General features: G+C 41.0%; 1 protein-coding gene and 1 long non-coding RNA gene across 12 annotated transcripts; one reads left to right on the top strand and one right to left on the bottom strand.

Moving 5' to 3' along the window:
* The first annotated feature begins 22,084 nt into the window (after positions 1-22,084).
* On the top strand, positions 22,085-44,476 carry SLAMF6 (SLAM family member 6). Of its 11 annotated transcripts, none has more exons than XM_055402407.2 (9): positions 22,085-22,222; positions 33,664-33,987; positions 36,348-36,611; positions 37,079-37,144; positions 37,888-37,926; positions 39,133-39,170; positions 41,104-41,178; positions 41,630-41,673; positions 41,881-42,319. In XM_055402407.2, the coding sequence occupies exons 1-9, from the start codon at positions 22,117-22,119 to the stop codon at positions 41,939-41,941; spliced, it is 1,017 nt and encodes a 338-aa protein (XP_055258382.2). In that variant the 5' UTR covers positions 22,085-22,116; the 3' UTR covers positions 41,942-42,319. The 11 variants fall into 11 exon arrangements, 9 of the variants coding, with proteins under 9 accessions (XP_055258382.2, XP_088692069.1, XP_088692067.1 ...); XM_088835943.1 differs by having other exon boundaries at positions 39,094-39,170; XM_088835941.1 differs by having other exon boundaries at positions 39,091-39,170.
* On the bottom strand, positions 25,697-32,127 carry LOC148778232 (uncharacterized). Its single transcript, XR_016037335.1, has 3 exons — positions 29,057-32,127; positions 26,829-27,014; positions 25,697-26,289 (listed from the first exon to the last, which is right to left on the bottom strand). It is a non-coding gene; the product is annotated as an uncharacterized LOC148778232 (long non-coding RNA).
* Positions 44,477-72,089: the final 27,613 nt, after the last annotated feature.

The following is a 72,089-nucleotide window of genomic DNA, read 5'->3' as shown; positions in this document are numbered from 1 at the left end:
GGACCGCGCAGAATCAGCGTAGAAACGTGCGGAGAGGAGCACCCCCGAGGTCAGGAGTGGTGGCCGAGCGCGCCAGGCTGCGATGGCGCCGGAGCGGCCAAGAGGACCTACCCCACACCCGAGGCCAGAGGTGGCGGCTGAGAAGAGCTACCCCACCCATGGAGATCAGGGGCGGCAGCCGAGAGGAGCTACCACTCGCCCGAGGTCAAGGTCGGCGGCCGAGAGGAGCAACCCCACATCCAAGTAGTGGCGGCTGCACGGGCACAGGAGGGCCGAGAGGAACTATTCCACGTTCAAGGTCAGGAGAGGCGGCTGTGAGGAGATATCCCTCCTCCAAGGTAAAGAGCAGCGGCTGCGCTTTGCTGGAGCATCAGTGAAGAGATACCCCATGACCAAGGTAAGAGAAACCCAAGGAAGATGGTAGGTGTTGCGAGAGGGCATCAGCGGGCAGACACACTGAAATCATAATCACAGAAAACTAGTCGATCTAATCACATGAAACACAGCCTTGTCTAATTCAATGAAACTAAGTCATGCCGTGTGGGTCCACCCAAGGCAGGCGGGTCATGGTGGACAGGTCTGAAAGAATGTGGTCCACTGGAGAATGGAATGGCAAACCACTTCAGTATACTTGCCGTGGGAACCCCATGAACAGTATGAAAAGGCAAAATGATAGGATACTGAATGAGGAAATCCCCAGGTTCGTAGGTGCCCAGTATGCTGCTGGAGATCACTGGAGAAATAACTCCAAAAAGAATGAAGAGATGGAACCAAAGCAAAAACAATACCCAGTTGTGGATGTGACTGGTGATAGAAGCAAGGTCCAATGCTGTAAACAGCAATATTGCATGGGAACCTGGAATGTCAGGTCCATGAATCAAGGCAAATTGGAAGTGGTCAAACAGGAGATGGCAAGAGTGAACGTAGAGATTCTAGGAATCAGTGAACTAAAATGGACTGGAATGGGTGAATTTAACTCAGATGACCATTATATCTACTACTGTGGGCAGGAATCCCTTAGAAGAAATGGAGTAGCCATCATGGTCAACAAAAGAGTCCGAAATGCAGTACTTGGATGCAGTCTCAAAAACGACAGATGATCTCTGTTCGTTTCCAAGGCAAACCATTCAATATTACAGTAATCCAGGCCTATGTCCCAACCAGTAACGCTGAAGAAGCCGAAGTTGAACGGTTTTATGAAGACCTACAAGCCTGGTGGGCTGCCGTCTATGGGGTCACATAGAGTCGGACACGACTGAAATGACTCAGCAGCAGCAACAAGACCTTTTAGAACTAACACCCAAAAAAGATGTCCTTTTCATTATAGGGGACTGGAATGCAAAAGTAGGAAGTCAAGAAACACCTGGAGTAACAGGCAAATTTGGCCTTGGAGCACGGAATGAAGCAGGGCAAAGGCTAATAGAGTTTGCCAGGAGAACGCACTGGTCATAGCAAACACCCTCTTCCAACAACACAAGAGAAGACTCTACACATGGACATTGGTCAACACCAAAATCAGATTGATTATATTATTTGCAGCCAAAGATGGAGAAGCTCTATACAGTTAGCATTTAACAAGACCAGGAGCTGACTGTGACTCAGATCATGAACTCCTTATTGCCAAATTCAGATTTAATTGAAGAAAGTAGGGAAAACCACTAGACCATTCAGATATGACCTAAATCAAATCCCTTATGATTACTCAGTGGAAGTGAAAAATAGATTTAAGGGACGAGATCTGATAGATAGAGTGCCTGATAAACTATGGACGAGGTTCATGACACTGTACAGGAGACAGGGATCAAGACCACCCCCATGGAAAAGAAATGCAAAAAAGCAAAATGGCTGCCTGGGGAGGCCCTACAAACAGCTGTGAAAAGAAGAGAAGCAAAAAGCAAAGGAGAAAAGGAAAGATACAAGCATCTGAATGCAGAGTTCCAAAGAATAGCAAGGAGAGATAAGAAAGCCTTCCTCAGTGATGAATGCAAATAAATAGAGGAAAACAACAGAATAGGAAAGACTAGAGATCTCTTCAAGAAAATTAGAGATACCAAGGGAACTTTTGATGCAAAGATGGGCTCGATAAAGGACAGAAATGGTATGGACCTAACAGAAGCAGAAGATATTAAGAAGAAGTGGCAAGAATACACAGAAGAACTGTACAAAAAAGATCTTCACAACCAAGATAGTCACGATGGTGCGATCACTCACCTGGAGCCAGACATCTTGAAATGTGAAGTCAAGTGGGCCTTAGACAGCATCATGACGAACAAAGCTAGTGGAGGTGATGGAATTCCAGTGGAGCTATTTCAAATCCTGAACGATGATGCTGTGAAAGTGATGCACTCAATATGCCAGCAAATTTGGAAAACTCAGCAGTGGACACAGGACTGGAAAAGGTCAGTCTTCATTCCAATCCCAAAGAAAGGCAGTGCCAAAGAATGCTCAAACTACCGCACAATTGCACTCATCTCACACGCTAGTAAAGTCATGCTCAAAATTCTCCAAGCCAGGCTTCAGCAATACGTGAACCATGAACTTCCAGATGTTCAAGCTGGTTTTAGAAAAGGCAGAGGAACCAGAGATCAAATTGCCAACATCTGCTGGATCATGGAAAAAGCACAAGAATTCCAGAAAAATATCTACTTCTGCTTTATTGACTATGCCAATGCTTTTGACTGTGTGGATCACAATAAACTGTGGAAAATTCTGAAAGAGATGGGAATACCAGACCACTTGAGAAATCTGTAGGCAGGTCAGGAAGCAACAATTAGAACTGGACATGGAACAACAGACTGGTTCCAACTTGGGAAATAAGTAGGTCCAGGCTGTATATTGTCACCCTGCTTAATTAACTTATATGCAGAATATATTATGTGAAATACCAGGCTGGACAAAGCACAAACTAGAATCAAGATTGCCAGGAGAAATATCAGTAACCTCAGATATGCAGATGACACCACCCTTATGGCAGAAAGTGAAGAAGAACTAAAGAGCCCCTTGAAAGTGAAAGAGAAGAGTGAAAAAGCTGACTTAAAAGTCAACATTCAAAGAACTAAGAACATGGCATCCGGTCCCATCAATTCACAGCAAATAGATGGGGAAACAATGGAAACAGTGACAGACTATGTTTTCTTGGGCTCCGAAAGCACTGCAGATGGTGACTGCAGTCATGAAATTAAAACACGCTTGCTCCTTGGAAGAAAAGCTATGACCAACCTAAACAGCATATTAAAAAGTAGAGACAGCATATTAAAAAGTAGAGACATTACTTTGCCAACAAATTTCTGTCTAGTCAAGGCTATGGTTTTTCCAGTAGTCATGTATGTATGTGAGAGTTGGACCGTAAAGAAAGCTGAGCACTGAAGAATTGATGCTTTTGAACTGTGGTGTTGAAGACTCTTGAGAGTCCCTTGGACAGCTAGGAGATCCAACTAGTCCTTCCTAAAGCAAATCAGTCCTGAATATTCATTGGAAGGACTGATGCTGAAGCTGAAGCGCCAATACTTTGGCCACCTGATGCGAAGAGCTGACTCACTGGAAAAGGCCTTGATGCTGGGAAAGATTGAAGGCAGGAGGAGAAGGGGACGACAGAGGATGAGATGGTTGGATGGCATTACCAACTCAGTGGAGATGAGTTTGAGTAAATCCTGGAGTTGGTGATGGACAGTGAGGCCTGGCATGCTGCAGTCCATGGGGTCGCAAAGAGTGGGACATGACTGAGTGACTCTACTGAGCTGATGTTTCTAGAAAGTTGTCCATCTCTTCTAGGTTGTCAAATATTTTTGTGTATAATTGTTTATAGCACTCGCTTATTTCTATGGTTATTAGTCAGATTCGGGTTCTTTCTCTTTTCTTCATGGTGAATCTGGCCTGGGGGTTGTCAGTTTTGTTTACCCTTTTTACCCTTTCAAAACCAGTTCTTGGTTTTGTTGATTTTTTTCTCTCATTTTTAATCTCTATTGTATTTATTTCCCCCCTGATATTTATTATTTCCTTCCTTCTGCTAAGTTTAAGTTATGCTTGTTCTTCTTTTCCAATTCTTTTTGGTAGTAGATTAGGTTTTTTACTTGATATTTTTCTTGTTTTTTGTTTGTTTTTGTTTTATGAAGACCTATATCCCTATGAACTTCCCTCTAAGAATTGCTTTTGCTGCATCTCATAGAATTTTGTAGGTTGTGTTTTCATTGTCATTTGTCTCAAAGTATTTTTAATTACCTTTTTGGTTTCCTGATTAACCCATTAGTTTTTTTAGTAAATGTTATTCAGTCTTCATACATTCATTTTTTCTCTTTTCCTGTGATTGATTTCCAGTTTCATGCCCTTGTGGTCAGAGATGCTTGAAATAATTTCTCTACTCTTAGTTTGACTGAGGTTAGTTTTGTGCTCTAAGATGAGGTCAGTCCTGGAGAATATTTCATGTAAACTTGGGGAAAAAATGTATATTCTGGCTTTTTTTGGATGTAGTGTCCTGAAAATATCAATTAAGTCTAAATGTTCTATTTATGATTTCGAACCTCTGTTGCCTTATTGATTCTTGTCTGAAAGATCTATCTTTTGATGTGAGTGGGGTGTTAAAGTCTCCTACTATTATTTTATTCCATCAGTTTCTCCCTTATGTCTGTTAGTATTTGTATTTGCTTAGTTGCTAAGTCACAGCCAACTCTTTGTGACCCTATGGACTGTAGCTTGCCAGGCTCCTCTGTCCATGGGATTCTGTGGGCAAGAATATTGGAGTGGGTAGCCATTCCCTTTTTCAGCGTATCTTCCTGACCCAGGGATCGAACTTACATCTCCTGCATTGCTGGCAGATTCTTTACCAGTTGAGCCACTAGGGAAGCCAGCTTCTATATTAGATGCATATATATTGATGAATGTAAAATCTTCTTTTTGTATAGATCATTTTATAATTATGTCGTATCCTTCTGTATTTTTTTTCCATAGCCTTTTCTTTAACATCTGTTTTGTCTAATATTAGTATTGAAATTCCTCCTTTCTTTCCATTTCTGTTCTCATGAAATATCTTTTTCCAGCTCCTCACTTGAAATCCATATGTGTCCTTTGCCCTAAAGTGAGTCTCTTGCAGGCAGGACTTTATAGGCTCTTATTTTTTACCCAATCTTTCACTCTATGTCTTTTGATTGGAGCATTTAGTCCGTTGACACTTAAGGTAGCAACCCAATCCAGTATTCTTGCCTGGGGAATTCCATGGACAGAGGAACCTGGTGGACTATATAGTCCATGGTGTCACAAGAGTTGGACACAACTAAGTGACTAACACTTTCCCTTTCATTGATACATATATATTTATTGTCATTTCAAACCTTGTTTCTAAGTTGATCTTTGTTTCATCTTTGTTCCTTTCTCTTTTTTTCTGCTTTTCTTTTTGTGGCTTGAAAAATTTCCTTTCATTTTATGCTTTCACTCTCTTGATTTAGGTTTTTTGTGAATTTATTGTATATTTTGTATTTGTGGTTGCCCTGTTTCTCAAATTTGTTAACCCCTTCCTATATCTGCTTGCTTTAGACTAATAGTCATATAGGCTCAAGCATAATCTAAAAAAAAGTAAAAGAATCTGCATTTTGTTACTCTTCTCCACGTTTTATAATTTTGATGTTCCCTTTTACATCTTCATGTTTATTCTTTTGTCATTCCTTGTGTTTATCATTACTTTCACAAATAGTTTTTCCTCTTTTTGATCTGTAAGTATTGTTTTAGTTTTTGTTTGTCTTAGAAATTCTTTATTTCTTCTCCTATTCTAAATGATAATCTTATTAAGAAGAGTATTCTAGGTTGAAGATTTCTCTCTTTCAAGACTTTGAATATATTTTGTTAAAGAAATATTTTATTGCAGTGTTTTGTTAATACATATTAAAGGGGAGAAAAGAAATAATCATCTTGATAGATTTTAAAAAATGTATTTGAGTAAATTTAATCCTGAATGACCAAACAATCTTGAAAAAGAACAAAACTGAAGGACTCACACTTTCTGATTTCAAAACTTACTACAAAGCTACAATAATCAAAATAGTGTGGCAGGGGCATAAGATAGACATAGAGACCTGTGGAATAAAACAGAGAGACCAGATATAAACCCTCAAATATATGGACAAATGAATTTTAACAAGGATACCAAGAACATGCAATAGGGGAAGAACAGTCTTTTCAACAAATGGTGCTGGGAAAACTAGATATCCATATGCAAAAGAATGAAGTTGAATCTTGCCTTAAACAATATACAATAGTCAACTCAAATATATCAAAGAGATAAGTATCAAAGCTAAGAATATAAAACACTTAGAAGAAAACAGAGGGGAAAGCCTTCATAATGTTGAATTTGGCAATTATTTCTTGAATACAACACCAAAAGCATAGGCAACAAAAGAATAAATAAAACAGGTAAATCAATTTTCACTTGAACTAAAACCTTTCGTACATCAAATGATACTACAGCACAGAAGCATATACACCATTTGTAAAATATATAACTAATGAGAATTTGCTATATGACTCAAGGAACTAAAACTGGGACTCTGTAACAACCTAGAGGGGTGGGAATGGGTGGGAGGTGGGAGGGAATTTAAAGAGAGAGGGGACATATGTATACCTATGACTGACTCATGTTGATGTGTGGCCAAGGCCAACACAATATTGTGAAGCAATTTTCCTTCAATTAAAAATAAATAAGTAAAAAAAAAAAATACTATTAAGTAACACAACTCCAAAATGGAAGAAAATATTTACATATCTGGTAAGTGATTAAGATCTAAAATAGGAGAAGGAACAAGATGGCTGAGGAATAGGATGGCGAGACCACTCTCTCCCCCACAAATTCATCAAAAGAACATTTGAACACAGAATAAAGTCCACAAAACAACTTCTGAATGCTGGCAGAGGACATCAGGCACCCAGAAAAGCAGCCCATTGTCTTCGAAAGGAGGTAGGAAAAAACATAAAAGATAAAGAGAGACAAAAGAAGTAAGGACAGAGCTCCGTCCCGGGAAGGGAGACTTTAAAAAGAGAGAAGTTTCCAAACACCAGGAAACACTCTCACTGGTGAATCTGTGGCGAGCCTTGGAAGCTCAGAGGGCCATATAACCCTCTTTTTTTTTTAAGATTTTTTTAAAACCCACAGATTACCTGCCAAACGGTAACTCCCAGCAGAGAAGCAGCGCAGACGCCTGCATACGCCATTAGCAAGAGAGGGCTGGGCAGGGAGGAGCCGGCTGAACTGCTTAGAGAGAGGACTGGGCTTGAATGCCGCGAGAACAATTTGAGAGAACTGGGGAGAGCAAAGCAGACTGTGGGATAGCTTCCCCACGAAAAGGCGGAAAGCTCTAACCTAAGACTCGGCCAGCCCCGCTCACAGAATAAAGGACTGAGCAGAGCGAGCCGGCTGTGGTCGGCCCATCCCCCATCCCCCGCCGAGACAGGCAGGGAGGGCAGCCAGAGCCGGAGCGGGCAACCGCGGCCCCAGAAAGGCATCTGATACAAACTGCAGGCAGGCTTGTTGCTAATCAGGACTTCTTGGGCTCGGGAAGGTCCATATCCCCCTGAGAAGGTGTGCCGGTTGTATACCCAGAAAACTGAGTGGCGGGGACTAGGGAGGCGATAAGTTGCAGAGACCGCGCTCACCAAACACCTGGTCCCCTGAGCTGCTCGGGCCGGGGAAGTGCATACAACCCGGCGCCGGCCTTGGACGGTTTCTGGCAGAGCAACCTAGAGCCTGTGCAGTGTAGACTGGGACAGCATATGTGCTGTGAGCGGGGGCAAACCCAGTGTGGCCCAGACACTGCAAGCACTCCCCACAGACGCCAGAGATATTCGTCTGCAGCGTTCTTCCCTTCCCAGAACAGGACTGAACAACTGAGCCTTAAAAAGTGTCCACCCACCCCCTAGTATCAGGGCGGAAATTAGACACTGAAGAGACCAGCAAACAGAAGCTAAAACAGAGGGAACCACCTTGGAAACGACAGATAGAGACGTCTAGAGAGTACTCCAAGAATAAGACCAAAAACCAGAGGCAAGAGGCTTAAGCCCAAATCCTGACTCCAGGGAACATTAATCGATAGGAGCTCATCAAACGTCTCCATACCTACACTAAAACCAAGCACCACCCAAGGGTCAACAAGTTCCAGAGCAAGACATACCATGCAAATTCTCCAGTAACACAGGAAACTAGCCCTGAGCTTCAATATACAGGCTGCCCAAAGTCACTCCAAACCCACTGACATCTCATAACTCATTACTGGACACTTCATTGCACTCCAGAGAGAAGAAATCCAGCTCCACCCACCAGAACACCGACACAAGCTTCCGTAACCAGGGAACCTTGACAAGTCACCTGTCCAACCCCACACACAACGAGGAAACTACATAATAAAGAGAACTCCACAAACGGCCAGAAGAGGGAAAGGCCACCCCAAGCAAAGCAATATAAGCAAGATGAAGAGGCAGAGAAATACCCAGCAAGTAAAGGAACAAGATAAATGCCCACCAACACAAACAAAAGAGGAAGATATAGGGAATCTACCTGATAAAGAATTTCGACTTTCGGTGGTGAAAATGATTCAAAATCTTGAAAGCAAAATGGAGTTACAGATAAATAACCTGGAGAAAAGGATTGAGAAGATGGAAGAAAGGTTTAATAAGGATTTAGAGGAAATAAAAAAGAGTCAATATACAATGAATAATGCAATAGATGAGATCAGAAACACTCTCGAGGGCACAAACAGTAGAATAACGGAGGCAGAAGACAGGATAAGCGAGCTAGAAGATAGAATTGTAGAAATAAATGAAACAGAGAGAAAAAAAACAAATTAAAAGAAATGAGAACAATATTAGAGACCTCTGGGACAATGTTAAATGCTCCAACATTTGAATCATAAGAATCCCAGAAGAAGAAGACAAGAAGAAAGACCATGAAAGAATACTTGAGGAGATAACAGTTGTAAACTTCCTTAAAATGGGGAAAGAAATAATCACCCAAGTCCAAGAAACCCAGAGAGTCCCCAACAGGATAAACCCAAGGCGAAATACTCCAAGACACATATTAATCAAATTAACAAAGATCAAACACAAAGAAAAAATATTAAAAGCAGCAAGGGAAAAACAGCAAATAACACACAAGGGGATTCCCATAAGGATAACAGCCGATCTTTCAACAGAAACTCTTCAGGCCAGGAGGGAATGGCAAGACATACTTAAAGTGATGAAAGAAAATAACCTACAGCCCAGATTACTGTACCCAGCAAGGATCTCATTCAAATATGAAGGAGAAATCAAAAGCTTTACAGACAAGCAAAAGCTGAGAGAATTCAGCATTACCAAACCAACTCTCCAACGAATGCTAAAGGATCTTTTCTAGACAGGAAACACAGAAAGGGTGTATAAACTCGAACCCAAAGCAATAAAGAAAATGGCTACGGGATCTAACTTATCAATAATTACCTTAAACGTAAATGGGTTGAATGCCCCAACAAAAAGACAAAGGCTGGCTGAATGGATACAAAAACAAGACCCCCATATATGTTGTCTGCAAGAGACCCACCTCAAAACGAGGGACACATACAGACTGAAAGTGAAGGGCTGGAAAAAGATATTCCATGCAAATAGAGACCAAAAGAAAGCAGGAGTAGCAATACTCATATCAGATAAAATAGACTTTAAAACAAAGGCTGTGAAAAGAGACAAAGAAGGAAACTACATAATGATCAAAGGATCAATCCAAGATGAAGATATAACAATTATAAATATTTATGCACCCAACATAGGAGCACTGCAATATGTAAGACAATTACTAACAAGTATGAAAGGGGAAATTAACAACAATGCAATAATAGTGGGAGATTTTTAATACCCCACTTACATATATGGACAGATCAACTAAACAGAAAATTAACAAGGAAACACAAACTTTAAATGATACAATAGACCAGTTAGACCTAATAGATATCTATAGGACATTTCACCCCAAAACAATGAATTTCACCTTTTTCTCAAGTGCACACGGAACCTTTTCCAGGATAGATCACATCCTGGGCCATAAATCTAGCCTTGGTAAATTCAATAAAGTTGAAATCATTCCATGCATCTTTTCTGACCACAATGCAGTAAGATTAGCTCTCAATTACGGGAGAAAAACTATTAAAAACGCCAACATATGGAAGCTGAACAACACGCTGCTGAATAATGAACAAATCATAGAAGAAATCAAAAGAGAAATCAAAATATGCATAGAAATGAATGAAAATGAAAACACAACAACCCAAAACCTCTGGGATACTGTAAAAGCAGTGCTAAGGGGGAAGTTCATAGCAATACAGGCACATATCAAGAAACAAGAAAAAAGTCAACTAAATAACCTTACTCTACATCTAAAGCAACTAGAAAAAGAAGAAATGAAGAACCCCAGGGTCAGTAAAAGGAAAGAAATTGTAAAAATTAGGGCAGAGATAAATGCAAAAGAAACAAAAGAGACCATAGCAAAAATCAACAAAGCCAAAAGCTGGTTCTTTGAGAAGGTAAATAAAATTGACAAACCACTAGCCAAACTTATCAAGAAACAAAGGGAGAAGAACCAAATCAATAAAATTAGAAATGAAAATGGAGAGATCACAACTGACAACACAGAAATACAAAGGATTATTAGAGAATACTATCAGCAATTATATGGCAATAAAATGAATAACTTGGAAGAAGTGGACAAATTCCTAGAAAAGTACAACTTTCCAAAACTGAACCAGGAAGAAATAGAAAATCTGAACAGACCCATCACAAGCACGGAACTAGAGGCTGTAATTAGGAATCTTCCAGCAAACAAAAGCCCAGGTCCAGATGGCTTCACAGCCGAATTCTACCAAAAATTTAGAGAAGAGCTAACACCTATTCTACTCAAACTCTTCCAGAAAATTGCTGAGGAAGGGAAACTTCCAAACTCATTCTATGAGGCCACCATCACCCTAATCCCAAAACCTGGTAAAGACCCCACAAAAAAAGAAAACTACAGGCCAATATCACTGATGAACATAGATGCAAAAATCCTTAACAAAATTCTAGCAATCAGAATCCAACAACACATTAAGAAGATCATACATCATGACCAAGTGGGCTTTATCCCAGGGATGCAAGGATTCTTCAATATCCGCAAATCAATCAACGTAATACACCACATTAACAAACTGAAAAATAAAAATCATATGATTATCTCAATAGATGCAGAGAAAGTCTTTGACAAAATTCAACATCCATTTATGATAAAAACCCTCCAGAAAGTGGGAATAGAAGGGACATACCTCAACATAATAAAAGCTATATACGACAAACCCACAACAAACATTATCCTCAATGGTGAAAAACTGAAAGCATTTCCCCTAAAGTCAGGAACAAGACAAGGGTGCCCACTCTCACCACTACTATTCAACATAGTTCTGGAAGTTTTGGCCACAGCAATCAGAACAGAAAAAGACATAAAAGGAATACAAATTGGAAAAGAAGAAGTAAAACTTTCACTGTTCGCTGATGACATGATCCTCTACACAGAAAACCCTAGAGACTCTACCAGAAAACTACTAGAGCTAATCAATGATTACAGTAACGTTGCAGGATATAAAATCAACACACAGAAATCCCTTGCATTCCTATACACTAACAATGAGAAATAGAGAAATTAAGGAAACTATTCCATTCACTGTTGCAACGAAAAGAATTAAATACTTAGGAATATATCTACCTAAGGAAACAAAAGACTTGTACTTAGAAAACTATAAAACACTACTGAAAGTAATCAAAGAGGACACTAATAGATGGAGAAATATACCATGTTCATGGATTGGAAGAATAAATATTGTAAAAATGAGTATACTTCCCAAAGTAATTTATACATTCAATGCAATCCCTATCAAGCTACCAAAGATATTTTCCACAGAACTAGAACAAATAATCTCACAATTTGTATGGAAATACAAAAAACCTCAAATAGCCAAAGCAATCTTGAGGAAGAAAAATGGAACTGGAGGAATTAACCTGCCAGACTTCAGGCTCTACTACAAAGCCACAGTCATCAAGACAGTATGGTACTGGCATAAAGACAGAAATATAGATCAATGGAACAAAATAGAAAGCCCAGAGATAAATCCACACACCTATGGACACCTTATCTTTGACAAAGGAGGCAAGAATATAAAATGGAGAAAAGACAGTCTCTTTAACAAGTGGTGCTGGGAAAACTGGTCAGCCACTTGTAAAAGAATGAAACTAGAACACTTCCTAACACCATACACAAAAATAAACTCAAAATGGATTACAGAGCTAAATGTAAGACCAGAAACTATAAAACTCCTAGAGGAGAACGTAGGCAAAACACTCTCCAACATTAATCACAGCAGGATCCTCCATGACCCACCTCCCAGAATATTGGAAATAAAAGCAAAAATAAACAAATGGGACCTAATTAAAATCAAAAGCTTCTGCACAGCAAAGGAAACTATAAGTAAGGTGAAAAGACAGCCTTCAGAATGGGAGAAAATAATAGCAAATGAAGCAACGGATAAAGGATTAATCTCCAAAATATACAAGCAGCTCCTGCAGCTCAATTCCAGAAAAATAAATGACCCAATCAAAAAATGGGCCAAAGAACTAAACAGACATTTCTCCAAAGAACACATAAAGATGGCTAACAAACACATGAAAAAATGCTCAACATCCCTCATAATCATAGAGATGCAAATCAAAATCACAATGAGATACCATTTCACACCAGTCAGAATGGTGCTATCCAAAAGTCTACATGCAATAAATGCTGTAGAGGATGTGGAGAGAAAGGAACCCTCTTACACTGTTGGTGGGAATGCAAACTAGTACAGCCACTATGGAGAACAGTGTGGAGATTCCTCAAAAAACTGGAAATAGAACTGCCATATGATCCAGCGATCGCACTCCTGTGCATACACACCGAGGAAACCAGAATTGAAAGAGACACATGTACTCCAATGTTCATTGCAGCACTGTTTATAATAGCCAGGACATGGAAGCAACCTAGATGTCCATCTGCAGACGAATGGATAAGAAAGCTTTGGTACATATACACAATGGAGTATTTCTCAGCCATCAAAAAGAATGCATTTGAATCAGTTTTAATGAGGTGGATGAAATTGGAGCCAATTATACAGAGTGAAGTAAGCCAGAAAGAAGAACATCAATACCGTATATTAACGCATATATATGGAATTTAGAAAAATGGTAACCTGAACCCTGTATAAGAGACTTCAAAAGAGACATAGGCATTTAGAACAGTCTTTGGGACTCTGTGGGAGAGGGTGAAGGTGGAATGATTGGAGAGAATGGAATTGTAGCATGTATATTATCATAAGTGACCAGTCCAGGTTCGACGCATAAATTTTCCTCTGTTCATTTCTTTGCATTTGTGCTTTTTTAATAAAATTCTTTTTTAGATATAAAAATAATTTAAAAAAAAAGAAAGCTTTGGTATACATACACAATGGAGTATTATTCAGCCATTAAAAAGAATACATTTGAACCAGTTCTAAAGAGGTGGATGAAACTGGAGCCTATTATACAGAGTGAAGTAAGCCAGAAAGAAAAACACCAATACAGTATACTAACGCATATATATGGAATTTAGAAAGATGCAAATGATAACCCCGAGACAGCAAAAGAGACACAGATGTATAGAACAGTCTTTGGGACTCTGTGGGAGAGGGTGAGGGTGGGATGATTTGGGAGAATGGCATTGAAACACGTATGTTGTCATATGTGAAACGAATCACTAGTTCAGGGTCGATGCATGTTATAGGATGCTCGGGGCTGGCATGGGGGGATGACCCAGAGGGAGGATAAAGGGAGGAGGGAGGTGGGAGGGGGGTTCAGGGGGGGGAACTTATGTAAACCCGGGGCAAATTCATGTCAATGTATGGCAAAACCAACCAATATAATATTGTAAAATAATTTGCCTCCAAAAAAAAAAAAAGATCTAAAATAAAGAACTCTTATAACTCAATAACAACAAAAAATTTAAGGCTTGAATAGACATTTCTCCAAAGAAAAATTACTAATGGCTAATAAGCACATGGAAAGATGTTCAACATCACTGATCATTAAAGAAATGCAAGTCAAAACCACAATGAGATATTACCTAATATCCATTAGGATGCTTATTATAAAAAAAAGAAAGAAAGAAAGAACAAACTTTGGCAAGGATGTGGAGTAACTGAAACTCTTGCATATTGCTTTTGTGAATGTAGAATGGTGTAGAAAACACCATGGGAAACAGTTTAGGAAAAAAGCTAAACATAGAATTATTTTAAAAAAGGAAACACTCAAATAGATACATATGCTCCAATGTTCACTATGGCATTATTCACAATACAGATTTTGCCCTGCTACCCAAAACTAGAGTGTCCTATGAAACCTTTTGTAAGCAGAGAGAGCATAAAGCAAGGAAGCAATTGCTTTAGGAAACATCTTAATAACAGATGCACAAAATAAATCAAGATAAATCACAGAAGCTCACAGACACAGTTCAAAGTTACAGTAGCTTCATGCTGATATGCCAAATAGTTCCAGGGGAAGAAGCTTGGTGATGTCACTCTCAATGCTCAGGGCATATATGGCCTATGTAAAAAGTTCTTGCAAAACAAATGTTCAATGCTATTTTTGCTTTTTGCCTTTATTCACAAATGCAAAACTCAGCTTTGAATTTCTTTCAGTTAGCAAAAACAAGTACTAATGTAGGTCTTTCGTAGAACCAAAGTGGATCTTTCAAAATCAGGGGATATGAAAAATGTTCATAAGCAGATGAATAAATGAAGAAAATGAGGCATGTATATAACAGGGAAGAATGGACTCCATGTTGGATCTGTTTGTTTTTTTCTTTGCTTTGCTTTGTTTCCCATTGCTTTTGTTCACTAAAAGGATACTGTACATTCAGAATGACCTGTCTCAGAGAACCCTACCCCTCTGCCTGAATGTTAAACCAAAATGTTTGTTCAGGACATTAACACACATCTTCCCCAAGACTATCCATTCCAGGAAATATCTGTAAGATTAATGGCCTTTTTAACTTTACCTCCTCACCTCTTCCACTCTCTGATCTATAAATAAACCTGGCATCCAGACCCCGATAAAATGGCTATTTTGAGACTTTAGTCTGCCCCTCTCTCAGTCAGCTGGCTTTCCAAATAAAATTGTATTCCTTGTTTCAACATCCTGTCTCTTGATTAATTGACCTGTTGTTTGACAAGTAGAGTGAGCTTGGACTCAGTCATATATACAAGTGATGGAATATTATTCAGCCTTAAAAATATAGAAGAAAATTCTGACATGCTCCAACATGGGTGAATCTTAAAGACATGCTCTGTAAAATTAGCCAGGCACAAAAGGGTGAGCATTGCATGATTCCTCTTATATGAGGTATCTAGAGAAAAAAATTCATAGAAATGGAATAGTAGTTTAGAGGTTGGTAGAGGTTGAAGGACAAGGTAAGCAGGGAGTCATTGTTTAATGGTTCCAGAGATTCAGTTTGGAGTAACGAAATGTTCTGTACCCAGTTCCAATGCTGATGGGGCAGGGGTTGGGGGGAGGATTCACACCAATAAGGAATTCTCCCATACTAATGGTGAGTGGCGAGCGGCTGAGAGGAGATACCCACATCCAAGGTCAGGAGCAGCAGCCATGAGGAGATACCCCACATCCAAGGTCAGGAGCAGCAGCCATGAGGAGATACCCCACATCCAAGGTCAGAGAAACCCCAGTAAGACGGTAGGCTGTGGGAGAGGGCAGCAGAGGGCAGACAGACTGAAATTGCAGTCACAGAAAAGTAACAAATCTATTCACATGGACAAGAGCCTTGTCTAACTCAATGAAACTGTAAGCCATGACATGTAGGGTACTCAAGATGGACAGGTCTTGGTGGAGAGTTCTGACAAAATGAGTTCCACTGGAGAAAAGAATGGGAAACCACTTCAGTATTCTTGCCTTGAAAACCCCATGAACAGTATGAAAAGGCAAAATGATAGGATACTGAAAGATAAACTCCCCAGGTAGGTAGTGCCCAATATGTTACTGGAGAAGAGTGGAGAAATAACTCCAGAAAGCGTAAAGAGACAGAGCCAAAGCAAAAACAATACCCAGTTGTGGATGTGACTAATTATGGAAGCAAAGTCCGATGCTGTAAAAAGCAATATTGCATAGGAACGTGGAAGGTTAGCTCCATGAATCAAGGCAAACTGGAAGTGGTCAAACAGGAGATGGCAAGAAATTGACATTTTAGGAATCAGTGAACTAAAATGGACTGGAATGGGTGAATTTAACTCAGATGACCATTATATCTACTACTGTGGGCAAGAATCCCTTAGACGAAATGGAGTAGCCATCATGGTCAACAAAAGGGTCTGAAATACAGTACTTGGTTTCAATCTCAAAAACAACAGAATGATCTCTGTTAATTTCCAAGGCAAACCATTCAATATCACAGTAATACAAGTCTATGCCCCGAACAGTAATGCTGAAGAAGCTGAAGTCGAACGGTTCTATGAAGACCTACAAGACTTTTTAGAACACACAAAAAAGATGTCCTTTTCATTATAAGGGACTGGGATGCAAAAGTAGGAAGTCAAGAAACACCTGGAGTAACAGGCAAATTTGGCCTTGGAGCACGGAATGAAGCAGGGCAAAGGCTAATAGAGTTTTGCCAAGAGAACGCACTAGTCATAGCAAACACCCTCTTCCAACAACACAAGAGAAGACTCTACACATGGACATCACCAGATGGTCAACACCGAAATCAGATTGATTATATTCTTTGCAGTCAAAAATGCAGAAGCTCTATACAATCATCAAAAACAAGACCAGGAGCTGACTGTGGCTCAGATCATGAACTCCTTATTGCCAAATTCAGACTTAAATTGAAGAAAGTAGGGAAAACCACTAGACCATTCAGGTATGACCTAAATCAAATCCCTTATGATTATACAGTGGAAGTGAAAAATAGATTTAAGGGACGAGATCTGATAGAGTGCTTGATGAACTATGGACGGAGGTTCGTGACATTGTACAGGAGACAGGGATCAAGACCATCCCCAAGAAAAAGTAAAGCAAAAAGCAAAATGGCTGTCTGAGGAGGCCTTACAAATAGCTGTGAAAACAAGAGAAGCAAAAAGCAAAGGAGAACAGGAAAGATATACCCATTTGAATGCAGAGTTCCAAAGAATAGCAAGGAGAGACAAGAAAGACTTCTTCAGTGATCCATGTAAAGAAATAGAGGAAAACAATAGAATGGGAAAGACTAGAGATCTCTTCAAGAAAATTAGAGATACCAAGGGAACTTTTCATGCAAAGATGGGCACAGAAATGGTATGGACCTAACAGAAGCAGAAGATATTAAGAAGAGGTGGCAGGAATATACAGAAGAACTGTACAAAAAAGATCTTCACGACCCAGATAATCACAATGGTGTGATCACTCACACTCACCTAGAGCCAGACATCCTGGAATGTGAAGTCAAGTGGGCCTTAGGAAGCATCACTACGAACAAAATTAGTGGAGGTGATGTAATCCCAGTTGAGCTATTTCAAATCCTAAACAATGATGCTGTGATAGTGCTGCACTCAATATGCCAGCAAATTTGGAAAACTCAGCAGTGGCCACAGGGCTCGAAAAAGTCACTAACCCCAAAGAAAGGCAATGCCAAAGAATGCTCAAACTACCGCACAATCACACTCATCTCACACACTGGTAAAGTAATGCTCAAAATTCTCCAAGCCAAGCTTCAGCAACACATGAACCATGAACTTCCATAACTTCAAGCTGGTTTTAGAAAAGGCAGAGGAACCAGAGATCAAATTGCCAACATGTGCTGGATCATCGAAAAAACAAGAGTTCAAAAAAAACATCTATTTCTGCTTTATTGACTATGCCAAAGCCTTTGACTGTGTGGACCACAACAAATTGTGGAAAATTCTGAAAGAGATCGGAATACCAGACCACTTGACCTGCCTCTTGAGAAACCTGTATGCAGGTCAGGAAGCAACAGTTAGAACTGGACATGGAACAACAGACTGGTTCCAAATAGGAAAAGGAGTACGTCAAGGCTGTATATTGTTACCATGCTTATTTAATTTATATGCAGAGTACATCATGAGAAATGCTGAGCTGGATGAAGAACAAGCTGGAATCAAGATTGCTGGGAGAAATATCAATAACCTCAGAAATGCAGATGACACCACCCTTATGGCAGAAAGTGAAGAAGAACTAATAGCCTCTTGATGAAAGTGAAAGAGGAGAGTGAAAAAGTTGGCTTAAAGCTCAACATTCAGAAAACTAAGATCATGGCATCTGGTCCCATCACTTCATGGGAAATAGATGGGGAAACAGTGCAGACTTTATTTTGGGGGGTCTCCAAAATCACTGCAGATGGTGATCGCAGCCATGAAATTAAAAGACACTCCTTGGAAGAAAAGTTATGACCAATCTAGACAGCATATTAAAAAACAGAGACATTACTTTGCCAACAAAGGTCCATCTAGTCAAGGCTATGGTTTTTCCAGTAGTCATGTATGGATGTGAGAGTTGGACTATAAAGAAAGCTGAGCGCAGAAGAATTGATGCTTTTGAACTGTGGTGTTGGAGAAGACTCCTGTGAGTCCCCCAGACTGCAAGGAGATCCAACTAGTCCATCCTAAAGGAAGTCAGTCCTGAGTGTTCATTGGAAGGACTGATGTTGAAGCTAAAACTCCAAAACTTTGGCCACCTGATGCAAAGGTCTGACTTACTGGAAAAGGCGCTGATGCTGGGAAAGATTGAAGGCAGGAGGAGAAGGGGACGACAGAGGATGAGATAGTTGGATGGCATCACCAACTCAGTGGAGATGAGTTTGAGTAAACTCCAGGAGTTGGTGATGGACAGTGAGGCCTGGCGTGCTGCAGTCCATGGAGTCTCAAAGAGTCAGACATGACTGAGCGACTGAACTGAACTGAATGGAAAACTCCATTAGTGGTAGCCTACAATACAGCCCAATTTGGACACTCTCTGCCTGGAAATTACATCAGGCTCCATAAGTTAAGGGTTTGTTACTGAACCAAACTTCAGTCCACTCACCTGTGCAAAGTAAACCAGTCTACTGATACTGGGCTATGCTGAAAGAAAGTACAGTGTGTTTTGTAGATGCCAAAACAAGGAGTGCAGGCATCTGATGCTCAGAAAATCTGATGTCCTTCATGGCTCTCAGGAATCCTTTTTAAAGGGCAGAGTGATGGAAGGGAGTCACAGGTTGTATGATCATCTCATGCACAATTCTGACTGGTTAATGGTGAATAATAGGGTGGTGTCACAGGTGTTAACATCATAAGTCCTCAGACTCCAGCCAGTCTGGGGGCTCATCGTCATTATCTAGTTAGCTTCTTCAGTTTGGTGAGGGTTTTAGCATCTGTCAGACAACTCGGGAATGTGCATCAGACACTGTATCTACGTCCTTCAGGGAAGAGCTCAACATTCTGTGACTGCTTTGTGGCTGACTGACAGTTTGATTCATTACCAGTTTTCCTGGCCCAAATTTTTGTTGTTGTTGTTACTTCAAGTTCACATCAATTCAATCAATTCTTGAGCTCATATTTTATGACTCAGGGGAGGCCTTGGAGAATAAAACTTTTCTACAAAAAATGAGGCAGACAGAAGACATGGGATGGGAGGTTGAGTCTGGGGAAGGCACCATAGGGTCCTGCTTGGTTACAGGTTCAGCCCCACAAGACTGCCCCTACCCCACACCACCACCTCAGATGCCAGTCACAAGTGCAGGCTGCCTCTTGGGCTTTTGACCTACCAGCTACATATCAGAGGTTCCAATGAACACTTTGGCCACCTGATGCGAAGAGTCAGTTCATCGGAAAAGACCTTGATGCTGGAAAAACTTGAGGGCAGGAGGAGAAGGGGTTGAATATCATCACTGACTCAGTGGACATGAGTTTGGGCAAACTCCAGAAAACACTGAAAGACAGGGAAGCCTGGCGTGCTCTAGTCCACGGGGTCATGACTTAGCGACTGAACAACAAAAGTGATTTCAGAAATTGAAGTCGAGGGACCAAATAGTATAACAAAAGATGTTTGCATTAGTCTAATAGCTCAGGAAATTCTGAAGATTTTGAGAGCTGTGAGCCAGGAACTGTGGACAAAGACCGAATATATGCGAGATAGATATATCTCACATATGTTTGGTCATCTGAATGATACAGTTGAATCACAAAATTGAAGGTAATTAAACATTTTGGAAATGTATAATGTTGGTAGTTGCAAAACACGGTTTTCATTTAATGTTACTAAACTGACAGTTAAAACAGTAAGTTTTGGACTACATAATCACAATATACAATTTAGGTTGTATCAACTTAAAAAAATCCACAACATGAGAGTTGCAAGTTTTATTTAGTGCAAAAATGAGGACTGCAGCCCAGGAGACAGCACCTCAGATAGCTCTGAGAAACTTCCAAAGAGGCAGTGGGAGAAGGTATGCATGGGATTTTGGTGTAGGAGAAATACATGCAATCAAGCACATATTTTCCCAGAAGGTTTCTGCTAGTCTGGTGAAACTTTCTGCTCATTGGATTTGTCAATCCAATGAGTCAGTCCAAAATCCTGGATTAACATCAAGGAAGTTGTCACCAGGAAGGATTTTAGTGTTTTTCTAGCTATAAGGAGATACAAGAACTGGGCTCATAAAGTTGACTCCTGAAAATATCTGTTAGAGCAAATACACTGACTGAAACTACCCACCCTGGCCAGGCACCATAGTAACCATTTGCGTGAGTTATTTTACAACAGAAGGTCTTGGTAAGGAATACAGAACTAGTAAGCCACCACCAAACAGAAGAGTTTGGCAAAGGTCAAAAGGAGATGTCATGTGTCCTACCACCTCCCAGAATCCTTCTCACTGACCTCCTTCTTGGCTGAGTAATGTGTGTGCCACCAGGATGGACCCTGAATCAGAGTGATTGGCTAGAAAAAACCCAGAAACTCACCCCATCAGCATAAAACCCAAGACTGCAAGCCACATGGCAGAGCAGTCCTCTCAGGTTCCCTTACCCTGCTGCTCTCTGCCTGGGGGCCCCTTCCCAATAAAGACCCCTTCTTTGTCAGCACATGTGTCTCCTCAGACAATTCATTTCTGAGTGTTAGACAAGAGCCCACTTTCAAGCCCTGGAAGGGGTCCCCCTTCTTGCAACCTAACTATCTGAAGACCTGTCCTACCAGTTTTACCCAGAGCACAGAGTGCTTCATTTTTGCTCTCTCCCCTGAACTCTTTTCAGGAGCTGTTGAAGATCAGTGACTGCAGCAACACATGATTTAACCATTGTAGAGGAAGACAGTAAGTGCCCATGGCAGGTGCCACTTTGTAGTTGACAGCTGTTTTACCACGATAAAAAAAGAATCAAAATAAAAGGAAAAAGGATATATACAGTAAGAAACGGAGTATTTCCTGCATATCAGTAAACAAGAATGTCACAGTCATCAGCGATTCCAGTCCTCCAGGGCAACCATGAAAGAGAAGAATACCTGCGATCCAACAGCTGTCACACTGCCGCCACTCACTTCAAGGAACCAAGGATGTAAAAAAAGGCAGGATGCTGGCCCTAAGTAGCTGAGATGCATATGAACAGAATGATTTCAGTAAGCCCAGACTCTTGCATCTTCCATACATAGAAAAGCACTGAATCCCTTAACTTGAGATATTTCTTTAATTAACAATTATCTTTTGATGTTCAGACTACCTGCCCCTTGTTGCAAACTTCTGTATAGCCTAACTCCTCCCCACCACCTCCTCGGAACAGTTCTCTCAGGGTTACTTGAGATGCTGTCTCCCAGGTCTGAAGTCCTAAAAATTTCTGCCAAATAAAGCATAACTCTCAACTTTTAGGTTGTAACTATTTTTTAAGTTGACAGTAGTGAAGATTTCAATTCACATCACATGATTTTTGCACTTAGCTCAGAAAAAAGTAAACAAATTTACATTATAAAATTGGGACTTTTAGTGTGGGGGAAGAAGGTCTTGCCACGCCTCTGAGAGGAAACAGACAGTGTCAATAAGAAGCACTTTCAGTTTATGAGAGAATGGCAAGAACGCTGCCTGTCTTGAAGCCTCCAACACCATTTTCCACTGCTAAGAGCATGACCTGGCTGTTCCTGTCTCTCACGCTTGTCTTCTACGTTGGCCTAGGTAAATGCTGAAGTATACCCATATAGTCATGTTTGATTCCTGTTTTTGTGCGGTTTGCTCGATCTAAATCACCTACATTTAGGTGTCTGTCTGTATCTCTACTAAGGGATCTGGTGAGGCTCACAGAGATGCCTGATAAACTGTCATTGCCTCTCAAAAGCTTACAGCCTGAGATCATTTAGAGTTAACAGCTTCAACTATGTCTGTATTTAAATGAATTATATGCTGGGGCATGGGAAATGAGCTTGTCTAAGACATTATAACCAGCATGTTGTGGTATAAAGAGAGCTGATGTTAAGAACAAGTTGACTCACTGGAAAAGACTCTGATGATGGGAGGGATTGGGGGCGGGAGGAAAAGGGGACGACAGAGAATGAGGTGGCTGGATGGCATCACCAACTTGATGGACATGAGTTTGAGTGAACTCCGGGAGTTGGTGATGGACAGGGAGGCCTGGCGTGCTGTGATTCATGGGGTCGCAAAAAGTCAGACACGACTGAGTGACTGAACTGAACTGAAGGTTAAGAAAAGAAGCCTTCTCACCAGAGTAGCTACTATGTTACTGTGTGATCACAAGTAGGCTACATGTTCTTTCTTAGCCTCATCAAAAATATTTAAAATCTATGGTTCTGCTTAGCTGAAATTTCTGAATCCAACTAAAACACTCGAAATAGTGTTCTCGGTTTTTGTGTACTATGAAAAAACTACTCTCCAGCTTTGCTTTCCTTTGATGCAAATCAGGGACTAGCTAGTCCAGCAATACCTAATCTGCCAGACAGGAATTCTCAGATCCTACATGCTTCTCATTCCCTGCTGTCCATTATGTGGAAAACTTGAAGGTTCATGTCAGGTTTTGGGGAAACACAAGTGGTCCACTGGGGCCAAAGTACAGGAAGGGGCAGGAGACAAGACAAGAAGGCTATCCCAGAACTAGCCCAGGGTAGCAGGTAAAAATAGTCAATATTCAGTGTGGGCTCGTACTGTTCCAGGCACTGGGTCAAATGCTGTACTTACAGCATATACAGAAGCTTTTTGACAGTTCTAGGAGTCTGTACTATTATTACCCCCTTTTGAAACAACTTGCACAGATTTCATTAGCCAGTAGGTGGCAAGCTCTGGTGGTAGTCTTGAGGAACAGTGACAGTTGAATCAAAATGGTAGTAGCACAAGAGACAGGACTGAAGCAAGAATCACCACAGATGTAGAATTAGCTAGATTACCTGGCAATGGGAATGAAGGGGGGAGAGAATTCATTGTCATCCAATAAACAGTCACTGAGCACCTACCGGATGCCTGGCACTGTAGCAGTTTCTGAGTGTACACCAAGAATGAAGCAGAAAAAAATTTCTGTCCTCACGGAGTTAACATTTCAGCAGAGGAAACAAGCTATAAACAAAATAAATAAGTGAAACAAGACAAATAAGTATATTGGATAGTAACAAATGATAAGGAGGAAATAAATCAAGCAAGGAAAGGAAAGATTAAATATTGGGGGCAGTGAAATTTCAGACAGAATAGCCAAAAAGTTTAGAAAGTTGGGAGGGGGGAGGAGGGAGCAGCCATGATGAGATGATTTCCACTTTGGACCTACTAATTTTAAGATGTTAGTGTGATATTGGAGAAGGAAATGGCAACCCACTCCAGTGTTCTTGCCTGGAGAATCCCAGGGATGGGGGAGCCTGGTGGGCTTCCATCTATGGGGTCACACAGAGTTGGACACGACTGAAGTGACTTAGCAGCAGTGTGATATTCATGAGAAGATTTCCTGAAAGCAGCTGGAAATTTAGGACTAGAGGTAGAGCTGAGGCTGGAGGCCTGGAACTCACAGCATAGAACTAATAAATAGAGCTAAGGATAAAACTGTAAGGAGGACAGAAACTTGGGGAATATGTACAAGAGCAGAAAGAGAAAAACACTATACATTCAAGAGCTACTCCCTGGCCCAGGAGCCACAGAGGCAAAGACAAGAGATCCCTGTCTTTGCCTCCCTGCAAAATTGAACTCATCTCTAGAATTCAATATTCTGGATTTCCTCAGGTTAAAATTCCCATTTTTCTCCCCATTCCGATTAATAGTTTTCATAAGGGCCCTATGAAATATACACTATTCCTATCCCCACTTTAAGGAAGAGGAATGAAGGCATACAATGCTCGAGTAACTTGCTTAATGTCACACTGTTATGAGGGAAGTGAGGATGGTATAGGAAATGAAACATACTTGAATGTGTTTGCAGGTGTTCTGAGGTCCAGAAAGAAAGCAGTAATTTGCAATGTTATAATTTAGGAAGACTGGCTCCAGAGTCTATTCATAACCATTTCACTATGCTGAATAGTTTACAAACAGCTATATATTCACATAAATGTATTTGTAATTAAAAACTATGATACTAAGAAGATAATAAGCAGGGTACTGATGCTGAAAACTCAGCCTCTTGTGCATTGGTGCCGAATCAAATCTCAGAGACAGAGTTGTGAGTGAAGTAGAAAAGGATAGTTTTATTGGTTTTAGCAGGAAAAGGGAGACACAGCAGGCTTCTGCTCTCGAAAACCATGTGTTCCAACCTGGGGGGATTTGGTGAGGAGTTTTATAGCAACCATTCAAGGGTAGGATTGCTAATAAGATTAGGTGTGTACAGGGCCTGTACTATTTTAATCTGATCTCAGATAATCTGATGAGTTTCTGTGGTTCCTTTAATCGGGCCTGAGGTGGTCTTCAAGAAGAGCTTCTCTAGTTCCTTTAATCTGGAATGAAGAATGCTGGCATCTTCCATTTGTTGGGGGTGTTAGTTCTATTAGTATAAAAAGCTCAAAGATATTGTTGTGCATCCCTTAAGGCAGAACAAGGACACTGCCCCAAGGCTGCACCATTGTTTTTACTGCTCCTCCCCTGTGTCTGCATCCCTTCCCTTTCCAGATTAGCAATTGTTATAATCTGCCTTTAAGAATTTAGGGAAGGTCATGAAAGTGAAAGTGAAGTCGCTTAGTCTGTCCAACTGTTTGTGACCCCATGGACTGTAGCCTAACCAGGTTCCTCTGTTCATGGGATTTTCCAGGCAAGAATACTGGAGTGGGTTGCCATTTCCTTCTCCAGGAGATCTTCCTGACCCAGGGATTGAACCCAGGTCTCCCGCATTGTAGGCAGACACTTTACCATCTGAGACACCAGGGAAGATTCGAAGGTCACGAATACTGGGGTCTATTAATGAGATGGCTGGATGGCATCACCGACTCTGTGGACATGAGTTTGAGTGAACTCCGGGAGTTGGTGATGGACAGGGAGGCCTGGCGTGCTGTGATTCATGGGGTCGCGGAGAGTCGGACACGACTGAGCGACTGAACTGAACTGAACTGAACTGATTCCTTACAAACAAGATATGCAGGACAGAAAGTCTTCTGTGTCCATGAGCCCCACAGGGTCCTTCTTGGTTTCAGGACCATGGGATAGAAAAACCAGAGGACCTGCTTTAGATGGAGGTGGTGTGGAAAGGATTTTCTGGAAAGGTAGCATCTCAACTGACATTTAAAGAAAAGTCAAACAAGGGAGGAGTCTAATGAAGACACATTCAAAGCAGTGGACATTACATGTACAAAGGCCCTGGTGCAGGGAAAAGTTTAGAATGATTAAGGAAGGGAAAGAAAACCACTGTGACAAGAGTATGGTACAAATAAAATCAATCTTGAAGCAAACATGAAGGAAGATGACTCATGCCAGCCTACATTCTTTCAAGGGGCCAGATACCATAACTTGCTCCTTTTAGGAAATTTAGCTGTAAAGACGGAGAAGGCAATGGCAAGCCACTCCAGTACTATTGCCTAGAAAATCCCATGGATGGAGGAGCCTGGTAGGCTGCAGTCCGTGGGGTCGCTAAGGGTCGGACACGACTGAGCAACTTCACTTTTCACTTTTCACTTTCCACTTGCACACATTGGAGAAGGAAATGGCAACCCACTCCAGTGTTCTTGCCTGGAGAATCCCAGGGACGGGGGAGCCTGGTGGGCTTCCATCTAAGGGGTCACACAGAGTCGGACACGACTGAAGTGACTTAGCAGCGGCAGCAGCAGCAGCAGCTGTAAAGATAAACCATGTTAAGAAATAATTCCAATAGGTATAATTGAGATCAAACGTCATCATGCGCTGGAGAAAATGAATCTCATTTGCTTCTGCATTTAATTCTTTCTAGGTGGGAACTTATCAAATGTTAATATGCATACAAAGTATTAGGGGATCTTATTATAATGCTAATTCTGGAAAGGAGACTAAGTCTCTGCATTTATGACAAGTTCCCAAGCAACACCAGTGCTGCTCCATGGACCACACATGAGACTTTAGTCACAATGGGGTTGGAAGGATGGAGAAATAAGAACTAATTCTTTGAATGTGTTTGCAAGAAGCAGATACAGGCATTCTGATGTTCAAGAGAGAACAGTAGTAGGAAATACAGGTTACAACCAATACACATGGGCCAACCGAATGACTCTGAGGTTTTGAGCCAAAAACCTTTCAGGTTTTTCTGCTGAGACTATAATCCAATGATTCCCCTTCCCCTGAGCAGCATTATCTGCTTCTTAGAAACCATCCACACCTATCAATGTTTATTGTCGCTCACCACAGGCAGAGAGTTGTCACATTTTGTCATTATCATCAAGAACAGCTGGGTCTTTCCACCTCTCAGAATCTGCAGTCAGTGCCCGCTGGACTGCCAGCCTTCCACGCCTCCCAGTTTTCAGTCGCACTCTGGATCTAGCCTCAGTTGTGTCTCCATGCACAAGCAGGCTGTTGTTTTTCTTCCTTCCTTTTTTTTTTTTAAATTAAGGTGCAATTCACAAAACATAAAATAATAATATTAAAGTGTACAAATTCAGTGACATTTAGCAAATTCACAGCATTGAGCAGCCTCCACTTCTATTGCTCCAGAACATTTCATCACCCCAAAAGTAAACCTTGGACTCATTAAGCAATCCCTTCTCATTTCTCTCCCCACCTATCCCCCTTCAAACATTGATCTGCTTTCTGTCTCAATGAGTTTACCTATTCTGGATATTTCATATAAATGAAATCATGCAATCTGGGAATTTTTATGTCTAACTTCTTTCTCTCAGTAAAATGTATTCACGGTTTATTCCTATTGCATCATATATCGATACTGCATTCCTTTTAATTGCTGAATGATATTCCATTGTGTGTGTGCCATAACTGACTCATCCACACACCTACTGATGGACATTTGTGTCGTTTCCAGCTTTTGGCTTTTTTAAACAGTGCTATTATGAAGACTTTTGTACAAGTTTTTGTTTTCAGTTCTTCTGGGAATGAAACTGCTGGATCATATGATAATGCTGTACTTAATTTTTGAGGAATCACTAAACAGTTTTTCCACAGTGGCTGTACCAGTTTGCATTCCCACCGGCAATGTGTTCTAATTTCTGCACATCCTTACCAACACTTATTTTTCAATTATTTTTATTGTTGCTTTTATGATTAGTCACCATCTTAGTAGATATAAAGACATTTCATAGAGGTTTTTGATTTGCATTTCCCTCACAATTAATGATATTGAGCATCTCTTCATGTGCTTTTTGTCTATTCATATATTTTCTACCCTCCTTCTGAACTTGTTTCATACTGAGCTGAAACAGCCCACTATATTTCTCTTTCCTTTAGATAGGCCTGAGCCAGTCCCCTAGGTTAGATAACCGAAAGTTTCTCTGACATTTTTTCAGAATCAACTCAGTCTTACCTGCTTTCTTTATTCCTTCTCATTTCTCAAAAATACTCCATTTTTCTTACTACATTCAAAAAAAAATCATTCAGATAATCATTCAAGACACTTAACATTCTAATCTCAACCTATGCAGTCTTCCAGGTTCCCTGGGCCAGATTCTGAGGGCATAATAAGCTGAGGAAGACACTACTCTTGTTCCTAGAGTGAGTGAAACTTGTAAGCAAACATACCCCAAATTTCTGCTGACTCAACAGCCACACCAGAGGATGAGCAGGACCTCAGCACCAATCCCACACTCCAAGTGGCCCCCAGTGACTAACGAGAGAACTTTCCATGGATCCCCAAAGCAGCCTTCTGTTGCAGTCATAAGGCATTTTCCCTATTCTTTGTCTCTCCTGGTTCTCAGTTCAGTTCAGTTCAGTCGCTCAGTCGTGTCTGACTCTTTGCAACCCCATGAATCGCAGCACGCCAGGCCTCCCTGTCCATCACCAACTCCCGGAGTTCACTCAAATTCATGTCCATCGAGTCGGTGATGCCATCCAGCCATCTCATTCTCTGTCGTCCCCTTCTCCTCCCGCCCCCAATCTTTCCCAGCATCAGAGTCTTTTCCACTGAGTCAACTCTTCGCATGAGGTGGCCAAAGTATTGGAGTTTCAGCTTCTGGTTCTAGTCCTAACCAAATCTGCTATCAGCTGAACTGCTTAGGGGAGACCTCAATGTTCTGCAGAGAACATCAATGTTCATGCCAAGGATACAGATCTAGGACATTCCCAAAGCATCAGTGCTGATTCCAGGTAGAGTAGAGAAAGAGACCTTGTGCTCTCTGGGCCATACTGCATCATCTGGACCCCAAAACTGCTCTCCTTCAGTCCAAAGTCTTTCAGAGGAGCTTTTGAACTTTTTCAAAAGTAATTTTGAGCTTTTTCAAAGCAGTTTCTGGCCTTCACCTTCCTTAAGCACAGTGGTTTAAATCTTATCCTTAGACCTGCAGGGAACTACTCGTACGAACCCCTGCTCCTCCTTTATACCATTTCCTCTTCTCCCACTACAAACTCCTTTCTACTCTCCTGTACCCTTGCAAAACACCACAAATATAAGCAATCTGAACTTACCCTTAAAGGATAAATAGGAGCTCACCCGAGGGGAAAATGTGGACAATGTGTTTCAATCAAAGGGAACAACAGAGCAAAGAAAGAGCTGGGCATTCTTGAAATAAGCAAGCAATGAAGGATCTCTTGTTTTTATTCAAAGCCATACTACAACGGTATCTTCTCTGTGATGTGTTTCCTGACAACCTCCAACGCTTCCTGCCCCATCATTTTCACCATCTGTGCTCCCATAGAGCATATACCTCTTACCAATTTAACATTTATTGGGCTCAAAATTGTGCTAAAAGCTAGGGTTACAGAGATAATAAGCATAATCCCTACAGTCAAGAGTATGGAAAATAGAGGACAGCAGCTTTATAATCGTGGCAAAGAGAAAGAAACACTCGATGCTGCTTGTTCAGGGTGAAATTAATGACGTGAGGGCAGTGTGGGAGCAAACTCTGACCTAGGTCTCTGCCTGACTCGCCACACCACAGCTATGTGTCTACCTGTCATGCTTCTCTACCAAGGTGAGCCCAGAGGACAAACAGGGTCTTATTCATATTTGAATTCACAGTCATCAGCCCAGAAACTGGTATATAAAAGGAACCTAATAAATATGCTCTGAATTCCATGATTTCTAAGGCTTTTACTTACTGAATTGGCATAGAGCTGAGCAAACAGTAAAATGATTGCTAAATAAATGAAGGATTTCAATCTGTAAAAACAAAGGAAGCTTAAAAGTCTGTACTAGACAAGGAAGAACAGTTCCTGAAGAGTCCTTGGGCCACAGGATATGTCGAGATTTCTTACAAAGAAGAATTGGACCTAAACATCCTTGGCACAGAAACTCCAAGATAAGAGTGGAGATGTACTCATTCACTTAACAATATTCATGCTCATGCTCAGTCATGTTCGACTCTGCAACCCCATGGACTGCTGACTGCCAGGTTCACCTGTTTATGGGATTTTTCAGGCAAGAATACTGGAATGGATTGTCATGCCTTCCTCTAGGGAATCTTCCCAACCCAGGGACTGAACCCACATCTCCTGCATCTCTTGCATTGCAGAAAGACTCTTTTCCACTGAACCACCAGGGCCTACTATGTGCCAAGCACTGTTCAAGAATGTCCACCACAGTGAACAAGACAGACAGAAATCCTTGTTTTCATGGAGCGTATATTCTAGTGGAAGGAAAAAAGAACAGTAAAACAAATATGCAAATTACAAAGTGTGGTAGACAATACTACAGAGAAAAACAAATTCAAAGGCAGTGCGTGTACAGCAGCGAGGACTGGTGGTGAGGAAAGTGTGGTCATAGAAGACCTCCTTGAGAGGGCAAGTTTGAGTTAAAGACCTCATGGAGACGAAAGAGTGAGCCATGTGGACACCTGGGGGAAGGGCATTCCAGACAGAGGCAATTACAAGTGTACAACCCTGGCCTTTCAAGGAAGGACCAGGCCAGCATAATGTGAGCTGGGAGGGGAAGAAGAGGGAGAGTTATAGGAAATTAGGCCAGAGAGAAAAAGAATCAGATCATTTTGTCCCTCATAGAAAGTGATGTCACTCAGTCGTGTCCGACTCTTTGTGACCCCATGGACTGTAGCCTGCCAGGCTCCTCCGTCCATGGGATTTTCCAGGCAAGAGTCCTGGAGTGGGTTGACATTTCCTTCTCCAGGGGATCTTCCCAACCCAGGGATCGAACCCGGGTCTCCCACACTGCAGGCAGACTCTTCATCATCTGAGCCAAGCCCTTGTCCCACATAGGCCATTGCAATGATTTTGTTTTGCTTTTTGCTTTTTAACCTCTTTTACTGAAATAGAGAAACAGCAAATGCTAAGTGTCAGCTCAACGAATCATCATAAAATGAACAAATCTGTGTATCCAGACATAGGTTAAGAAATGGCACATAACCAGCATCCCAGAAAGCCCCCGCTATGCTCCCTCCTACTTGCTCTCCCTCCCTCCTCTGCAAAAGTAACCCTATCCCAACTTTTAAAAGAATAGATTTATTTTGCTTGTTTTTAAACTTTAAATAAATGAAAGCATGCCACTGTATTCTATTTGTATCTGAATTTTCTTTTTTCACTCAAGATTTTGCTTGTGATATTCATACGTGTTATTCCAAGAGGGAAGAAGGGCCAAATGACAAACAATAGCATGTTACAATGCTGATGGGAAAATCTAGTAAGGGTTGAAGTAGTGTTCATGTGACAGGCATGCATATTGCAATTTGAGAGAGAGGAAGTGTGAGCTCACCCAGGAGTTGAGCACAAAAATCCTGAGACATTTCTTCCCCTACTCAGATTCTCTCCTGACAACTAAGGGGTCTTAAGAAGGTTGAGGTTGTGATACTAGTTGTTATTGTTCAGTCTCTAAATCACATCCAACTCTGCGACCTCATGGACTGCAGCATGCCAGGCTTCCCTGCCCTTCACCATCTCCCAGAGCTTTCTTAAACTCATATTCATTGTGTTGATGATGCCATCCAACCATCTCATCCTCTGTTGTCCCCATCTCCCCCCATCTCAATCTTCCCCAGCATCAGGGACTTTTCCAATGAGTTGGTTCTTCGCATCAGGTGGCCAAAGTATTGGAGCTTCAGCTTCAGCATCAGTCCCTCCAATGAATATTCAGGTTTGACTCCCTTTAGGATTGACTGGTTTGATCTCCTTGCAGTCCAAGGGACTCTCAGGAGTCTTCTCCAGGACTATAATTCAAAAGTATCAATTTTTCAGCACTCAACCTGCTTTATGGTCCAATTCTCACATCCGTACATGACCACTGGAAAAACCATAGCTCTGACTATAAGGACCTTTGTCGGCAAAGTGATGTTTCTAATCACTTTTTAATATGCTGTCTAGGTTTGTCATAGCTTTTCTTCCAAGGAGCAAGCATCTTTCAACTTCATGGCTGAAGTCACTCTCTGCAGTGATTTTGGAGTCCAAGAAAATAAAATCTGTCACTGCTTCCACTTTTTCCCCATCTAGTTGCCATGAAGTGATGGGAGCAGATGCCATGATCTTAGCTCTTTTTTTAAATGTTGAGCTTCAAGCCAGCTTTTTCACTCTCCTCTTTCACTCCCATCAAGAGGCTCTTTAGTTCCTCTTCACTTTCTGCCATTAGAATGGTATCATCTGCATATCTGAGTTTGCTGATATTTTTCTGGGGAATCTTGATTTCAGGTTGTAATTCCTCCACCCTGGCATTGCACATGATGTACTCTGCATATAAGTTAAGTAATCAGGATGACAGTATACAGGCTTGACATATTTCTTCCCCAATTTTGAAACAGTCTGTTGTTCTATGCCCAGTTTTAATTGTTGCTTCTTGTCTTGCAAATAGCTTTCTCAGGAGACAGATGAAGTGGTCTGACATTCCCATCTCTTAAGAATTTTCCACAGTTTGCTGTGATCCACACAGTCAAAGGCTTTAGCGTAGTCAATGAAGCAGAAGTAGATGCTTTTCTGGCATTCTCTTGCTTTCTCTGTGATCCAGTGGATGTTGGCAATTTGATCTCTGGTTCCTCTGCCTTTTCTAAATCCAGCTTGAACATCTGGAAGTTCTCAGTTCACATATTGCTGAATCCTACTGGTAATGGTTACTTCTTCATTGATTCACTCAAACATTTCCAGAATCTACTTTGTGTCAGGCTCTGTGCTCAGATATAAAGATAATTAAGATAACTATTAAATAAGATGATGAAGTTAAGATAACAAGAGAAAAGAAGGCTACAAAATGGTATGATAAATGCTAGGAATTTGCCAAAGAATGTTAAGGAAGCATCTTCTTTAAAAATGATTGCAACCATTTCACCTTTTTTGCTCAAACATTAATGGCTCTAAGATAGGCTCATGAGAGTGTAGCCATTACATGTTACTTTGAAGTTATATGTATTAATTTTATACTTACCAGTTTCTATCTTCTCAACTTCTAGACAATTATCTTTTGGGAACAGAAAAGATACCTTCTGGTATCATGCAAGGAGCACAAAATAGTTAGAATCAAAGGAGTTGGATCTGAATCCCAACTCTATTATTCTTTAGCTGGGTAACCCTAGGGAAATTAGTTAACTACTCTGTGCCTCAGATCCTTTTCTGTAAATGGATATGATAATATTCATCCTACCTGTCAGAATTGTTGTCAGTATCAAATGAAATAATGTATAAAAACTGTAAATTCCTATTATTAGTCCTTTAAATCTCAGAAGCCTACTATGTTGAACACAGCAGGTATTTACTAAATGTCAAGATTTAATTATATTTCGTCAGTAAAGAGTTGCAGTTTTTGAAATCTGTGCCAGGGATTGGATGCAGTTGTCCCTGTCTCACACCCAGAAAACTCAGAGGCTGGGGTCAGATAGTATGGCTATGACCCAGTTGTGACCGGCTAGTGTGGGAAGGTAGACTGTCTGGGACCAACTACTCATCCACCAAGGGAGCCAGGCATTTTGTTGGTGGAGGCTCTGTGATTGTCTGCTTCAGCACTCCTCCCAACCCTTTTCCTCTTCATCTTCTCTTTGGACTTCAGTATCAGTGAGCTCTAATAGACTGGCAGCATAAGGAGAAAGGGTGTGGGAAGTAGGGGGAGGGGAGGGAGAGTTACAACAGTTTCCTTTCTGTGTTCACAGGGAACTCAGTTTCAGAAGCCAGCTCAACCCCACTGGTTGTGAACGGGGTCCTGGGGGAGTCTGTAACTCTTCCCTCAAAGTTTCCTGTGAAAGAGAATATCTCATCCATCACCTGGCTTCACAATGGAAACTCTGTCATCTTCATTTGGCCAAAAGAAGCAAAACTACAGGTGACTGCTCCAAAACGGAAAGATCAACTGAATGTCATCAAGTCCTACTCCTTGCAGCTCAACAATCTGACAATGGCAGATGTGGGACATTACCGTGCCCAGATAACCACATCAACCTCTTCTCTGTACACCGATTATAACCTGCAGATCTTCAGTGAGTCAAAACTTGGGCTTAATTTTGTATGGACTGAAAAATAGTGCATATTTCAATTCTATGTGACCTCAAATATGCACGATAGGCTTGTGGTAAAAAGTATGGCATTTGGAGCTAGACTGAGGTCCAGAAACAAAACAATTCAATGGCATTGCACAGCAGTTAGCGACAGAGCTGAGATTAGAACCTAAATCTTATGACTCCTTGATGCCGTACCAGGCTTCGTTATACTTGTTGAGACAAGTTTCTTCTGTGACTATTTAGAAGACCAACTACAACTTCTGCAACAACCACACTCCTGAGACTGAATGCCAATACATTCCCAGGGCATTTTGGAGTGTCTCTCCTTCAAAAGCACATACACAAAAACAGATGTAAGGTACACCAACATGTTGTGCAAAGGAATTTTAAGATAAAAACTATTGGCTTTTTAAAACTTTGACCAATTAACCTGTGTATACTAGGCTAGGGATAGCAAAGATTTGTTCTTATGGGCCAACATCAATTAATTGGGAGTAACTGACTAAGATTCACTGTTAAGAAAAATATGAGTCATGTTAAGTCGAATCCACTGAGTCAACAGTATTTGTTAACCATGAATGATGTTCAAGACTCTGTTTTAGGCCCTTGAGATACATCAGTGAACAAAACAAAGATCCCCGACCCCATGGAGCTCACATCCTGGGTAGAGGATATGGATGCAATAATAAAAATACACATAATATATGAACAAAGAACACAGTAAGTCAGCCATGAGAGAAAGTCATGGAAAAGGAGATTAGAACAGCATGAAGACCACCAGAAATACCAGAGAGCAGCAGTCTGTTTTAAACAGACGGGTCATAATAGGCCTTATTGAGAAGATGACATTAGAGCCAAGGCCAGTTGGAGGTGAAAGAGTGAGCCACGCAGATATCTGAGGGAAGAGCTATCCAGCACAGGCCCTCCCTGTGTCTGTCAACGAGCGGAGTAAGAGAGAGTAACAGAAAACGGGGTCAGTAAGGAAATAGGGAACCACATCATCTAAGGCTCTGGGAGCCATCACAAGTACTTTGGCTTCTACTCTTGGGGGATGGAGAACAATTAAGAGGATATTTTTGGACTTGTTGACTTGGGGATGTACATTATATTCAGGTGGAAATGTCAGGTGGGTAACTATTTATTCATCAAGTGGAGTAAGATATCAATATAGGTTTTTGAGGTCAGCAATGGACGTTGGTTGAAGGAGGTAAATATTCAAGCCAAACATTTGCCATTGCTGTGCTATGTGCTATCTCATTTAATCCTCATAATTATCCGAGAACTAGGTATTATTGCCCAGTTTTACAGATTAAAAAATTGGGGTAAGGAGAGACTAAAATTTGTGCATGGTCATGTAGCCAGTAAAGGACAAAGTCATGATTCTAACCTCAGTCTTCCTAACTCCAAATCCACTCTTGCCATGACATGAAACTTCTGTTCGAATTTTTCAGTATGTTCTACAAGTTAGCTAAACTTTTCTAATGAGATAGTTGGAGTCATTCCATTTTTTACTGGGTCATCTTTGTTTCAACCCTTGGGCCAAGTCTAGGCCAGAAGGTTTTCCTGTATGGCTTCCATGCTCACACTGATTCACAGCTGCTGACACAGTTTTAGGTAACATCCTCTGGGCTCCAATCTCAGAAGTATCTGCATCATGTGTATTCTCAAATGCCCAGATATATTGCACTTCTTCCTTCCCATGAACCGCTTGTTTGCTCTGCTTCTTCACTCCTTCCTTCCCTAATTCTTTAGTTCTCAACACCCTTTCTGACTTGCTGACACTCTGCATCAAGATCTCTTTGTTACCATTTGAGGCAGTGCCAGATCCATTGAGAACCAATATCCCAACAAAGTTGTGGGAAATTTGGTTCTCCAAGTAAGTTAAGCTTTTATCTTCCATCCCACCTAGGAAAATTCTGATAATGGAGGAAACAGGGCTCATGCACCTGCTCTTCTGGTTTCTGAACTAAGTTTTGGCTAAATAGTCTCCAAATTATCTTTACACAAGGGGCAGTGAACAAGGGCTAGAAGGACCCCAGGAATAAACTGGAACTCCAAAAATTAAAGTGATCAGCTCAGAATCACCTGACCAGCTGGCAGAAACTCCAGTCTTTCCCTTCCCTCTCTTCCACTGCCTACTCTGTCTCATACTGATGTCCCTCATCATTTGGTCACCACAGGCCTCAATCCCATCAATGAGGCAGCACACACAGAGTTATTTACAGAGTATACAGCAGTGTCAGGTGGGATACATGGAAACATGGAGGTGATAAGAGATTTTTCACAGAGGGCTGAGCCAAGCCATTTGTCCTTCATCCAGGCCTCTTCTCTGCACACAGGACGACTGAGCAACTTACAAGTTGCCCATCACACCAAACGGTCTGAAAATAATACCTGTGAGATCCAGCTGACCTGTTCTGTGGAGAATCCAAATGATAACGTCTCATTCAGGTGGCAGGTTGCAGGAAATCCATTTCATAGTGAAGCAAATCTCTCTGTATCCTGGGACCCCAAAAGCCTCAGTGAAGAGACCTACACCTGCATAGCTGAGAATCCTGTCAGCAATTTATCCTTCTCAGTCTCTGACAAGAGTGTCTGTAAAGGTAAGTCTACCTCAGGTCTTTCTGAGGGCCTTGAATGTTGTGGGGTGTGGGGTGTCCCTCATGCCCATTATGATTCCTAAAACAGTGGCCCCCTGGGAGACAGCTGAGTGATGCTGGGAGAGGACAGACTCCCCTGGAACTCTGTGTCTCTTACTCCTCTAGAGCGCTCTCCTTTTCCCTCCCCCTCCACCAACCATGTCTCGAAGCCTCCCAGAGCCCAAGAGCAAAGTCCTTAGGAAGGCAAGATTGCTTCTTCTCTCTGTCTCTACCAGGCTCCACCCTGCCCTGTCTGCCTAAATGAGACTCCCACTCGCAAAAATCCTGCGCAGACCCCCAAAACCTCTGGGTATAGATGAACCCACCCAACCCCCAAAGATGGTCTAGAAGAGATGCAATGGAGGCTCTAAAATACCACTCTGGGCCTCACTCGATGTGTCTCAAGTGCAACTTCTTTTTTTTTTTTTCAGGTGTTATTAATGGGAAAAATGAATACCTGGATATCAGATGGATTATCATTGTGGTTGTTTTGACATGTATATTCTTCATTGCATTGATATTAATATTTGTTCAGAGGAAAAAAGTCGCAGGTTTTCCTTTCTTCTTATTGTTACTTCTTCCAGGCTTCAGAGACATAGAGTCTGGGGCTGTTACAAGACTCTGTCTTGCAGAAGACAGATAAAAGGGGGGAGGATGCAAACCTGGCTCAGTCAGTCCACTGGGATGACACTTGGTCTGTGAATACACATGTGCGAATCTCCTAAGGAGACTGTCCTACTAGAAAATGCAGGACCCAGCCTCGGGGCCTGCCTGCCCTCCCTTCTGGGTCCCTTTCCCACCACACCCTCTAGAGCAGGGGTCCCTGACACCCAGGCCCCAGACTGGTACCAGTCTGTGACCTCCTAGGAACCAGTTCACATAGCAGGAGGTGAGCAGTGAGCAAGCGAACAAAGCTTCATCTGGATTTACAGCCACTCACCATCGCTCATGTCACCTAAACCCCACCTCCTGTAGATCAGGGGTGGCATTAGATTCTCATAGGAATGAGAACTCTAACCCTAAAGTCAAGGCAGAATATCTTGAGATTGCCACAAAATAGAAATAAAGTGCACAATAAATGTAATGTGTTTGAACCATCCCGAAACTCCCCTCCACCAACCGCCCCTGGTGCCAAAAGTGTTGGGGACTGTTACTCTAGGGAGACACTTATAGGGGTAAAGGATGGAAGGCTTCTCTCACTACAGTCACAGGTTTCAATTTCCCTGATTTTGTTTTTCAGGTTTCTTTCAATTCTCAACTCAGGAAACCCAGTGTCCTGGTGAGCTTCCAAACTCTTAGTTCCCAGTCACTAAATAGATGGCAACAGCCAAATGGAAAATGAAGAGGGGTGATCAGAGGGCTAGATAATGAGAGAGGAGGAGGTCAGAATATCATTATTCAGATGGACCAGATGGTGCAAGGGAAGAAGACCTGGAATTGTGTACGTCTATCCCCTGTGGGACCTACAGGGTCCCTTACAAGAATGCAAACTGGTCACTTAGGCAAATTCTTGGAATGGGGTTAGGGCCATTCCCCATCCTGTCAATGGAGAGACTAAGTGCCCGTGAAAGGGCTCATGGCCTGTCCATTATCAACAGCATGGGCAGTGTAAATACAGGACTAGAGCATCAAATGCCCAAAGATGACTGCCTGACCCCATCACTCTATTCAGCCAGGGTTTGGGTATTGAGTTTGAAGTGAAAGTCGCTCAGTCGTGTCTGACTCTTTGTGACCCCACCGACTGTACAGTTCATGGAATTCTCCAGGCCAAAATACTGGAGTGGGTAGACTTTCCCTTCTCCAGAGGATCTTCCCAACCCAGGGATCGAACCCAGGATTCTTTACCAGCTGAGTCACAGGGGAAGCCCAAGAATATTCCCAACCCATGAATCAAGCCAGGGTCTCCTACATTGCAGAGGGATTCTTTACCAACTGAGCTATGAGTCAGAAGCATGCATTCAAATTCTTGTTTGATCATTTCCTGTGTAAATTTGCACCGAGGCAGTAAAACTTTCTGAACCTCAAGTTTCTCATCTCTAATATAATCAAACCCACTCTAAGGAGCTCTGAAAAGTTGAATGGTATTATATATGTGAGACAGTCTGGCTCTGTCATGCTCACCAGTGAGATTCTCTAGCTCCCGTGGAGCCAGTGCTGTTTTGTCCCAGAAGCTTCCCTTCCTGTGAATCCAGAGAGACTCTGAGGCCTTAGGGTAGCTCAACCATGTTCCCCCAGGAGGTTAGGTCAGAAATAGACCAAGTGGCTGAAAAGGTTCTGGTTCAACCCTGAACTCCCAAGACTGGGAAAATGAATGTACCCTAAGGAGGGGCAACATTTCAAACAACTACCTCTTTGGGGCCAGAGAGTGATGTGGGGTTGACAAGGTCCTGGGAGAACAGACCAGAGTCCTTCAGCCATTGACTGTGTCTTCCTGTGTTAACAGCAGAAACTGTGTGTAACTTAGAGTACGCTTCCTTCTCCTCAGGGAACACTGTGTATGCTCAGGTCACCCATTCAAACAGGGTGAGTACTTTCAGCTTTATACTCCATCAAGGTCATTATTTTTACAGTCATTATTCATGAACTTGTCACAATTATCTGACTAAATCCAAATGATGTGCACCACTGAGGTGAAGTGAAGGCAGTGACAAGAGTTACGTGTGGGACCTTTCTACACCCTTTTGCTCTCACGCCAGTGAATATTTACTCATACCCTGCTTTACATTGCTTAATCTAACTATGTAATGCATCAGTAAGTCATGGCCCTTCAGCTTACTTACAAGCTGCCTGGAAGTGAAAATTATGTCTTCCTCTCTCTTCCCCTGTGTCTTAGCATGAAACCCAGTAAATATCTGCTGTATGGATAAAGTTCAGTTAAGTTTGAGAGTTCCCAGAGGACACAATTCTGTGTCAGGGGGCTTCTCATCCTTTTGTAGGGGAAATAGCAGGGCTCAGAGAGCCTCTTAAGAGAGAACAAGTGACAAGAATTGGCAATCCCTCAACTGTGAAAGACACTAAAGGCATGAGCAGTCTTTAATCATCCCCTCCCCTCTAGCAACACAACAGGATGGCCTCGGTCAGGCATCAGGAACTCCCCACCATGCATCAGTAATTCCTCATCAGCCCCAAAATAAAGCACCTGCAGATGGTACATTTCTAAATAACACTACACATCCTGGGAGACCAGTTTCCACATCTAATGAAAAATAAGTCAAGACAGCCAGCATTCTTCAATGAGGGAAGCAGTGGTCTAACTAAAAATTTTGGATTCCACAGCAAATCTCCCCTCACAAAGTCCTTTACAGATGTTTGCAAAGTAGGCTCTTTAAAGATAGCAAAAAAGAGATGCTCTCACCTCAGCTATTTCAATTGCCTTTCCAATTTTCTCTTGATCACAAGATGAATCACTCGCAACAAACCAAGAATCTAATCTTCAGCAAATTTGCTAACTTTTTCTTTAGCAAAACATGGTACTTTGGAGAGTTTCAGAGGTTTTGATAACACCCTAGATATACCCTAGTTCATTTAAAATGCCAAAAACTATGAGCACGGGGGACTTCTGTTATCATCAGGCTTTTTATTCCAAGCAGAGCCATTCTTAAGACAAGGTCTTACTATTCTTACAGTTCTCCATGCTCAGGGAGACCCCAATGACATGATGACCAGACTATTAGAATCACAGGGGCAAAATAGAGCAGGCAATGCCTCCAGTTTTACGTAGGAAAGATCTGAGACCAAAGATGTAATACAATACCCATCTGGTAGTGTAGGTTAGTTCTTTTTTTTTTGACTGCACTAGGTGTCTGGTACTGCTCACAGTCTTCCTCTAGTTGCAGTGAGCAGGGGTTACTTTCTAGTTGCAGTGTGTGGGCTTCTCATTTTGCAGCGGCTCCCCTTGTTACAGAGCATGGGCTCTAGGGTGCACAGATTCAGTAGTTGTGGCGCATGAGCTTAGTTGCCCCATGGCATGTGGGATCCTCCCAGACCAGAGAGCAAACTCGTGCCCCCTGCCTTGGCAGGCAGATTCTTAACTGGTGGGCCACAAGGGAAGTCCCTGTAGGTTAGATCTTAAAAATGGAGGAAAGAGAGTAGAGTTGGATGCAGGACAAGAATGCTTTCTTTCCTTCACACCACCTGCCAACAAGGTCACCGTTCTGTCTTTCTCTGGTGCATGAGCCCACTGGATTGCTGGAGTGTTGTGTTTCATTTTGGGGCTCAAGAAAGGTGACTAATCCTTCACAAATTTGAGAGCTAGTGGTGCTTGGTTTCCATTTCCTCTTGCTAAACACTCCATAGCCTTCCTCCTGAAGAATTTTGACATCATCCCTCTTTTGTCACACTGCCTTTCCCAAGAATATATCTGTTTGCTTGAGTTTATTTCTCTTTATGTGAATGTATGTGTGCGTGAGTACATATCTCTTTATGTAAGCCAAATCAATATGATTGTGTTCTACAGGAAACAAAACTCTCAAAACCTGTGAAAAACGATGACTCCACCACAATTTACTCTGAAGTTCATCATCCCCAAGAGGTAAGCCCATAATTGCCAGCTGTTCTTACATTCTAACCTCTCTTCTCACACCTAAGATTTCGCAAATATAGTAATAGTAAAGGGACCATTTCACAGATGCCAGAAATACAGGATACAGAAAGTCTCAGGACACAACTAAAACACATCCAAGAAGTTATCTTGTATTAATATTAGGATCACCACACTTAACTGAGTTTTTAACCTACTTTTTAAAAATATAGATGTTTGTTTATTTTTATTTGAAGTATAGTTGATTTACAATGTTATGCCAATATCTGCTGTACAGCAAAGTGATGTAAGCTACTTATTTTTTCTTTTAATTCAATCTTACCTTAGGCTGTGAATATCCCTATCTTCCCATAGTGATTTCCAGACACCTCTATAACCACGAGGAACAGCCTGACACTCTGGTTTCTACTGACCTCCTTTATTTTTCTCTTTTTCCTATTAGAGAAAGCCCATTTATTCCAGGACAAGTGCCCATCACAACGTCGTGTAAGTTTCTGAAAGACTTCAAAGGAATTTCAGAATTACATATCTGCTCCTGATCCCATGAGAAAGAACAGAGCTTGGTTTCTGCCTGACAACATAATTTGAATATCTAGGATTATCAGACTTGAATCTGCTTACCCAAATCAAACATTTAAGGAATAATGTCATTTCCAGAATGTGACCCAAATAACATTTTCTAATCTGCTCCAGGCCAAAATATACATCAGATAATATGCCTGCAAAAATTCTCAACAAGATACTAGCAATCTGAATTCAACAATACATTGAAAGGATCATACACCATGATCAAGTGGGATTTACCCCAGGAATGCAAGGATTTTCAACGTCTGCACATCAGTCAGTGTGATACACTACATCAACAAACTGAAGGATAAAAATTATATGATCATCTCAACAGATGCAGAATAAGCTTTTGGCAAAATTCAACATCCATTTATGATTTTTTAAAAAACTCTTGGGGAGGGTGATGGGAGGGAGGTTCAGTATGGGGAACACATGTACACCCATGGCTGATTTATGTTAATGTATGGCAAAAACCACTACAATACTGTAACATAATTAGACTCCAATTAAAATAAATACATTTTTAAAAAATAAATAAAACTGAAAAAAAAAACCTCTCCATAAAGTGGTCATAGAGGGAAACTGAAACTACCTTAACATAATAAAGGCTATATATGACAAACCTTGGAGAAGGAAATGGCAACCCACTCCAATATTCTTGCCTAAAGAATCCTGTGGACAGAGGAGGCTGGTGGGCTGCTGTCCATGGGGTCGCACAGAGTCAGACACGACTGAAGCGACTTAGCATGTGACAAACCTGCAACTAATATCATACTCAACAGTTAAGCTGAAAGCATTTCTTCTAAGATCAGGAACAAGACAAGGATGTCCACTCTCGCTACTTTTATTGAAAATAGTTTTGGAAGTACTAGCCATGGCAATCAGAGAAGAAAAGAAAAGGAATCCAAATTGGAAAAGAAGTAAAATTACCACTGTTCGCAGATGACATGATACTACACATAGAATATTCTAAAGATGCAACCAGAAAACTACTAGAGCTCATCAATGAATTTAGTAAAGTTGCAAGATACAAAATTAATGCAGAGAAATCTGTTGCATTTCTATACACCAACAACAAAAGATCAGAAAGATAAATTCAAGAAATAATCCCATCTACCACAGCATCAAAAAGAATGAAATACTTAGTAATAAACCTACCTATGGAAACAAAAACCTATACTTCAAAAACTATAATACACTGATGAAAGAAATCAAAGACCACACAAGCAGATGGAAACATGTACCGTGTTCCTGGATTGGATGAAATCAACATTGTCAAAATGACTATATTACCCAAGGCAATCTACAGATTCAATGAAATCTCTGTCAAATTACCAATGACATTTTTCACAGAACTAGAACAAAAAATCTTAAAATTTGTATGAAGACACAAAAGACCCTGAATAGCCAAAGAAATCTGCAAACAATAAATACTGGAGAGGATGTGGAGAAAAGGGAACCCTCCTACACTGTTGCTGGGAATGTAAATTCATACAGCCACAATGGAGTAAGGAGTTTCCTTTAAAAAACTAAAAATAGAGCTCCCATGAGATTCAGCAATTCTACTATTGGGCATATATCTGAAGAAAAATATGGTTCGAAAGAATATATGCACCCCAACATTCATTGCAGCATGATTTACAATAGCCAAGACATGGACGCAACCTAAGTGTACACCAATAGAAGAATAGATAATGAAGATGTGGTACACTTATACGGTGGAATATTACTTAGCCATCAAAAAAGAATGAAATAATGCCATTTGCCGCAACATGGGGGGACCTGGAGATTATTATACTAAGTGATAGGCATATCTTTTTTAAAAATGATACAAATGAACTTATTTACAAAGCAGAAACAGATTCACAGACTTAAAGAATGAACTTACGTTTACCAGGGGAAAGGGTTAAAAAAAAAAAAAGAGTCTGGTTATTGACTTTCTCTTAGGTAACTAAGCAAATGGACTCATGGTTGGAAGAGAGATTATAATTCAGAAGACAACCAGTTTTCTCCTTTTAGAAAGCAGCAGGACTGTGACTCACTGGGAGGGAATACAGTGTGCTGGTTACGTGTATTTTCTCTGGAATTCATCCCATGCTCTTATCATAATACATCATTTACTAGATGTACCTCCTGGAACATGTTACCTAACCTCTTCCAGCTTTGGTCTCCTGCACTGAAAAAGGAGACTAGCAATGGATCAACCCTGTTATACAAATGAAGGACCTGAGTTATCACTGGCTTCAGTCCACGGGGTCGCAAAGAGTCGAACACGACTGAGCAACTGAACTGAACTGAACTCAGCTTCTCTATAACCAGGCCTTTTGGACTCTACCTCCAATTTGTGGACCTCTCCACTTTTCTCCAAATCTGCAACCACCATCCGATGTACAACCATCATCCTCTCAACCTGAATGCTACAATAAGTGAAAGTGAAGTTGTTCAGTCGTGTCTGACTCTTTGCCACCCTGTGGACTGTAGCCTACCAGGCTCCTCCATCCATGGGATTCTCCAGGCAAGAGTACTGGAGTGGGTTGCCATTTCCTTCTCCAGGAATACTACAATAAACTCAGAGCAATTCTCCCCAATATTTGCTCTTGGCTCCCTCAAATCCATTCTCCATGACATAGCCAAAGTATTGTTTTTAACGTAAATCAGATCCTTCACTTGTCTGCTTAAAATCCTTCAAGACTTCCTAATGCACTCAGGATAAATTTGAATATACATGGCTTTAGACAGTCTGGCCCATTCCACCCTCAACTAGCATCATTCTTCCTCCACTATCTCTATTTAGCCTTAGAGATCTTCTTTTAGCTCCCTTATTAGAGGAAAGAATGATCTATGGTAATAGAGCTATTTACTTCTGCCTCAAGGACCTTTCTCTGCCTTCCCTGGTTCCTCCTTATTTTTAGGTGTCAGCTTACCTATGTCACATTCCAAGGACCTTCCCAGGCCTTTCTATCTGAAATACATACCCCTAGTATTCTATCACCAGAGAAGGCAATGGCAACCCACTCCAGTACTCTTGCCTGGAAAATCCCATGGACGGAGGAGCCTGGTAGGCTTCAGTCCATGGGGTCGCACAGAGTCGGACACGACTGAAGCAACTTAGCAGCAACAGCAGCAGTATTCTATCACATCTTCTATGTCATTTATTATATGTCATTAAATATTTATTTTCATTTGTCTAATGTCTGTTTTTCCTATTATACCATAAGCTCTTCAAGAACAGGGACTGTGATAATTTTATCACCATATCCCTAACAAATAGCAAGTGTTCAATAAATATTCTTAATAAATAAATAAAATGGAGTTGTTTATGGAGTAATGGAGTTTTGTGAGAATTAAGTAAAACAATTCACCTGAAACTCTTAGCATTGTGGTTAGCAAATAAAAAGAGCTCAATCAATTAAGAGCCAGCCATCATTATTGTCGTATTCTTACTGTTTGATATTATTATTATTGTTAAACTATGTTCACCTGAATGAATATAATGTTCTTACAGGCCTTCAGCACAATAAGAAAGGAAAAATGATACACTGTCTGTGTATACCGCTTCCACATTATTTCCTATCCTGTCTCTGCTCAAATTTTCTAATTCCATTCATTTACCTTATCTAAGAAATAATCCTCCTTTATCCCAGGGTTGAATTCTCTGATTTTTAAAAAAATGTTTTATTGAGGAACAACCAACATACAAAAAGCTGTGCACACTTAATGCACACAGGTTGATGAGTTTGAAGATAAGTATATATTGACGAAACCATAATCACAATCAATACTGTAAATAATAATACATCATCACATCCAAAAGTTTCCTCCACTCTTTTTAATTTTTTGTGTGTGATAAGAGCACATAAGATCTGCCCTCTTTTTTTTTTTTTTTTTTTTTTTGGTGTATGGTGTTAGGAAGTGCTCTAGTTTCATTCTTTTACAAGAGGCTGACCAGTTTTCCCAGCACCACTTGTTAGCAAATGAAGCAACTGATAAAGGATTAATCTCCAAAATATACAAGCAGCTCCTATAGCTCAATTCCAGAAAAATAAATGACCCAATCAAAAAACAGGCCAAAGAACTAAACAGACATTTCTTCAAAGAAGACATAAAGATGGCTAACAAACACATGAAAAAATGCTCAACATCCCTCATAATCATAGACATGCAAGTCAAAACCACAATGAGATACCATTTCACACCAGTCAGAATGGCTGCTATCCAAAAGTCTACATGCAATAAATGCTGGAGAGGGTGTGAAGAGAAGGGAACCCTCTTACACTGTTGGTGGGAATGCAAACTAGTACAGCCACTATGGAGAACAGTGTGGAGATTCCTCAAAAAACTGGAAATAGAACTGTCATATGATCCAGCAATTGCACTCCTGGGTGTGCAAACCAAGGAAACCAGAATTGAAAGAGACACATGTACTCTAATGTTCATCGCAGCACTGTTTATAATAGCCAGGACATGGAAGCAACCTAGATGTCCATCTGCAGACGAATGGATAAGAAAGCTTTGGTACATATACACAATGGAGTATTACTCAGCCATTAAAAAGAATGCATTTGAACCAGTTCTAATGAGGTGGGTGAAACTAGAGCCTATTATACAAAGTGAAATAAGCCAGAAAGAAAAACACCAATACAATATACTAACGCATATATATGGAATTTAGAAAGATGCAAATGATAACCCTGTATCAGTTCAGTTCAGTTCAGTCGCTCAGTCGTGTCCGACTCTTTGCGACCCCATGAATCACAGCACGCCAGGGCTCCCTGTCCACCACCAACTCCCGGAGTTCACTCAAACTCATGTCCATCGAGTTGGTGATGCCATCCAGCCATCTCATTCTCTGTCATCCCTTTCTCCTCCTGCCCTCAATCCCTCCCAGAATCAGAGTCTTTTCCAATGAGTCAACTCTTCACATGAGTTGGCCAAAGTATTGGAGTTTCAACTTTAGCATCAGTCCTTCCAATGAACACCCAGGGTTGATCTCCTGTAGAATGCACTGGTTGGATCTCCTTGCAGTACGAGACAGCAAAAGAGACACAGATGTATAAAACACTCTTTGGGACTCTGTGGGAGAGGGTGAGGGTGGGATGGTTTGGGAGAATGGCATTGAAACATGTATATTATCATATGTGAAACGAATCGCCAGTTCAGGGTCAATGCATGTTACAGGATGCTTGGGGCTGGTATGCAGGAATGACCCAGAGGGAGGATAAGGGGAGGAGGGAGTTGGGAGGGGGTTTCGGGAGGGGAACTCATATACACCCGGGGCGAATTCATTTCAATGTATGGCAAAACCAACCAATATAATATTGTAAAATAATTAGCCTCCAATAAAAATTTAAAAAAAAAGATCTGCCCTCTTACATTTTTAAGTGTAAATGCGATATTCTTAACCATAGGCATTATGCTATGCAGTAGATCTGGGACTCATTCTTCTTGCATAACTGAGCCTTTATATCTTTTAACCAACACCTTCCCTATTCCACCTTCTCTACTCCCCCTCTTCCTATCCCTTGATAACCATCATTCTACTCTCCTCTTCTATAAGTTTACTTGTTTTATATTATTCATATCAATAGGATTGAATACTCTTTGTTTTCCCACATCTAGATTATTTTACTTAGCATAGTGTCCATTAGGTTCATCCATGAATTTCATGTCCTTTGTATATATACTCAGAAGTGAAATGGCTGGATAACGTTGTAGTTCTAATTTTCAATTTTTAAAAAACTCTATACGATTTTCCACAGTGGCTGTAACAAATTATATTCCCACCAAAGTGTACTAGAGTTCCCTTTTCTCCACATCCTCCTCACCAACACTTGTATTTTCATTTTATCATCGAAGTATAGCTAATTTAAAATGTTGTGTTAGTTTGAGGTATACAGCAAACTGATTCACATATGCTGCTGCTGCTACTGCTGCTGCTGCTGCTGCTGCTAAGTCACTTCAGTCGTGTCCGACTCTGTGTGACCCCGTAGACGGAAGCCCACCAGGCTCCCCCGTCTCTGGGATTCTCCAGGCAAGAACACTGGAGTGGGTTGCCATTTCCTTCTCCAATGCGTGAAAGTGAAAGGTGAAAGTGAAGTCGCTCAGTCATGTGAGACTCATAGTGACCCTATGGACTGCAGCCCACCAGGCTCCTCCGTCCATGGGATTTTCTAGGCAAGAGTACTGGAGTGCTTGCCATTGCCTTCTCCGTGATTCACATATAGATGTACAGATATAGATGTACAGATATTATTTTTCAGATTTTTTTTCAGTTCAGTTCAGTTCAGTCATTCAGTCGTGTCTGACTCTTTGCGACCCCATGAATCTCAGCACGCCAGGCCTCCCTGTCCATCACCAACTCCCGGAGTTCACCAAAACTCATGTGCACCGAGTCGGTGATGCCATCCAGCCATCTCATTCTCTGTCGTCCCCTTCTCCTCCCACCCCCAATCCGTCCCAGCATCAGGGTCCTTTCCAATGAGTCAACTCTTCCCATGAGGTGGCCAAAGTATTGGGAGTTTCAGCCTCAGCATCAGTCCTTCCAATGAACACCCAGAAGTGGTCTCTTTTAGGATGGACTGGTTGGATATCCTTGCAGTCCAGGAGATTCGCAAGAGTCTTCTCCAACACCACAGTTCAAAAGCATCCATTCTTCGGCGATCAGCTTTCTTCACAGTCCAACTCTCACATCCATACATGACCACGGGAAAAACCATAGCCTTGACTAGACGGACCTTCGTTGGCAAAGTAACGTCTCTGCTTTTTAATATACTATCTAGGTTGGTCATAACTTTCCTTCCAAGGAGTAAGCATCTTTTAATTTCATGGCTGCAATCAAAATCGGCAGTGATTTGGGAGCCCAAACAAAATAAAGCCTGACACTGTTTCCACTGTTTCCCCATCTATTTCCCAAGAAGTGATGGGACCAGATGCCATGATCTTAGTTTTCTGAACGTTGAGCTTCAAGCCAACTTTTTCACTCTCCTCTTTCACTTTCATCAAGAGGCTTTTTAGTTCCTCTTCACTTTCTGCCATAAGGGTGGTGTTATCTGTATATCTGTGGTTATTGATATTTCTCCCAGCAATCTTGATTCCAGCTTGTGCTTCTTCCAGCCCAGCGTTCCTCATGATGTACTCTGCATATAAGTTAAATAAGCAGGGTGACAATAAACAGCCTTGACGTACTCCTTTTTCATTTGGAACCCGTCTGTTGTTTCATGTCCAGTTCTAACTGTTGCTTCCTGACCTGCATACAGGTTTCTCAAGAGGCAGGTCAGGTGGTCTGGTATTCCCATCTCTTGCAGAATTTTCCCCAGTTTATTGTGATCCACACAGTCAAAGGCTTTGGCACAGTCAATAAAGCAGAAGGAGATGTTTACCTGGAACTCTCTTGCTTTTCGAAGATCCAGCAGATGTTGGCAATTTGATCTCTGGTTCCTCTGCCTTTTCTAAAACCAGCTTGAACATCTGGAAGTTCCCGGTTCATGTATTGCTGAAGCCTGGCTTGGAGAATTTTGAGCATTACTTTCCTAGCATGTGAGATGAGTGCAATTGTGTGGTAGTTTGAGCATTCTTTGGCATTGCCTTTCTTTGGGATTGAAATGAAAAGTGACCTTTTCCAATCCTGTGTCCACTGCTGAGTTTTCCAAATTTGCTGGCATATTGAGTGCATATTGACTTTCATGGCATCATCTTTCAGGATTTGAAATAGCTCAACTAAAATTCCATCACCTCCACTAGCTTTGTTCGTAGTGATGATTTCTAAGGCCCACTTGACTTCACATTCCAGGATGTCTGGCTCTAGGTGAGTGATCACACCATCGTGATTATCTGGGTCGTGAAGATATTTTTTGTACAGACATGAGTTTGGGTAAACTCCAGGAGTTGGTGATGGACAGGGAGGCCTGGTGTGCTGTGATTCATGGGGTCACAAAGAGTTGGACACAACTGAGCAACTGAACTGAACTGAACTCTGTGTATTCTTGCCACCTCTTCTTAATATCTTCTGCTACTGTTAAGTCCATAACATTTCTGTCCTTTATCAAGCCCATCTTTGCATGACATGTTCCCTTGGTATCTCTAATTTTCTTGAAGAGATCTCTAGTCTTTCCCACTCTGTTGTTTTCCTCTATTTCTTTGCATTGATCGCTGAGGAAGGCTTTTTTATCTCTCCTTGCTATTCTTTGGAACTCTGCATTCAGAGGCTTATATCTTTCCTTTTCTCCTTTGCTTTTCACTTCTCTTCTTTTCACAGCTATTTGTAAGGCCTCCTCAGACAGCCATTTTGCTTTTTTGCATTTCTTTTCCATGGGGATGGTCTTGATCACTGTCTCCTGTACAATGTCACAACCTCCATCCATAGTTCATCAGGCACTCTATCTACCAGATCTAGTCCCTTAAATCTATTTCTCACTTCCACTGTATAATCATAAGGGATTTGATTTAGGTCATACCTGAATGGTCTAGTGGTTTTCCTCACTTTCTTCAATTTAAGTCTGAATTTGGCAATAAGGAGTTCATGATCTGAGCCACAGTCAGCTCCCAGTCTTTTTTGCTGACTGTATAGAGTTTTTCCATCTTTGGCTGCAAAGAATATAATCAATCTGATTTCGGTGTTGGCCATCTGGTGACATCCATGTGTAGAGTCTTCTCTTGTGTTGTTGGAAGAGGGTGTTTGTTATGACCAGTGCGTTCTCTTGACAAAACTCTATCAGCCTTTGCCCTGCTTCATTCCGTGCTCCAAGGCCAAATTTGCCTGTTACTCCAGGTGTTTCTTGACTTCCTACTTTTGCATTCCAGTCCCCTATAATGAAAAGGACATCTTTTTTGGGTGTTCATTCTAAAAGATCTTGTAGGTCTTTTTCATTTAGGTTATTACAAGATTTTTTAAATTTATTTATTTTAATTGGAGGTTAATTACATTATTGTATTGGTTTTGCCATACATTGACATGAATCCGCCCCGGGTTTACATGTGTTCCCCATCTTGAACCCCCCTCCCACCCTATCCCATCCCTCTGGTTCATCCCAGTACACCAGCCCCGAGCCTCCTGTATCAGGCATTTAACCCGGACTGGCGATTCATTTCACATACGATAATATGCATGTTTCAATGTCATTCTCCCAAATCATCCCATCCTCACCCTCTCCTACAGAGTCCAAAAGACTATTCTATACATCTGTGTCTCTTTTGCTATCTCGTATAGAGGGTTATTGTTATCATCTTTCTAAATTCCATATATATGCGTTAGTATACTGTATTGATGTTTTCCTTTCTGGCTTACTTCACTCTGTATAATAGGCTCCAGTTTCATCCACCTCATTAGAACTGATTCAAATGCATTCTTTTTAATTGCTGAGTAATACTCCATTTTGTATATGTACCACAGCTTTTTTATCCATTCATCTGCAGATGGACATCTAGGTTGCTTCCACATCCTGGCTATTATAAACAGTGCTGCGATGAACATTGGAGTACACGTGTCTCTTTCAATTCTGATTTCCTTGGTGTGTATGCCCAGCAGTGGGATTGCTGGGTCGTGGGAGAAGGAAATGGCAACCCACTCCAGTGTTCTTGCCTGGAGAATCCCAGGGACAGGGGACCCTGGTGGGCTGCTGTCTTGGGGTCGCACAGAGTCGGACACGACTCAAGCGACTTCGCAGCAGCAGCAGGCAGTTCTATTTCCAGTTTTTTAAGGAATCTCCACACTGTTCTGCATAGTGGTTGTACTAGTTTGCATTCCCACCAACTGTGTAAGAGGGTTCCCTTTTCTCCACATCCTCTCCAGCATTTATTTCTTGTAGACTTTTGGATAGCAGCCATTCTGACTGGCATGAAATGGTACCTCATTGTGGTTTTGATTTGCATTTCTCTGATTGTGAGTGATGTTGAGCATCTTTTCATGTGTTTATTAGCCATCTGTATGTCTTCTTCGGAGAAATGTATGTTTAGTTCTTGGCCCATAGTTTGTTTGTATATATTTGATTAACTCTTTGTCAGTTGCTTCATTTGCTATTATTTTCTCCCATTCTGAACGTTATAGCAGTTCCTGTTCTGTACAATACATCCTTGTTGTTTGATTTTTTTAAATAATTGTCATCCTAATAGGTATAAGGTGATGTCTCATTGTGGTTTTGATTTGCATTTTCCTGATGATTAGCGATATTGAGCATCTTTTCATATATCTGTTATCATTTGCACGGAATATCTTTTACTAACTCTTTACATTCATCTTATGTCTGTCTATCCAGTGAGTCCCTTGTAGAATGAATATAGTTTGATCTTTTTATTGTATCCATTCAAGCACCTTTAAGACTTTTGATGGAAGTTTAGTCCACTTACATTCAAAATAGTAAGAAATTACTGATGGACTTACTACTCTCATTTATTAGTGTTTTTTTATTTTGCTGGGTTTTTTTTGTTGTTCTTCTTCTTCTTTCGCTCTCTTTATTATTTGATAATTCTTTGTGTTTATATGATTTGACTTCTTTCTTTTTTTCTTTTGTGTATCTTCTTTAGGTGTTTTCTTTGTGGTTATCCTGAGGCCTATATAAAGCATCTTATAACAGTCTATTTTAAGCTAATAATAGTTTAACTTTCAGTTCAGTTCAGTCACTCAGTCATGTCCGATTCTTTGCGACCCCATGAATCACAGCATGCCAGGCCTCCCTGTCCATCACCAACTCCCGGAGTTCACTCAAACTCATGTCCATCGAGTTGGTGATGCCATCCAGCCGTCTCATTCTCTGTCGTCCCCTTCTCCTCCTGCCCCCAATCCCTCCCAGCATCAGAGTCTTTTCCAATGAGTCAACTCTTCACATGAGTTGGCCAAAGTATTGGAGTTTCAGCTTAACATCAGTCTTTCCAATGAACACCCAGGATTGATCTCCTTTAGAATGGACTGGTTGGATCTCCTTGCAGTCCAAGGGACTCTCATTGCTGCTGCTGCTGCTGCTAAGTCACTTCAGTCGTGTCCGACTCTGTGCGACCCCATAGACGGCAGCCCACCAGGCTTCCCCGTCCCTGGGATTCTCTAGGCAAGAACACTGGAGTGGGTTGCCATTTCCTTCTCCAATACGTGAAAGTGAAAAGTTAAAGTGAAGTTGCTCAGTCGTGTCCGACTAGTAGCGACCCCATGGACTGTAGCCCACCAGGCTCCTCTGTCCATGGGATTTTCTAGGCAAGAGTACTGGAGTGGCTTGCCATTGCCTTCTCCGGGGACTCTCATTAGTTGCATGCAAAACTCTTCATAGAAGAGTTGCATTCAAAAATTTCTCATTACACAGTTTGCTATTGATGTCGTAATGCACATTTTAAAAATTGTGTATCTGTTAATAGATTTTTATATTTATGGTTAATACCTTTATCTTTTAACTTTATACTAGAATTAAAAGTGACTTATGTGGCACTATTACAGTATTACATTATTCTGTAGTTATCTATATACAGATCTTCCTTGAGTTACAATGGGATTATGTCCCCAGAAGCCCAGTGGAAGTTGAAAATGTCATAAGCCAAAAGGCATTTAATACATGTAGCCTACCTTAAACTGCTCAGGATATTCACGTTAACCTACAGATGGGCAAAATCATCTAACACAAATCCTATTTTATAATAAAGTATTGATGAATTCTCATCTAAGTTATTAAATACTGTACTGAAATAGCAGAATGGTTTTATGGGTACAGAATGGTTATAAATGTATCGGTTATTTGCCTTCATGATCATGTGGCTGACTGGGAGTTGTGGCTCACTGCCCTTGCCAGCATCACAAGAGAGTATCGTATCACACATTCACAGCTGGGAAAAGATCAAAATTCGAAGTATGGATTCTACTGAATGCATAACACTTTCACACTATTGTAAAATAAAAAAACTGTAAGTTGAGCCATTAGGTATTGCCTGTGCTTACCTTTATCAATGAGATCTATACTGTCATTTGCTTTGGCGTTGCTGTTTAGCACCCTTTCATTTCAATATGAAGAACTTCCCTTAGCATTTCTTGTAAGGCAGGTCTCCCTCAGTTTTTATTTGTCTGAGAAAGTCTTATTTCATATTCCTGTTGGCAGTTGTCTTCTTTCAGCACTTTGAATCTATCATTCCACTCCCTCCTGGACTGCAAGGTTTCTGCTGAGAAACCTCTGACAGTTTTATGTGGGAATTTACTTGTATTTGACAAGTCATTTTTCTCTTGAGGCTTTCAAAATTCTATTTTTGACTTTTGACCATTTAATTACATTGTGCCTTAGTGTAGACTTTTTTGGACTAAACCTATTTCTATTGATTTAAGCTTCATGAATCTGGATATCCATTTTTTCCCAGATTTGGGAAGTTTTCAGCTATTATTTCTTTAAATAAGCTTTCTGCCACCTTTCTCATTCTTAGATTTTATTTTCCACTGGGGTGCTAGAACCTCTCACCTGGACTCTGGAGCACTCATAAAGGTATCTTTGTCCATGAATGGTTGTTAAATTGGTGTTTCTGTGGTAAGACATGGACTAGAATCTCTTATTCCACCATCTAATTGAAGTCATTCTAATATATTTTTTTAAAGTGTATCTTTCTCTGATCATAAAACAACAAATATATGTACATTGTAAATAATTCAAACATTCCACAAGCAAAAATTGCCTACAATCTCCAAGATAACCACTATTAATGATTCCATATTTTTAATTTGTTTATTTGGCTGTGCTGAGTCTTAGTGGTGGCACAGAGGATCTTTAACCTTCATCGCAACATGTGGGTTCTTTTAGTTACAGCACACAGAATCTTTGGTTGTGGCATGTAGGATCTTTTAGCTGTGGCATGCCAGATCTTTTTTATAGTTGCAGCGTGTGAATTCTTATTTGTGAGATTCAAACTCTTCATTGTGGCACGTGGGATACAGTTCCCCAACCAGAAATCAAACCCAGGCCCCCTGTATTGGGAGCATGGCATCTTAGCCACTGGACCACCAAGGAAGTTCTGTGATTCCATATTAAAAGAACAACGTTTTTACCAGAATGGAATTTTTTTGGAACTTGCTTTCTTTTTTGCTTAAGAATATTTCTTAAACAAATTTAAAATGTCAAAATATGTAGCTCTACTACATTCTTTTTGCTTTTGATTAGTTTTTTACCTACAGATAGTTAAAATTCAAATAGTGCTTTAAAATACACGTAGCAACTAATTACATCTCCAGTTGTGGTGGGTGGGGGCTACTGTTTAGTTGTGGTGTGAGGGCTTCTCATTGCAGTGGTTTCTCTTGTTGCAGATTTGGGCTCTAGGTGCACAGCCTTCAGTTATGTGGTACAAGGGCTCAGTAGTTGCAGCTCACAGGCTGAGTTGTCCAATGAATGTGGGATGTTCCTGGACCAGGGATCAAACCCCTGTCCCCTGCGTTGGCAGGCATATTCTTTACCACTGAGCCACCAGGGAAACCCTGTTTGGTGGATTTTAAGCCAACCAAATTCTTCTAAAATTTAAAACTTTCTTTAAAGAGCCCGGGACTGTTGGAGAGGGCCCACGTGCTGGAGACTATGTAATGGAGACCAGCTCTCAAGACCTCAAGATTTAATGGGAACAAGTGGGAGATGAGTAAGGAAGAACTGAAATAATGATGGGAACAATAAATGAGCAAAACAAAATTCACTAAAGTTAAATTAATCTCAAATACTGGCTACTAAATACTAGCTACTAATTAGGGCTTTCCTGGTGACTCAGATGGTAAAGAATCTGTCTGCAATGCAAAAGACCTGAGTTCAATCCCTGGATCAGGACGATCCTCTGGAAAAGGGAATGGCAACCAACTCCAGTATTCTTGCCTGGAGAATTCCATGGAAAGAGGAGCCTGGGAGGCTCTAGTCCATGGGGTCACAAAGAGTCCAACATGACTGAACGACTAAAACACACACTGGCTATTAATTATATTATCAGTCAGCAGAACAAGACTGAGAAATGTGTTCAGGAAGAAGGAAGGGCTTCCAGTAATAGAGTCATGGAGGAATCAAAGAAAAAAGAAGAGTTATTTCTATGCCCATGCAAAAGGGCCTAAAGTTTGGGGGAGATTTCTTTTGGTAGAGAGTGCCTTTTTCTCAAGGAGATCAAGAAAAAATAAGATTTCCAAGGTCTTTCAAAGGGGAAAAAATGAGAATAATGTGGAAGTCAGGGCAGCTAGAGAAACATCTTCAACATCTAAGATGCCCCAAAACAGCAAAAACAATTAGAAATCATGGCACGGAAGGGACTGCTAAATCATCAACAGCAGGAAATTTACCAGAATTCACCTTAAGTCTGGATAGCACTAGGGAATCACTACTAAAACAAGAACTAGGAATGTGTCTATGAACAACTAAGAGGTAAATAAAAGAGCTTATAAGAAAAACTAAGCTTACATTTCAGTATAGGTAATAAAGATAGACTTCTTGATTCTTATATTTCCTTGAACCTTTTCAGCTTCCTCCATATGTATTACCAATGACACAGTCTTTTCCTTTGGAATCTATGACACCAGATTCCCCTAGCTTTCCTCCTTCCTTATTAGCTGCTTCTCAGTTTCCTTCTGAACCCCCTTCACCTATGCAGGACCAGTAAGGACTGGAGCTAAGGCTCAGACATGAGCCCCTTCTACTTCTCTACCTACATGTTCTTCTTATATGATGTCAGTCATTCTCATTGCCTTAATACAATTTATAAGCTAATGGTTCCCAAATTTATATCTTAACCCTAACCTCTGGCCTTAGCTCACAGAATGTCTATTTGGAATCTCCACTCTACCCCTAATTCACATATCAAACTTAAGATGTCAAAAAGGAAGGGTAAACAAAATCTCTAGATTTAAAATCTCTGGATTTCCCTCTCCAAACCTTTCCTTCTGCTACTGTTTCTCATAAGAGTAAATGGCACCTCTGCTATGGGACATTCTCAGTCAGAGCTCTCTCTAGGTCTGAAGACCACCAAACACTCACCATGTAATTAATGACCTTTTTCTTTCTTGCCAGAGACAAAAGGAATTAATCAACTGGAGAAGGTTAATCGGAGAAGGCAATGGCAAGCCACTCCAGTACTCTTGCCTAGAAAATCCCATGGATGGAGGAGCCTGGTAGGCTGCAGTCCGTGGGGTCGCTAAGGGTCGGACACAACTGAGCGACTTCACTTTCACTTTTCACTTTCACACATTGGAGAAGGAAATGGCAACCCACTGCAGTGTTCTTGCCTGGAGAATCCCAGGGAAGGGGGAGCCTGGTGGACTTCCGTCTATGGGGTCACACACAGTCGGACACGACTGAAGTGACGCAGCAGCAGCAGACACGCCGGCCCCTGCAGCGCAGACGCGAGAGAGACGCCGGCCCCAGGGCAACCGACCAGGCAAAGAGGCGCGGCCGTGAGGAGCTACCCCACGCCTGAGGCCAGGGTCGGCAGCCGAGAGGAGCTACCCCAGGTCCAATAGGCAGTGGCTGCACGGGCGCAGGAGGGCCGAGAGGAGCTACTCCACGTTCAAGGTCACGAGGGGCCGCCTTGAGGAGATACCCCTCATCCAAGGTAAGGTGCAGCAGGTGCGCTTTCTTGGAGCAGCTGTGAAGAGATATCCCACGCCCAAGGTAAGAGAAACCCAAATAAGACGATAGGTATTGCGAGGGGGGCATCAGAGGGCAGACACACTGAAATCATAATCGCAGGAAACGTCGATCTGATCACATGGACCACAGCCGAATGTGGTCCCCTGGAGAAGGGAATGGCAAACCACTTCAGTATACTTGCCTTGAGAACCCCATGAACAGTATCAAAGGGCAAAATGATAGGATACTGAATGAGGAATTCCCCAGATCGGTAGGTGCCCAGTATGCTACTGGAGATCAGTGGAGAAATAACTCTAGAAGGAATGAAGGGATGGAGCAAAAGCAAAACCAATACCCAGTTGTGGGTGTCACTGGTGATAAAAGCAAAGTCCGATGCTGTAAAGAGCAATATTGCATAGGAACCTGGAATGTTAGGTCCATGAATCAAGGCAAATTGGAAGTGATCAAATAGGACATGGCAAGAGTGAACACAGACATTCTAGGAATCAGTGAATTAAAATGGACTGGAATGGGTGAATTTAACTCAGATGACCATTATATCTACTACTGTGGGCAGGAATCCCTTAGAAGAAATGGAGTAGCCATCATGGTCAACAAAAGAGTCCAAAATGCAGTATTTGGATGCAATCTTAAAGATGACAGAATGATTTCTGTTCATTTCCAAGGCAAACCATTCAATATTACAGTAATCCAGGCCTATGCCCCAACCAGTAACGCTGAAGAAGCTGAAGTTGAACAGTTCTATGAAGACCTACAAGACCTTTTAGAACTAACACTCAAAAAAGATGTCCTTTTCATTATAGGGGACTGGAATGCAAAAGTAGGAAGTCAAGAAACACCTGGAGTAACAGGCAAATTTGGCCTTGGAGCACGGAATGAAGCAGGGCAAAGGCTAATAGAGTTTTGTCAAGAGAATGCACTGGTCATAGCAAACATCCTCTTCCAACAACACAAGAGAAGACTCTACACATGGACATCACCAGAGGGTCAACACCAAAATCAGATTGATTATATTCTTTGCAGCCAAAGATGGAGAAGCTGTATACAGTTAGCAAAAACAAGACCAGGAGCTGACTGTGGCTCAGATCATGAACTCCTTATTGCCAAATTCAGACTGAAATTGAAGAAAGTAGGGAAAACCACTAGACCATTCAGATATGACCTAAAACAAATCCCTTATGATTATACAGTGGAAGTGAGAAATCAATTTAAGGGACTAGATCTGATAGATAGAGTGCCTGATGAACTCTGGACAGAGGTTCGTGACAGGAGACAGGGACCAAGACCATCCCCATGGAAAAGAAATGCAAAATAGCAAAATGGCTGTCTGAGGAGGCCTTACAAATAGCTGTGAAAAGAAGAGAAGCAAAAAGCAAAGGAGAAAAGGAAAGATATAAGCATCTGAATGCAGAGTTCCAAAGAATAGCAAGGAGAGATAAGAAAGCCTTCCTCAGCCATCAGTGCAAAGAAATAGAGGAAAACAACAGAATAGGAAAGACAAGAGATCTCTTCAAGAAAATTAGAGATTCCAAGGGAATATTTCATGCAAAGATGGGGTCAATAAAGGACAGAAATGGTATGGACCTAACAGAAGCAGAAGATATTAAGAAGAGGTGGCAAGAATACACAGAAGAACTGTACAAAAAAGATCTTCACCACCAAGATAGCCACGATAACGTGATCACTGACCTAGAGCCAGACATCTTGGAATGTGAAGTCAAGTGGGCCTTAGAAAGCATCACTACGAACAAAGCTAGTGGAGGTGATGGAATTCCAGTGGAGCTATTTCAAGTCTTGAAAGATGATGCTGTGAAAGTGCTGCACTCAATATGCCAACAAATTTTAAAACTCAGCAGTGGCCACAGGACTGGAAGAGGTCAGTCTTCATTCCAATCCCAAAGAAAGGCAATGCCAAAGAATGCTCAAACTACCGCACAATTGCACTCATCTCACACGCTAGTAAACTCATGCTCAAAATTCTCCAAGCCAGGCTTCAGCAATATGTGAACCGTGAACTCCCAGATGTTCAAGCAGGTTTTAGAAAAGGCAGAGGCACCAGAGATCAAATTGCCAACATCCGCTGGATCATGGAGAAAGCGAGAGATTTCCAGAAAAACATCTATTTCTTCTTCACTGACTACGCCAAAGCCTTTGACTGTGTGGATCACAATAAACTGTGGAACATTCTGAAAGTGATGGGAATACCAGACCACCTGACCTGCCTCTTGAGAAATCTGTATGCAGGTCAGGAAGCAACAGTCAGAACTGTACATGGAACAACAGGCTGGTTCCAAATAGGAAAAGGAGTACGTCAAGGCTGTATATTGTCACCCTGCTTATTTAACTTATATGCCTTGGCTTATTTCAGATTTGTGGAACCACTTCTTTATCCCTGGGTAGGTACTCTTTGGAGAATTTTTAGAAATAGGACTGAAATCTTAGTGGTCTTCATAATAAAGATTAATGTAAAGATTAGTATTTGTTCTTTGAATAGTCAAGTGTTAGGCACTACACCAGAGAAGACAATGGCGCCCCATTCCACTACTCTTGCCTGGAAAATCCCATGGACAGAGGAGCCTGGAAGGCTGTGGTCCATGGGGTTGCTGAGGGTCGGACAAGACTGAGCAACTTCACTTTCACTTTTCCCTTTCATGCATTAGAGAAGGAAACGGCAACCCACTCCAGTGTTCTTGCCTGGAGAACCCCAGGGACGGGGGAGCCTGGTGGGCTGCCGTCTATGGGGTCACACAGAGTCGGACACGACTGAAGTGACTTAGCAGCAGCAGCAGAGTACATCATGAGGAATACTGGGCTGGAAGAAGCACAAGCTGGAATCAAGATTGCTGGGAGAAATATCAATAACCACAGATATACAGATAACACCACCCTTATGGCAGAAAGTGAAGAGGAATTCAAAAGCCTCTTGATGAAAGTGAAAGAGGAGAGTGAAAATTTTGGCTTGAAGCTCAACATTCAGAAAATAAAGATCATGGCATCTGGTCCCATCACTTCATGGGAAATAGATGGGGAAACAGTGGAAACAGTGTCAGACTTTATTTTTTTGGGCTCCCAAATCACTGCGGATGCTGATTGCAGCCAGGAAATTAAAAGATGCTTACTCCTTGGAAGGAAAGTTATGACCAACCTAGATAGCATATTAAAAAGCAGAGACGTTACTTTGCCAATGAAGGTCCGTCTAGTCAAGGCTATGGTTTTTCCTGTGGTCATGTATGGATGTGAGAGTTGGACTGTGAAGAAAGCTGATCACCGAAGAATTGATGCTTTTGAACTGTGGTGTTGGAGAAGACTCTTGAGAGTCCCTCGGACTGCAAGAAGATCCAACCAGTCCATTCTAAAGGAGATCAGTCCTGGGTGTTCATTGGAAGGACTGATGCTAAAGCTGAAACTCCAGTACTTTGGCCACCTCATGTGATGAGTTGACTCACTGGAAAAGAGTCTGATGCTAGGAGGGATTGGGGGTGGGAGGAGACGAGGACAACAGAGAATGAGATGGCTGGATGGCATCACCGACTCGATGGACATGAGTTTGAGTGAACTCCGGAAGTTGGTGATGGACAGGGAGACCTGGCGTGCTGTGATTCATGGGGTCACAAAGAGTTGGACACGACTGAGCGACTGAACTGGACTGAACTGAAAATAACAATTGGAGAAGGCAATGACAATCCATTCCAGTACTCTTGCCTGGAAAATCCCATGGATGGAGGAGCCTGATAGGCTGTAGTTCATGGGGTTGCTAAGAGTTGGACACGCCTGAGCGACTGAACTGAACTGAACTGAAAATAACAATTGGAGAAGGCAATGACAATCCATTCCAGTACTCTTGCCTGGAAAATCCCATGGATGGAGGAGCCTGGTAGGCTGTAGTTCATGGGGTTGCTAAGAGTTGGACACGCCTGAGCGCCTTCACTTTCACTTTTCTCTTTCATGCATTGGAGAAGGAAATGGCAACCCACTCCAGTGTTCTTGCCTGGAGAATCCCAGGGACGGGGGAGCCTGGTGGGCTTCTGTCTATGGGGTCGCACAGAGTCGGACACAACTGAAGCGACTTAGCAGCAGTAGCAGCAGCAAAATAACAATGCCTGATCTTCCTAACCCACTCCCCAATTCACCCTCAAAGCAATGCTTGGACCCTGTGTGGCTTTAGAATGTTTACCTGAAGTTTTTAGTAAAGAACCACCCAACCTCTCCCTCAGGGCCCAGTGTATGAGAAGACTCCTGCAGATGGATGTGGAACAGAGAGAAGGGAACCCTGTTCCACAGTCACTAGACAGACATTTCATCCTGAATTTCAGGGTGATGACAATGGGTTGAGAAGTGACTTTTCAACTAGAGAGGAAGCAAGTATGACCCCTGACTTTCTTCTTCCCAGAGATGGGCTATAGATAATTCCTGTGTGAAAGGAGAGGAACAAAATCACTGATCTTTTACTATGAGAGCTCCAGAATGAATGGCATACGTCCAAAGCTTTCACTTCCTCACATCTAGCCTCATCACTTTTCTGAAGCTGCAGTCATAAAAAGGTGCCAATGTCTAGACACAGAGGTCTTTACTCTGTATTCTGGTGCTTGCTGCAGCATTTGACCTTACAGAATCCTCCCCACCCTTAAGTTTCCCCCTTTCAGCTCTCGTTAAGTTGCACCATCCTAGTTTTCTTTTCCATCTTCCTGGCTCTTCCTTACCTCTCCTTAACTTGGCTTCTCTTATGATTCCTGTTCCATAAACAGACTTGTCTCCCTAGACTCTGTTGATTGGATATCTCCTGAATGTCCCATAATCACCTTAAATTCTACTTTTCTTTCTCCCTTTATTCGTTTCTATAGATTAACTATAATTAATACTTATAGTGACCCAATGAAAGGAGAGCATCTCTATGAAAGTCCTTCTTGGGGTCCGATAACAATCCAGATCACAAGATGAATTCACAACGATTGAAGACAAAGGGAAAAAAAAACTTTAACATTAAACTTCTTAGAACAGATATTTTCAAGGGAGAAAGGGTACAGGAAAAGAGCTTATTTACTATAGTGGACAGGATATGTAGTTTGAAAAACCATAGTAAAAATTATAATTCTATAATTAGAAAACAAAAAATACCATTTCAATGACTAATACTACCAATAAATTTTTTTACTAAATAGCTGTTACTTATTTATTTATTCAGTAAACATTGAACTACTTACTATGTGCCAGGTGTTAAGTATGGATCTTTAACAAGATAAGCACAGCCTTGGTCCTCGGGAATCATGGGAATAAAAGACAATAAACAAATAAAAGATAATAAATATATATAGATCCAAATATGTAAACAAAAATAAACACATTATTACAGACTGTGATAAGTGATTTGAAGGAGCCATTCAGAGATATTGACAGCATCTTTGAACATGCCAACCTCACACACCTCAGGGTCTTTACAATTGCTGCTCTCTCTTTGTGGAGATCTCTTTCCCGAGGTCCCTGTCTAGCTACCTTCTTCTCATCATTCATATCTACACTAAAACCTCATCTTCTCAAAGATCAGGCTTTCCTTGATTTTCCTACCTAAAATTGCTTCCAGCCTCCCCACCATTTATTCTGTTCTGTTATCCTTTACTTTCTCATAGCACGATCACTATTCAAAAACACACTATGTATTTCCAAACAGATTTACTTTTCTTTTCCATACAGGTTTCTTGTCTGACTCCCCCCACCAATCTCAAGATCAATGAAGGTATGGATTTTGTCCCTTTTCTTCTCTGTATTCCTACCACTGAATAGTGCCTGATGCAAAATAGGTACTCTATGTATTTGATAAACTGATGAAGGAACAGTTAGAGAATAATAGAGAAAAGCCTACCTAGATAGGGTGATCATGCAAGGCTTCTCTGAAGTAGTGACTTTTTCATTTTTTCTTTTTAATTTACAAGCATCAAAATGCAATGAAAACTTCTTATCTGATGTATATAAACACACACAAAAAAATAGAAAAATTATCTTCCTCTTTGGGAAGTCCCATACCCCATAACTGATATGTCAGGGTAATGAGTAGACATTCAACATCCTTTCCATCTTCCTTCCAAGTGCCTTCCTGTGCTATAGAAAACAGAACATTTGATAAACTATATTTGCTATATTTCCATGAGACTAGGGCAATGCTTTTTGTGTTTTTCTTCACCAATTTTTTGTTATACAGATATGAGCTTGAAGAAGTCAAAGAGTTGGATTTAATCAGTGTTGACAATTCAGAAATAGAATTCAGTTGAGAAATGGAATTCACAGAAATTCATAACTTGACTATATTTGGGAGATGAGAAAGAGGAATTGAATTATGATGAGTCATCTTAGTGACTGAAATTCAAAGATGAAGAAAATTTTAAAGAAGATAATTAATTCAGTCTTGAATGAATTTAAGCTGTCTGAAGCATGTGTGTGCATGCTCAGTCTCTCAATCAAGTCCAATTCTTTGTGACCCCATGAACTATATCCCACCAGGCTCTTCTGTCCATAAATTTTTCAGGCAAGAATACTAGAGTGGGTTGCCATTTATTACTCCAAGTTATCTTCCTGACCCAGCGATCAAACTTGTGTCTCTTTGTTTCTGGCATTAGCAGGTAGATTCTTTACCACTGCACCACCTGGAAAACCCATCCTAATGAACTGGACATGGAACAACAGACTGGTTCCAAATAGGAAAAGGAGTATGTCAAGGCTGTATATTGTCACCCTGCTTATTTAACTTATGCAGAGTACATCATAAGGAACGCTGGGCTGGAAGAAGCACAAGCTGGAATCAAGATTGCCAGGAGAAATATCATTAACCTCAGATATGCAGATGACACCACCCTTATGGCAGAAAGTGAAGAGGAACTCAAAAGCCTCTTGATGAAAGTGAAAGAGGAGAGTGAAAAGGTTGGCTTGAAGCTCAACATTCAGAAAACAAAGATCACGGCATCTGGTCCCATCACTTCATGGCAAATAGAAGGGGAAACTGTCAGACTTTATTTTAGGGGCTCCCAAATCACTGCAGATGCTGATTGCAGCCATGAAATTAAAGACGCTTACTCCTTGAAAGGAAAGTTATGACCCACCTAGATAGCATATTAAAAAGCAGAGACATTACTTTGCCAACAAAGGTCTGTCTACTCAAGGCTATGGTTTTTCCAGTGGTCATGTATGGATGTGAGAGTTAGACTGTGAAGAAAGCTGAGCAACAAAGAATTGATGCTTTTGAACTGTGGTGTTGGAGAAGACTCTTGAGAGTCCCTCGGACTGCAAGGAGATTCAACCAGTCCATTCTAAAGGAGATCAGTCCTGGGTGTTCATTGGAAGGACTGATGCTGAAGCTGAAACTCCAATACTTTGGCCAACTCATGTGAAGAGTTGACTCATTGGAAAAGACTCTGATGCTGAGAGGGATTGGGGGCAGGAGGAGAAGGGGATGACAGAGAATGAGATGGCTGGATGACATCACCGATTCGATGGACATGAGTTTCAGAGAACTCCGGAAATTGGTGATGGATAAGGAGGCCTGGCATGCTGTGATTCATGGGATCACAAAGAGTCAGACACGACTGACTGAACTGAACTGAACTGAACTGAATGCTATTCAGTGGGCAATCAGAAATACAGGTCTAGAGCAAGGGATCATAGTTGTGGCTGAAGCTACGGATTTAAGAGCCACAGGCATTTGTGTTACAGCTAAAGCCATGAGATTGGTGAGATCACTCAGGGAGTGTGCATGCAGTGAGAAGAGAAAATAACACATAGGGAGTCAGGGATAACACCACTGAGAAGGAGAATCTAAGCGATGACAAGAAATAGAACTGACAGAGAGGCAGGAGAACCAAATGATCTCAAGGTCATACAGTTTAAAGAAAAGAGAAGTTCAAGAAAGTGGAAGTATGACAAATTCTGCAGAAAACTTAAGACAAAATTTTTTTGTAAGGAGGAATTCATGCATGACCACAAGATGAGCAATTTTAGCTTCTAACCTTGTGTTTTAAGACTATAACACCATTGCTTTGTTAGTCATCTGCTATCCTCAGGTCACTGCCCCCCATTTCCTGAAAAGTTTAGCTTCTAACTAGCTCATATCCTTCAACACTACTACTGTCATAATTCTATCCATGCATTAACCTAGTTTTTCAGATTCTTGACCTCCTCTCCTCCTCTCCTCTTGAACATCTTAGTATATTCCTCTTTCTAGCTCCTCCTTACCACTCCTTGGTTTGGTTTGTCTTCTGATTCTTGTACTGTCATCGACTTGTCTCCCTAGATTTCACTGACTGGTTACCTCCTATAGCCATGCACTAGTACCAAAAGTTACAGTTCTTCTATAATTTAATTCCAAGCACTCTACTCTCTCTAATCACCACCTTTCTTTTTTCCATTTCACTCCCTATTTTTCCCCAAAACCAATAATCCTTTTAAGCTCCATCCTCTGAGCTTTGGTCCATTAATCCAACCACTATTCGTGATCCATCATGTCCCTTATGTTATCACTTTTCCCCTTACCCAGTTTAAATTCCATGTTCAGTTATCATCCCCACTCCCTCCCTTACACCCTCAACTGTCTTGTTCCATTTGGGGTTACACTTGCCTAACTACACAAAAAAAATCAAAAAATCAATACTGATTAATTAAATTATTGGGCTCTTTCATGCTTGAGTTTGCACAACTAAAAGTAGATGGAGAAAGGCATACAACTATGCTATGACTAGTCTCTCTTACATTTATGATCCCTGACTTCAACGTGTGTGTTTAGTCACTCAGTCATGTCTGACTCTTTGCGATTCCATGGAATGTAGCCCACCAGGCTTCTCTGTCCCGAGGGATTCTCCAAGCAAAGAATACCAGAGTAGGTAGCCTATCCCTTCTCCAGGCGATCTTCCCAACCCAGGAAGTGAACCGGGGTTTCCTACATTGCAAGCAGATTCTTTACCAGCTGAGCTACCAGGAAAGCCCATACTGCCATGCAATTGTATTTTATTTCCCTAGTGCATTCTCTCATTCTCCTAAACAACTAGAAGATAAGGGCAGGGAAGTAATAAGGGGCACCACTTTTTCAATTCTTCTTCACTCATCCCCTCACTCTCATTTCTCTTATTGAGAAAAATAGAAAGCAGCAGAGTATTTCCATTTGCTACCACTGTAACTATCTACTTACCTATGTCTGTACCCTATTCTGTCTTCTCTCCTGTTACTATAGAGAAATTTAACTGTGTCAGGAAAAGGATTGTTCTTTTCCTTATGCACCAGAACCCATCTCCTCTCACCTACTTAAGGACATTGCTCCAGCAATTCTCCCATTTCTCTTTCTGCTCTGATAAATTCCCTTACTACCGGGTCTTCCCTAACAGATTACAAACACAAACAAAAGAAAACTCTCTTGATCCTACCTCCCTCTCTAGCTACTTCTTCTTTTTTTCAGTGAAATCTCTATTTTTATTAACCCATTGAAATACTGTGTTCTCAATTTAATCGACCCATGTTTGATGGTCAGTCCCTCCTTTCTTCTTGAAACATTTCTTCAATCATCTTCCAGGATATCAAATGCTCTTGATTTTCTTCCCATTTACTGGCTACTCCTTAGTTTCTTTTGCTAGTTTTCTTATCTTCCTTGCTTTTTAACAGTAGATTACTCCAAAGCTCAGTTCTTAGAATATTTACCTTTTCTATTTATTCTCATTCCAGTGATGATCTCATCGACTGTCGTAAGTTTAAATGTTATTTATGGAAGATAACTCCAAAATTAATATCTCTACTCCATTTAAGCACTAAACTCCATCCTTTATCCAGATGCCTCAAGACTTCTACACTTGAATGTCTCATAGATATCTCATATATAATTGGTTCCCACAACCTTCTTTTCCTACAATATTCCCCACCTCAGTAAGTTGTGACAGCATCCTTCCAGTTACTTGGGACAATAATCTTTGAATACTCCTTTGATCTCGGACTCCACATCCAATCTGTCGTCATGTGCTATTGGTTCTCCCTTTGAAATAGATCCATAATCAGCTCCTTCACTGCTATGCCCTGGTCCAGATCACCAACATCTGTCATCTAAGTTACTGCAGTAGCCTCCTTATCAGTTAACCCAGCTGCATATCTTGCTCTTTCAGTCTATTCTCAACACAGAATGATCCTTTTTAAAACGTCAGGCAGGACACATCATTCCTCTGCTAAAATCTCTCCACTGACTTTTCTTCTCACTCTGAGCAGAACTTTGGGTCATTAAAATGATCTGTAATAAGACCTTACATGACAAGACCTTCTCTCATCCATTACTTCTCTGACCTCATTTTCAATTAATTTTCCCCCTCACTCTCAGTCATTCTTTGAGCATGCCAAGTACACTCCCACCTCAGGGCCTTTATACCTGCTATTTCCACATTCTGGAATGATAGTCTTCCATATATTTACATGGTTCACTCCCTCATCTCCTTCTGGTCTTTGCATAATTGTCATTTTCTTTGGTCTGAACGAAAGAGAATGGTTGAAGCTGGAGATATAGCTTTGGGAACAATTTGCATCTGGGTGACAGCTGAAGTTATAATATTGGTAAGGTCATCCAAGGAGTGTGTATATATGTATGAAAAGGAAAGCCATGAAAAAAAAGCTGATTACCTACACAGAGCCCTACATAATGTGGTTGACAAAAAGACTCCCACTTGAAGAAGAAAAAGGAATCAAAAGAGAGTTTAGAAAAACCAGAAAACACTAGTGTTGCAAAAATTCAAGGAAAGGGAATTCTTTTAAGAAATAGGGTATATGTACATAGAAAACTATAAAACACTATAAAACACTAGTGAAAGTAATCAAAGAGGACACGAATAGATGGAGAAATATACCGTGTTCGTGGATTGGAAGAATAAATATTGTAAAAATGAGTATACTACCCAAAGTAATTTATACATTCAATGCAATCCCTATCAAGCTACCAACAATATTTTTCACAGAACTAGAACAAATAATCTCACAATTTGTATGGAAATACAAAAAACCTCGAATAGCCAAAGCAATCTTGAGGAAGAAGAATGGAACTGGGGGAATTAACCTGCCGGACTTCAGGCTCTATTACAAAGCCACAGTCATCAAGACAGTATAGTACTGGCATAAAGACAGAAATATAGACCAATGGAACAAAATAGAAAGCCCAGAGATAAACCCACGCTCCTATGGACACCTTATCTTCGACAAAGGAGGCAAGAATATAAAATGGAGAAAAGACAGTCTCTTTAACAAGTGGTGCTGGGAAAACTGGTCAGCCACTTGTAAAAGAATGAAACTAGAACACTTCCTAACACCATACACAAAAATAAACTCAAAATGGATTAAAGATCTAAATGTAAGACCAGCAACTATAAAACTCCTAGAGGAGAACGTAGGCAAAACACTCTCCAACATTAATCACAGCAGGATCCTCCAAGACCCACCTCCCAGAATATTGGAAATAAAAGCAAAAATAAACAAATGGGACCTAATTAAAATCAAAAGCTTCTGCACAGCAAAGGAAACTCTAAGCAAGGTGAGAAGACAGCCTTCAGAATGGGAGAAAATAATAGCAAATGAAGCAACTGATAAAGGATTAATCTCCAAATTATACAAGCAGCTCCTGCAGCTTAATTCCAGAAAACTAAGTGACCCAATCAAAAAATGGGCCAAAGAACTAAACAGACATTTCTCCAAAGAAGACATAAAGATGGCTAATAAACACATGAAAAAATGCTCAACATCCCTCATCATCAGAGAAATGCAAATCAAAACCACAATGAGATACCATTTCACACCAGTCAGAATGGCTGCTATCCAAAAGTCTACATGCAATAAGTGCTGGAGAGGGTGTGGAGAGAAGGGAACCCTCTTACACTGTTGGTGGGAATGCAAACTAGTACAGCCACTATGGAGAACAGTGTGGAGATTCCTCAGAAAACTGGAAATAGAACTGCCATATGATCCAGCGATCGCACTCCTGGGCATACACACCGAGGAAACCAGAATTGAAAGAGACACATGTACTCCAATGTTCATTGCAGCACTGTTTATAATAGCCAGGACATGGAAGCAACCTAGATGTCCATCTGCAGATGAATGGATAAGAAAACTTTGGTACATATACACAATGGAGTATTTCTCAGCCATCAAAAAGAATGCATTTGAATCAGTTTTAATGAGGTGGATGAAATTGGAGCCAATTATACAGAGTGAAGTAAGCCAGAAAGAAGAACATCAATACTGTATATTAACGCATATATATGGAATTTAGAAAAATGGTAACCTGAACCCTGTATAAGAGACTGCAAAAGAGACATAGGCATTTAGAACAGTCTTTGGGACTCTGTGGGAGAGGGTGAAGGTGGAATGATTGGGGAGAATGGAATTGTAGCATGTATATTATCATAAGTGACCAGTCCAGGTTCGACGCATACATTTTCCTCTGTTCATTTCTTTGCATTTGTGCTTTTTTAATAAAATTCTTTTTTAGAAATAAAAAAAAAAGAAATAGGGTATATGTAAATTCTGCAGTAAACTTACATAATATATGAATTTGATAAGGGTTCCTTTGATAAGGAACCTTAGCAAAGACAGCCTCACTGACATGGTTTGTTGAAGCTGCTAAACAATGAATTGAGAAAATGGCTGGAAGATATGGAAGTAGAGACTGAAGTTGGAAATTACTATTTCTGAGAAGCTTAGTTCAGTACTGAAAGAGAAGATTTAGAGAGTGAATGCTGGTAAATGAGAAGGAAGAATTTTGCTCTCATCACTCAGCTCTGTTTGCTTCTGTTTGACTTCATTCTCTCCCAAATCTCTCCAAGTACGCATGGCAGGACAACCTCGAGAGTTCAACTTTTATTTATTCTTTAGAGCTCATGATCTCACAGGTTGACCCTGATCATTGCTCTCATTGTGTACATATCAATCCCTAACGAGGATTGCCCAGACAGCCTGGGTCAGGGGCACACATCTATGATAAGGATGGCTAGAGCGCATGAAACATGTGATCAGCAGCCCTACCAATACCATGTAGAAGGAAAGAAAAGGAGTTTCCAAAAGATATGGGTATTCAGCATATGGAAAATCAAAGTGAGGCTAGAGAGAAGACAAATAAATTGAGGAAAAAAAGAGTGGGTCATTGAACTAGAGATACCAATGAGGCTTGTAATTTGTGCAGAGAAATGACACAAAAGCTAGCAAAATTAAAAGCTGTCAAAAGGTAGGATATAGAAGTTTAATATTCCAGACAGGTAGAACCATTCTAGATGGCATTTGGCAAGATCTAGTTTGTGGATATAGAAGAGGGTGATAAAAATAAAGATCTGAGTCAAGAAGATTAAAATACTAGGTTAAGATTGTTAGTGAAAGATTTAAGGTCCTAAGCTAGTAAAACTAGGAAAACCATTTAAGTTCCTGAATTAGTTATCTAACAAAAATCTGTGAGCACCCATTAAAACATGTAAAGCACACAAGGAAACAATTCATTATAAGTTAAAGTCTGCATATAAAAAAAAGAAAATTAAAATTAGAGCCCTCAAGCACATAAAATAGTAGGTTGACAAGAACTAGTGATTAATGCTTAAAATTATTAAAGACATAAAGTAAAACAAAAAGCAAGATTTATAAAATTAATTTCTGGAAATGAAGCAAATAATCACTGAAATTGAAAGCTCAGTAGATATTCAGCCTTAAAAAAGAAGGAAACCCTCTTATATGCTTCAACATGGATGCATCTTAAAGATATTATGCTGAGTGAAATAAGCCAGACACAAAAGAACAAATACTTCATGATCCCAGTTACAAGAAGTATCTAGAGTCTTCAAATGTGGTATTCTACACAGCAAGCAATTCTCCATTATCAGCTGGGTGTCCAACAATTCAATTCAGTTCTGATGCTATCTATTAATACCTGGAGTTACTGTTAAATCTGACAGGTCCCATCAATTCATGGCAAATAGATGGGAAAGCAATAGAAATAGAGACAGAGTTTATTTTCTTGGTCTCCAAAATTACTGCAGATGGTGACTGCAGCCAAGAAATTAAAGGATGCTTGACCCTTGGAAGAAAAGCTATGACCAACCTAGACAGCATATTAAAAACCAGAGACATTACTTTGTCAACAAAGGTCCATATAGTCAAAGCTATGGTTTTTCCAGTAGTCATGTATGGATGTGACCATTGGACTATAAAGAAAGCTGAGCACCAAAGAATTGATGTTTTTGAACTGCAGTGTTGGAGAAGACCCTTGAGAGTCCCTTGGACTGCAAGGAGATCAATCCAGTCAATACGAAAGGAAATCCATCCTGAATAGTCATTGGAAGGACTGATGCTGAAGCTGAAGTTCCAATACTTTGGCCAACTGATGTGAAGAGCTGAAGGACAGGAAGCCTGGCATGCTGCAGTCCATGAGGTCGCAAATAGTCAGACACAACTGAGCAACTGGAAAACAATTGTCAACAGGTTAAGGGCTCAGTTGGATGAAACTGTACCCCAGCTCTCACTTCAGATGCCAATCACAAGTCCTCAATTGTTATCTGAACTTCTGCCCAAATTGGCTGTAAATCAGGGTTCCCACAGCTCCTTCCTTGGGTTCCATAATTTACTAAAATATTTCACAGAACCCAGGAAACACTTACTTATATTTATTCATTCATTATAAAAGTACATGTTAAGGGATTCAGATGAACATCCAGAAGGAGGAGTTGTGTAAGGCAAGGAATTTCCAATACTTCCATGTGTTCAGCAACCCAGAAGCTCTCTAAACCCCAATATTTG

The sequence above is a fragment of the Moschus berezovskii genome, chromosome 4 (assembly GCF_049115385.1).
Source record: "Moschus berezovskii isolate FMDL1 chromosome 4, NW_MosBer_1.0, whole genome shotgun sequence".
NCBI classification, from domain to species: domain Eukaryota; kingdom Metazoa; phylum Chordata; class Mammalia; order Artiodactyla; family Moschidae; genus Moschus; species Moschus berezovskii.
The sequence above is the reverse complement of the archived record's forward strand: the minus strand, read 5'-3'. Positions and strand labels throughout refer to the sequence as shown.

What these genes read in the sequence shown, in the direction of transcription:
- SLAMF6 (XM_055402404.2), top strand. Translation starts at nt 22,117, where the DNA reads ATGGCAAGAACGCTGCCTGTCTTGAAGCCTCCAACACCATTTTCCACT. An exon ending in TGACAAGAGTGTCTGTAAAG is followed by an intron (nt 36,612 to 37,078) that starts GTAAGTCTACCT and finishes TTTTTTTTTCAG; the next exon opens with GTGTTATTAATGGGAAAAAT. An exon ending in AGGTCACCCATTCAAACAGG is followed by an intron (nt 39,171 to 41,103) that starts GTGAGTACTTTC and finishes TGTGTTCTACAG; the next exon opens with GAAACAAAACTCTCAAAACC.